This window comes from Schistocerca piceifrons, chromosome X (genome assembly GCF_021461385.2).
Source record: "Schistocerca piceifrons isolate TAMUIC-IGC-003096 chromosome X, iqSchPice1.1, whole genome shotgun sequence".
NCBI lineage: Eukaryota > Metazoa > Arthropoda > Insecta > Orthoptera > Acrididae > Schistocerca > Schistocerca piceifrons.
The window spans coordinates 498,642,994-498,715,082 of record NC_060149.1 but is presented as its reverse complement, the minus strand read 5'-3'; positions in this window follow the sequence as shown (position 1 = coordinate 498,715,082).

The following is a 72,089-nucleotide window of genomic DNA, read 5'->3' as shown; positions in this document are numbered from 1 at the left end:
TTACAATTTTCAACAACAGATGGCGCTGCAAGTGATGTGAAAGATACAGAAGACAACGCAGTCTGTGGGTGCGCCATTCTGTACGTCGTCTTTCTGCTGTAAGCGTGTGCTGTTCACAACGTGCAAGTGTGCTGTAGACAACATGGTTTATTCCTTAGAACAGAGGATTTTTCTGGTGTTGGAATTCCACCCCCTAGAACACAGTGTTGTTGCAACAAGACGAAGTTTTCAACGGAGGTTTAATGTAACCAAAGGACCGAAAAGCGATACAATAAAGGATCTGTTTGAAAAATTTCAACGGACTGGGAACGTGACGGATGAACGTGCTGGAAAGGTAGGGCGACCGCGTACGGCAACCACAGAGGGCAACGCGCAGCTAGTGCAGCAGGTGATCCAACAGCGGCCTCGGGTTTCCATTCACCGTGTTGCAGCTGCGGTCCAAATGACGCCAACGTCCACGTATCGTCTCATGCGTCAGAGTTTACACCTCTATCCATACAAAATTCAAATGCGGCAGTCCCTCAGCGCCGCTACCATTGCTGCACGAGAGATATTCGCTAACGATATAGTGCACAGGATTGATGACGGCGATATGCATGTGGGCAGCATTTGGTTTACTGACGAAGCTTATTTTTACCTGGACGGCTTCGTCAATAAACAGAACTGGCGCATATGGGGAACCGAAAAGCCCCATGTTGCAGTCCCATCGTCCCTGAATCCTCAAAAAGTACTGGTCTGGGCCGCCATTTCTTCCAAAGGAATCATTGGCCCATTTTTCAGATCTGAAACGATTACTGCATCACGCTATCTGGACATTCTTCGTGAATTTGTGGCGGTACAAACTGCCTTAGACGACACTGCGAACACCTCGTGGTTTATGCTAGATGGTGCCAAAAAATGGTTTAAATGGCTCTGAGTACTATGGGACTCAACTGCTGTGGTCATCAGTCCCCTAGAACTTAGAACTACTTAAACCTAACTAACCTAAAGACATCACACACATCCATGCCCGAGGCAGGATTCGAACCTGCAACCGTAGCAGTCGCACGGTTCCGGACTGCGCGCCTAGAACCGAAGATGGTGCCCGGCCACATCGCACGGCCGACGTCTTTAATTTCCTGAATGAATATTTCGATGATCGTGTGATTGCTTTGGGCTATCCGAAACATACAGGAGGCGGCGTGGATTGGCCTCCCTATTCGCCAGACATGAACCCCTGTGACTTCTTTCTGTGGGGACACTTGAAAGACCAGGTGTACCTCCAGAATCCAGAAACAATTGAACAGCTGAAGCAGTACATCTCATCTGCATGTGAAGCTATTCCGCCAGACACGTTGTCAAAGGTTTCGGGTAATTTCATTCAGAGACTACGCCATATTATTGCTACGCATGGTGGATATGTGGAAAATATCGTACTATAGAGTTTCCCCGACCGCAGCGCCATCTGTTGTTGAAAATTGTAACTACTGTAATTTCGAAAGTTTGTCTGCCTGAAAATGTACTGTTGTCCCAAGCATATTGCAACAAACGGTGTATTTCTATCGCTGCTCGTTTAGTTTTTATTGCCGTTTCAAATGTACCGGTCATTTTTGAAACACCCTGTAAGTCCCATAGTGCTCAGAGCCATTTGAACCATTTGATGACTTCAGCAGCTTGGTCCCATAAGACCTTATTACAAATTTCCAAAATTACCTGCCACTAGGCAACCGGTTAGGCATAAAATGTGACTTTGCACACTAACGGACCATAGGCAGAAGGTCTCGCATTTTTATTTCTCATTCAGTAATCACTACTGCTTGCAATGATAGCCAGTGGAGAAAATAGAGCCAGCTGCTGCATAGACAGATCTTGTCTCCTATGAATGCTTTGCTCTGTTGCCTTGGTGGATAGTGGTTCTCATCACAAGTTTCCATCTACAGTTCATTTTTCTCCTGTATACCGAAAAAGTTGGAGATTGTAGAGAGTTCCAGAATAAATCTGTGTCCAAAACCGTAATCCACTGAGGCAACACAGCACATATTCGTGCTGGTTCCATTATCTCCACTGGCGATAACGCCTGGCAAACAAATAACACTGCTAGACGTTCGTCCTATGATGCCAAAGGTGAGAGCTAGTGGCAGGCGCCAGCACCTATAACTTGTACGCTCAGTACCATAGTTGACGTCGTTTCTGTACACCGGTTAATATCCTCAATCAGTTCCTCAAGACACCCCCTACAACCCCTATAAGTTTGTTGCCACATTTCTGGGAAACCCTGTATATCTATTCATGTATATGGCCAGCAGGACGTGAGACAGATGGTGTGTTATTCGACCCCTTCACTTTTCCAAACTCGCTCGTCGGTGTTGGCAACATGCAGATTTGTTGTTAACCCCCAGTATGAGAAACAACACTACCACTGGATCGAAAGCACGGTCTGCCTTCAGAGCCCCCAATTGACAACACATAATGGTAAATGGTTCAAATGTTTCAAATGGCTCTGAGCACTATGGGACTTAACATCTATGGGCATCAGTCCCCTAGAACGTAGAACTACTTAAGCCTAACTAACCTAAGGACGTCACACAACACCCAGTCATCACGAGGCAGAGAAAATCCCTGACCCCGCCGGGAATCGAGAACGCTACCGCACGACCACGAGCTGCGGACTGGTAAATGGTATTTGTGTCCTAGGTGCCTGAACTCATTTCGGACGAGTGAGTGATTATCTCAGCATCTGGTGGTTTGCTCTACCTTGTTCACTTGGTATGTGTGCAAATGCTCACTGAGGAGAACAAATACTTGAAGGACAAGAATTATAGGAGCAAGTATATTTTCCTATGTAAGACAACTTTGAATGTATTCTTGATCCTGTGGCAGGCTGCGAGACTAACCACACAGCCTCACATATAACAACTTTTCAAGTTGTGGGTGCATATGATTCTAGTCATAATAACTTTGGTAATGATCCTACAAGCTCTCTGAGCTTAAAGACCTTGCCAAGGAAAATTGATGTGATTGATAGCACCAACATTCCTATAAGCAAAACGTGCTGAGATAAACCTGTGTAGGAATCAATGCCATCAAACGGGCAAATTCTGCATTGCAGCACACAGTTCATGCAACTTGAATTACCAACTTCTACGACACATATGAATCTTTATTTACATTTTAAGCGTTAAGCCTTTGGTTGATGTTGGTCTGAGCCTGTATGCGCAAGGAAATACATTTCGTTTACAAAGAGAAACAACACGAAAATTACGCTGTGCTTCCTGGACTAGATGAGTCAATATTTTACTTCCGTTGACTATCTAATTCATGACATGAGCTTTAGTGAATAAGCACACTGGAAAAAATATTAGCCACCTCCAGAGGACATTACAATAATTTCGCGTAATTTCGCTTCTACCACTGACAGTCGCCTCAATTCGGCGATGAATAGACCACATGATTCTTCAGGTGGGGAATATCCAGCTGGAGCCACTCACTGATAATTGGATCCAATATAGCTATAATATTGCCCCGTTATTCATTGCTGTTGGCCAATTATAGATATGCGGATTTACAAGCCACTGTAAGAAATTGCCTTTAGCCATGTACGAGACTTTCAATTGTATGCAGTTCCCTGTACAATTTTCGATCCGAGAATTGTTTGAGACCGACCTGCATTGCCTAACAACAGCACTTGCTGTCGAATTTGAAACAGATAGTGATTCACAAGGTGCGACACACATATACTGTCCCTATTGATTGTGATATTTCTACTATGACGGTTCGACGGCGTGTTACACGGCTCCGAGTGAAAATATCGTTTGATATTCAGCGGTGATACATGACTTTCATTCAGGGTGTGGTCGTAACTACTTGGAAACACTATAGGTTCTTTCTGCCATTCTGACACGCCTCCACATCGATCCAACTTACTATTCTCACTCCACACTACCAATATGGACATATACACAGTCACAGCTAGCGTTATCGGTGGAGGGTCACATGGCAGTCTGGTATTAGTTGTAATCTACACCATCTACAGCGCCGCAAAACGGCCATCGTACCCTTTTGAGAGTGTAACTAGTATTTTGTCAGGTGAGTTGAATAAGAAGGCGTTTAAGTCCAGTCTACGAAGAAAAATAACCGTAAAAACTCGTGCAATCACATGCTTTTGGACAATGGTAGGAGAGACTGCTGCGAATAACATACAAAAGATGATGGGGTGTGAACCGGGACAGGAGGGTGGGGGGGGGTTTCTAAGTTTTCTTGAATGACATGAGATTTGCGGTTTCTTGCAAAACCGTGATTCAGTCCAAAATTAAAATAAACTAGGTTAAATTTCCTACAAAAAAGTCTGATACAATTTTGTCTAGGGTTAATAGTTTCCACTTTGCAGCGGATTGAAAAATCGGCGATTATTTTAAATATTTCCTAAACGCTAAAAAATTAATGTTTATCTTTAAATGAATTCAGTTAAAAGTAAATGTTAACTGTCTGTACCACGTCTAAGTGCATTAAAGTGTCGCTGAACGGTGTGTTTTTGGGGAGGGGGGGGGGGGGAGGATGTAGAGAGAGTGAGAGAGAGAGAGAGAGAGAGAGAGAGAGAGAGAGAGCGAGTGGTGTGGAGTGGAAGCGCAATGGAAGGCAGGTCACCTGATCCCCTTTCGTTCTTATTATTTCTACAAACCGAAGATCAAGCACGTGCTTCACCACTGTATTTACCGCACTACGTCACAAGAAGTACCTACAGTGTGTTTCACCAACACTCCTCTGAGCCCCTCATGGATCACTGGCAATGCAATGTGCAAACATGCCCGGCGGGCTTTTATTTTCCACAAAGTGCGCTAACAGTACATGGAAGGTAGATATGAGTTACTAATAATACTAATGCATGTAAGGAATAGTTACAGAATATACGTTAAACTCTGCAGACTGTTTTACAGTGCTAGTGGGGAAATACATTCTTAGTCATCCTGAACGGCAGCTGTAGCATTTTCCAGTAATGACCCCATTCTCTACCACGAGCACTGCTAGAGTGTCAGTTTACAGACGATAACTATCCAGGACTTCTTTTATGTGAACAGACAAAATAAAACCACTGAGCACATGTTTATATAGTGGAGTTATTGTCAGTTTATTACGTGGGTGCTTATTTACGATTGTTCAGTGAGCTTTTACGTAAAATACGTTCCTATCAACAATGCTGAGAAGGGTTTAATTTGTAACCGCTATGTTGTCAGTGCTGTATCTAGTGCTGGCAGATCTGATTGCTAACGTCACGGAGGACGAAGTCCATGACGGTCCTGGCGGGTTCTACGAACAGGTCGCCTGGCCCTCATGGCCTCTCACTGAAGTTTTATAGGACATTTCGTCCCCCTATGGCGCCAGTGTGGACGGAAATGTGTCAAGACCCTATGCCCGCCTTTCCTGCAGATTCCAGACGGCGGTTTCCCCGATGGTTTCCTCATGCCCATCCACAAGCCTCGGGGTACCTCACGGATATGCGATTACCGCCCCTTGACGTTACTCAACAGCGATACAAAGATTTTTACCCAGATGTTGGCTGTGCGGCTTGAACGGACAGCTCGGTACGTGGTTTCCCCAGGTCAAACTTCTTTGAGAGTTACCAGTAACATCCGCACTGCCCTCTGCCGCTATCGGGACATTCACTTATGCTCACGCTCTTCGTATGCCTGGACTTTTGGCAGCTCTTGACTTCAGCCAGGCGTTCAATCGACTCGATCACGACTTCCTGGAAAGAATGATCCGCAATATGGGCTACACTGATATTACCGTCGACGTCGTAATGAGTCTCCTACGTGGAGCTACGTCTCGTGTGCTCCACAAAGACCATCTTACTTCTCCTATCTCGATCCGTTGATCAGTGCGACAAGGCTGTCGCTCTCTGAACCATTGCTATGCAGCCTTCGTCAACGCCTCTCTGGGATGTCTCTGCGTGGCCTCAGCTGCACTGCATATGCAGACTATCTCATCATCGTTCTTCGTAGCGGTGCTGAGGACAGGGAGTCATTGCCACGAGTCACCACCAATGGCGAAGCTTCCGGTAGCTGACTCCACGTCCGCAAATCGAGCGGCATGGCCATAGTTTCGGAACTTCCTGCAGACAGTGCTCCTTTGCGTGTAGCTGGTACTCTCCGATGTTTAGGACTCAGTTTTGCAAGTGATCTGCGACTGACAGTTGCCCTCAAATGCGAGGTCTACTTCTTTCCCAACTGTGATCTGGACTCTTAGATCACCGTTTACGAGTACTCGATCTTCTGAAATGCACACAATATGTAAATGTATATTTGGTGTCACGTATCCCCCACATGACACTTTCTGTTCCGCCGTCCATGGCCCGCCGCATGCTGGCGGGATTGGGTTAATTTGTTTTCCACGGCTTGCTGTTCAAGATGAGGTTCGAAACTCTCACTCTAACATGGTACAGGAGCGGCTTAGGTCTGTATCATGTGCCTGATAGAGTGGTAGGCCTTTTCATTGGCTCTCACATGACGTTGTGGTGCCGTAGTCCTACGTGCCTTATCAGCCTATTTCTGGAGGCCCTTGCACCACACTTTCTCAGCACCTATCCAACATTCACCATTCCGCCACTTTTTCCTTGAACTGAGCTACGTCCGTGCTGTGATAATGCCGGCGCAATTGACATCCATGAAGGCGATCTATGGTTTCCTTCAGCAGCACAGGTCACCGAATGTGGTTGGAGGGACGTGTCCTGCGTCGACTGGCGTGCCATTTGGCGATCGCTGTGAGCTTCCTATCTTGACACTGATGTCCAGTCTGCATGGTACTTTACTGTCAATGGGAAGCAAGTACGCCGGTCACGCCTTCACAAGATTCACCTCGCAGACACCCTGTTGTGTGTCGACTGTGATGTTATGGACACAGATGAGCACTGCCAGGTGTTCTGATCAGCTAGAGGTGTCTGGTTCTTGGTGCAACAGATGTTGTCCCTAATTACCCGTGTGACTCCTCATCAGATACTTACTCAACTGCTCCTCTTTCCGGACGCAGGATACTTCCCACAGTCGAAGACTAACTCTGTGAGATGGGTTTGTGGACACGCAGCACATTACTTGTTTGCTGATGGCGAGAAAGTATACTTGATTTTTGGCAGTTCCTTAATGTACGCCACTGTGGAGTTGTCCGCAATCCAAAATACAGACAGTTTTTCCCCAATTTCCTCTGCTGTGTCTTCCTTAACCCACCACAGAGCTTGGGTGTTCCTGTCACGAAGAGTTGATCCCCGCCTCTTCCACACTTAGAACCGATGTATTTACTGGTAATCAGAATGTTCTTGCGAAAAAAAATACGTTGATAGTCTCAATTAGTGTGACGTCTTGCTGTGCCCTCCCCGCGTGACTCCGGTTTCCTGATGTTCTCGGTGGTATTAATGAGAAAATAAATAAATAGAAAGAACAAAAAAAAGAAAGAAAAGGAAAGTAAATAAATAAACGATGTTCACTGTGCCTCTACTCCACGTTCCTTAGCTTTACTTGGTTCCTGGAGTGTGAGAATGAGACGTGGTGGCCAGGCCCCGGGTTGCAACTCCTGCCCACTTTGCCCCAACCCCTTCCTCTGGCTGCCGGGAAGGTTCCTTTCCCAAAAAAATAGGATAGCATCTTTTTTTAAAAAAAGAAAAAGTGGTCGCATTGTTCGACTCTGAAGCGGACGAGCCGAGTTCAAAGCTCTGTCGTGCCATCTATTTTATTTTATTTTTTTCATAACATTATGAACTGACCATCTGGTCATTGATGTATTTTTCTCTTTCTGTAGTCTTGGAAGTTGTTATACTACACGTTCGTTGTAGAGTATGAGTAATATGGGAAGAATACGTTACTGCCGCAAGTAAACGTGATGAATAGTGAGAGCAGGTGACATACCTCATAAACATCTCACAGAAATGAAACCAACAAATAAATGGGTGTCAACTGCGTCACAGCAAAGGAATTCAAGAGTAAAAGATTCCAAAACGGAACGCAACTTCAAAAACGTTAAAAACATATGTTTTGACAGAGCACAGAGAAACTGTGATTGTCAAACTGTTGCGTTCATTTGTATGTGACACACTGTTAGGTTTTCATTATTTCCTTGGGAGCGATCACGTTTATATTCATACGAACACCTAAATCGGGCGAGGAGGCATATCTCACTCACTTATCAGGCATATACACTCCTGGAAATGGAAAAAAGAACACATTGACACCGGTGTGTCACACCCACCATACTTGCTCCGGACACTGCGAGAGGGCTGTACAAGCAATGATCACACGCACGGCACAGCGGACACACCAGGAACCGCGGTGTTGGCCGTCGAATGGCGCTAGCTGCGCAGCATTTGTGCACCGCCACCGTCAGTGTCAGCCAGTTTTCCGTGGCATACGGAGCTCCATCGCAGTCAGGAGGGGGAGGGGGAGGGGGCGAGGGGTCAGGGTAAGTGCCTCATAACGGACTTTAACGTGGAACCAGCTGTGAGACAATAGCCAAAGACCGCCTGAAAGTTGTGTCCCATCGCAATCAGCAGAGGAAGAACTTGCGCGATGTGAACCAATCCACATAACGATTAAGAAACTTAACACTTCGAAGTGTGTCCTGGCGTCGTAGGAGGTTCTGGCGGACGTCGTTACGGATGACGTGTAACAGATGACGGAAATTCGTTGACGCTGTGCGTGAGACCGTGGGAGTGAATGTAATGCCCAGGTACCGGTACGTCTGCACAAGTGGCAGGGGTGCCATTTCACTTTCCTGGAGGTCTCGTCCAATGTACATCACAGAAGATTTGGCGACATTCATGGCACTGGCAGTGGCATCCTCATAACGTGTAATCACTTTGAGGACTGTTCGAATCTTAGAGCTGGAGCGGATGAGGATGAGGAGATCGTCAGCATACGCCCAACAGCGAAAAGTGTGTTGGCGAAAGCTAACGTCACAGAGCTTAATTGTCAGGTCCCCAATGAGGGGCTCTAGGGCAGTGGCATACAAGAGGGTGGAGAGGGGGCATCCTTACCGTATGGAACGGCAGATGGGTACCGGCTCTGCTAAACGCCCATTGACTTGGACTCGTCAACTGGCAATGTTGTAACGACACGGGAGGACGTCGATGAACGGAGGGGGAATGCCCACCCAGGCTGCCACCAAAAACAGGAAACGGTGGCCCACTTCACCGAAAGCACTATGGAAATCTATAGAGACGACTGCTGCACGGGGTCTGCGGGCCACCGTCATCTCAATTAAGCTATGGCATACGCCTGTGGCAGCCCATATGTTAAGCTCTCTTCCAGGCGTCGTTTCCTCTGGGGAGAGGATATGAGGGAGTATTGTTCGGAGACGCATAGTCAGTAATCTTGCGAGGTGTGTAACTCATAACTGTTGAACCATGGGCTGATTTGTGGACCGGAATGATGATATCCTCAACAAAGGCGGCTGGGATTGCTTGGTCAGATGTCATCAGTTCTTGATACATAGTCGTCCATCGCAGTGCCATGAGGTCTTGGAAGGCTCGGTAAAAGTCAGTTGGTAAGCCGTCAATGCCGGGCGATCTGTTGACTATAGCCTTGTCGATTGCATTGTCGACTTTGTCCTGTGTGTACCACCTCTGTGAGAGTATCTGCCTCCGTGTAGGGGATGGTGTGCATGGTGTAAAGCAAAATGGAATCATCTGCTTCAATATCAGCATCTTCTTCCCTATAAGTACGACGGTAGAGTTCGACGAATGCGTGAAAGATGTCATGCTGATTAGTCACCTGTGGGCCATGAGGCGTGACCAGAGTGTCGATGATCTGCCGATGACGCCGGCGTTCGTCGGACGCTATATGATGCATGGGTGGAATTTCCAAACATGCATGATCGTGGTGCCGCGTCCATATCGCCACTTCTTGCAATTTCCGGTGTGCCAGCCCAATTATCCTCGCCTTAGTTTTTTGCCCTTCCAGTTGGTTGTCTGGGGTTGGCGGCTGGTTGTCCTGATCTCGGAGAATCGAATAGTCGACGGTGTAGCGAAGATAGTCGGCCAAGTCCTACCCGTATCTCTTCAGCGTCCTCTGGATCGCTGGTTTGATGCAGTCCATCCACATTGTGAATGTCGAGGATAGAATGGAAGACATCGTTCGCAGGCTGTCCATGTCTCGGTGACTTGCTGGCGACAAGTCAGGTCATGCAGATGAGAAGTATTTAGCTTCCATGGCGCCTAGCAGCGCCATACAGATTGGGGCAGGAGGAGGACCATGCAGATGTAAGCGCAGTGGTGGGAAAAGGCCAGTGACCAGTGTTTAGCGTCCCGTATTGTAGATCTAAGATTTAGTGAGGCATATGCCCTGTCTAGATGGCTTGTGGAATTACTGGTAAGAATGGTATGGCCAGAACGGTCGCCATTTTGGACTTCCCAGGTATCTTGAAGCAGGAGGTCCCGCACCACTATACGTAGTTCCTGGCATGTAGTATAGTGTGGAACCTGATCTTTGGGATGCAGAACGCAGTTAAAATCACCTCCTAATAGGCAGTGGTCGTAGCTCCATAAAAGCAGGCCATGCCTTCTGAATAAAACTGGGCCCGTTCATGTCGTTGGCCGGTGCTTGAAGGAGAATAGACATAAAGGAAGCGTGTCCCCACGGCAGTGAGTGTCATGCCCCGAGCTGTTCGAAGGAAGGCGACATCTGTGGCAGAAATCCCATGGCGGACGTAGATGAACACTTCACGGCCCGTAAGATCACTCACGGACACGTGTCCGACGACGGAAGGGAGTCGCATCGCTCTGGTAGGAAGGCCGCCGTAGGGACAATGAGCGTGTCGATCTCCATCGTGTTGCTGAGGTTTTGGTCAGCGGCGGTACCGTCGGCACCGTCGGAATGGGATCGATGGCCGACCGAGAGAGCGGACCGGCCGAGACAGCGGGCCGTCCGAGACGCTCTCCTCGTGGGTAAGGTCGGGCTCGTTTGTGACGTCGTTTATGGCTTTCGGGCGGCGTTGAGAAGCGGTAGGAGAAGCAAAAGCAGCGGCGTAGTCCACTGGTAGCACCGTAGATTCCGACGAGCGTTGTCCTTCGGCAGCTGGAAGTTGCGTAATACACCGTTGTGGACATTCGGAACTCAGGTGGCTTTCTTTGCCGCACCCGGTATAGGTCCGAGGCAGGGCGTCATATATAATTATTGCACGGCATCCGCCGATAAGTAAGTAGGACGGGACGTGGCTTAGGAGATCGATGGTGACATGTCTGACGCCGTTTAGGACAGAATATGACCGAAATTGTGTCAACCTCTCCGCAGTATGGCCGTGGACTGTGCCCTGTGCCGTATGGTCGGAGTGCTGCGACGGCTTCATCTGTAAGAAGTTCGAATGGCAATTCGAAAGTGCGTATCGCACGCATACCTAAGCCCGCGTGGTTGGCTGTTACTGCCCGCCCACATTGCCATCAGCAAGACAGATGCAGAGCCCCTCTTTGATCTCACGTAGGATGCGTTCGCGTGCTGCGTCGTTAATGATTTTAACATAGACCATGCTGCTCACGATCGACAAATGTATTCCGATAATATTGGTCGCCGGGATCTTCACTTCCTTTGGCAGAAGACGCTCCAACTCAAGTGCTTTGGGTCGGGCATTATCGTTGCAAAAAGTAAATCGGAGTGTAAAATTACGGTAACGGTTCACCACGTATTATAGACGGTATGCCGGCACTTAAGCAACGGCCGTCAGAACGTAAAAAAAGACGAGCTCGCGCTCCGCACACAGAAACACTGGCAAAAAAAAGTTCAAATGTGTGTGAAATCTTATGGGACTTAACTGCTAAGGTTATCAGTCCCTAAGCTTACACACTACTTAACCTAAATTATCCTAAGGACAAACACACACACACACACCCACGCCCGAGGGAGGACTCGAACCTCCGCCGGGACCAGCCGCACAGGCCATGACCGCAGCGCCTCAGACCGCTCGGCTAATCCCGCACGGCGAAACAGTGGCGTGTCCGCTCTGTTGCCCCGCGAAATGCAGACTGAATCACGACGTTGCTCTAACAGGTTGCTCTACATTGTACTTCTTTCCTTGGATCTTTCACTGTTTCCATGCTTGATCTGTGTTCATGTTCATGTTTTGAGGGGCTGTTCACTGGGCCCTCTTACCACAAAATCTGAGAGGGGTGCGAGGAGGACGGTTATACACAGGATGAGTGTATGCGTATTTTTTACAAAGCGAGTTTCTGAATATCTAGCAACAAAGAGATAATGGTGAATAGTATTACCAGTACGAATGTATTTCTTTTTATGTCTAATACTATAATTTCATCTTTTAGCTTTGTTTGTTAAAGCACTTGCTCCTCAGACGTTGCGAGCATCAACATCTGTTCAAGATCTAATGAATGCGTTCTCTCAAGGTGAATAAGTAGCACCTTCTAACGTTAGCCACGGAACAACGCAGTACAGACAGTTCTCAAGACGTTAACGACTCTCAGTGTAATCGTATTGGTAAGTACTATTTTAAGTATTTTCACGCACAGATGATAATGACGCTCTTGAACTTGCCTGGATATATTCCGTTGTTGACCATGTATTCGGTACGTGTCCAACAAGAACTTTATATTGCCTTGTAATATTTTTGTTACAGTTTCCTCCTGACAATCGTTGTTTATCAGCTGAGTTGGAAAAATATGTGCTTGTACCTTTACAGACGGTGCAGACACCGCCACCTGTACATCATCTAATGCACCCGTTCCCTCAGGGTAAGTCACACTCCTTGTAACTGTATAACAATTAAAAATACGACAAAACGATGTCTAGATGGTCGCAGCTTCCGCACGGTCTTTCATAATCTCAGGAGATGGGGTTTGGTTACAGCTCCCACAAGCAGCCTTTTCATAATGGATGGTACCTCTTCCCACACACGTCTACAGTCCTTCAACATCTCAGGGTAAGTAACACTGTTTGCAACGTTATAACAATTGGTAACCAGAAAAGTATGTAGTACTAATGTGTGTATTGCTGTTCCCAGCAACAACTGGATGGTCGCTTCAGAGCTGTTTACGTTGGCTGACGTCGCCGCCTTCACGTTAGACGTGTAGAGGTGTGTCACAATCTCTCCAGCCATAAACGCGTGTAAACCTGTTGGATTCAAGGAGTGTCTAAGATGTTAAAGAACCCTCGGTATTCTCCTGTCAAATGTAAAGCAATGCTTTGCTGCGAGTTTGCGATTCCTATATGATACAATGTACCTGAGGCAGCAGCTGTCATACATTTGTGAAAAAGAATAAAGGTCATATTGCAGAGCATAATAGTACAACTTGTTGGTCGTAATTGTATATATACTCCATATTATATATTTTCCTGCTGGTAGTGGTCACATTACTACTGGAGCTATTTAAAAAAAAAGGACGATGTTGCAAGTTATGTACAGTCATGCTCAAAAGTCTCCGAACGACCTGAATTGCATTTCGCCTGATTCGAATGCAACCCACATAGCGCAGCTGTCTAGCAGGTCCTCTAATCGCCCCTAGGTACAGTCGTCTGACTATTGAAAATGGTTCCAACAAGTCACCACTAGAAAACACTGCTCTGTATCGCAATAACTAAAGATGTAAAGTAATAACAAGGCACTAAAATATCAGGGAACATCTTATCACAGATAAGACTGTCCTTAAGGCTTGTAACCTCACATATATTACAATAAATGACATGCCTGAAATGTTACCACTCTCACTATTACGCCAGATAGGTAATTCACGTAGTAAGTTCGTCGTATTCATGATTTCCTCTTCAAAGTAACATACCATACTTATTATTTAACACACAATGACATTAAAAATTTAAGTTATTCACGAGCTGCTAGTTAAGAAGATGTATAAACTTCAAATGACACGACGAACTGTCTCGTTCTGCATATGGATTCAAACCCAAGTCATGCAGACTCACCACAGACTTCGTAACTGATGGAAATTAACAGTCATTCCTGACTAGGCATACAGAGAGTGTTATACCTCGATTTTAGACAGTATCAGTTAGCAAATATCAACTTTAAATTTCATAACGTAAGCATTTTTAACGGACGCGAATTTCTATCCAGCATCTATTGTCCTTGTTAACGAACTACGAGAGATGTTAAATATTGCTTCTTCACAAGTAACTTACTTGAAATGTTGTGAGGTAAAGCTTTGTTTTGAACAGGGATTCGAACCCAGAACCTAAACGAATTGTCATCGTAGCGCAATCAACTGTGTCATATCGGATTTTCTCGGCAGTAGCTAGATGTTTTAACTGAAATGACGAGACGAAACATTAATTTTTTTCTTTTCCAGGAACCTGGCACCTATTGCTGTTATATTCTAGAGAAAACGAACGTTAAAAATGGGTTTCTTACACCAGCAGCGACATGTGAGCGTGTTGAACTAGAAATAATATGATGAAGAGTTCAGTGCTGACTGGGAATCGAACCCCACACATATCGTTGTTGACTGCACACAAAGAGACGTCAGCTATCGAATTTTTCTCCACTAGCAGCTCGGAATAACATCCTTGAACATACAGTGATCTCGCAAACAGTTCTGTGTGTCACTGAGACTCAAAAATGTCAGATATCGTTAGTGTTGACAACGAATGAAAATACAATAAAAATCAAAATTATTATCCACTAGCAGAAAGGTGTTCTCATGATAGAGCTTGATAATACATAATGAAAGTTTTAGTGCTGGGACAGGATTCACGCCCAATATGTGAAGAAGTTGAGGAATCTGCAGTTTTGAACAAACAACAAATTGCAGTCGAGCTGTATTGTCACGAAGGGATCAAATTCCGCGTTAAGGACGTTCTGAGTTGAATTCCCAGTTCAGAATCAATTTTATCGACATACAGAAGCTCAGATAAAAGATGGAATAAGTGTCCTGTGACCCTACATAGCGTTCGTTTCGTCACTAGAAATAAATAACTAATATAAGAAAGGTTACTGTTGATAGAGTTTCGATGTGTCGCGACTCCTGACTTAATTATGGTTCAACCTAACGTCTACTTGGTAGAGAACGAATATCATGTTTAACATGAATGTCAGACCACAATGCCATTATACCTTCTTCACTTGGCGTAGCCAGAAGAGAACAGAATCTGCCTCTACTTATCAAAAATTATCCCCAGAAATTGGAATCGAACCCAGACCGTAATTATATGAACCCAGCATCAATCCAATAACTCACCAAATTCGCTTCTGCCTGACTCATTTTTCTATCAAACAACGTTGCGCCACACTGGATGAGAATTCTGACAAACAGGCCCCCTGTAGTGGTTTGCAGCATGCTCAGTACATTCATTTACTTGGTTAACCGAATCGCCATGAACAGCTGCCTCGGCTAGCCAGTGCATACATTCCACTCTATTTTGTAATCACCGAAATAAAATCACGTAACTGTCACCTACACAGAACTGCCAACAGTGTAGGATGCACAAATTTAAATAGGAAGTGTTCCTTTCCACTTGAGCTACTCTATTGCGCTATCTGTTTTCTGAAAACGTCGTGCAATGCAAAAGAAAAACTATAACTGTCTGTCTCTCAGAAGTCTAGATACGGCCATATGCATTATATCACAGCACTGTGCAATGCGGAAGTTCTGGAGGAATTGTTATTAACTTCTGGAGGTGTTGTACCCATTTGTCAGCTAGTAGCGTAACGGTAAGCGTCGCGCACTGTGAATAAGACGTAGCGAGTTCGGGTACATTCACTGCTACATTTTTTGAAAAGGTAATACTGCTGTCTGCTGAAGTTAACGATCTAATGTAACTTTGAACATAATTCCCTTCACTTCTAAACCCAAAATAGTCGCATGTGTAAAAAGGGCTTACTTCTACCGCATTTTGTTCTTTTCAGGTTTAATAGATGGCCAGGCTGCAGATGCATCTCGAAACTTTTGTATTATATATGGGGAGAACGCATCGTGCCAAAATACATCAGAAAAGTATATTCTACATTAGCTGTCGTGTGCCAGTGGCATTTTATTCTTAATCAAACCTTGTGTGACAGCTTTAACTCAGAACAAGTTTTCTACATGCATGTAATCAATAAACCGCATGTGCATTGTCAGACTGTTATAGATAACATTAGAGAGTTCGAATATATCGTTGATGACTTTTTTCTCTCTCATGTTAATTAATGTTTTAACAACACTGAAAGAAACCTTGCGAAAATTGTGCACTGTATTATAAGAAATGAAATAAAACTACCCACGATAACCTTACGCCGAAAGTCTGTTTCAATAAAACTGTACAGAAGCGTGCCTCTATCGACACGAATTAGTAAAATACTGCTCACTTAGATTTCGATTGGATCTGTGTTTGATTGGTATGCTGTGTCATACTCAAGTGGTATGCAAATGTGGCATTTCATAAATAAAGTTATCTATTCCTAGAAACCCAAAATTTGCTTGTCAGCAGCGGAAAGAGGCGTTACCTGGTGTGCAGCATTGTAAGTTCTTCACCATTGCACTAAGGGCCGAAAGTATTTTCTTGCGATTTTCTTATCGATGTGTGATCTGACTGCGTGCAGCTTTTTCACAGAAGGGATGAAAACGTTACAGTCAGCAAGACTGGAACCGCAAACCATAACAGACGCTTTCTCACAGGTTAGAATGTTTCCATAGAGCTAGGGAAGAGGCAGGCGTCTGGGTTTCCTCTTATTAGACCAATAGTGGCTAGAACTTGTAAACAGCTATTTTAAGGACGAGATTAGATGCGATTTTCACGTGCAACGACTTTCCTGGGCTAAAAACCGTAAATTTACAATCTTTTGTTACAGCTCAAGCGATAAGATCTCAGATTATTCAATGGAAATCACAGGAAAAATCAAGTGAATTTTTAGGCTTAATTCCGTGCACACTAGGAAGTAACTCGTCGATCACAGAGTTGCCAAACATACCTTGCCATGTTGCCAAATCTCAGTTACATTACCAGCAGGAAGAGACGAACCGAAGTGATCCTACAGTGGGCTGTCAAGTGACCATAGCTGACGTCTCAAAGACGCGGCTGCCACGGCCTGGAATACGTAATCCGTCTGATTCACATTTCTCTAACTGGGTTTGGGGACTGGAGCGTAGTTACTAATAATACTCAGAACTGACTGCAAACTAAGCTTCATAAATCAATAACTCTCATAGTTGTTTTTATATTTCTTTCGTAAGTGTACTCAAAACTAAGAAACTCATTGATTAACGTTTTCGTGCCTCGCCAATAGTCGCGCACAACAAACAAATAGAAATAAAAAAAGAATGTGTGTGTGTGTATGTGAGTGAGGCAGAGGGAGAGAGAGAGAGAGAGAGAGAGAGAGAGAGATAGAGAGGAGAGAGCGAGAGAGAGAGAGAGAGAGAGAGAGAGAGGAGAGAGAGAGAGTGAGGGAGAGAGATAAAAATAAAAAAGAATGAGAGAGAGAGTAAAAAATTGTTGCATCAAACTGAATCATGGTATGTAAAGAAATCCTTCATTAAAATGACATGTTCCACATCATTACGAAATGTCGTATTCATGATCTATGGAACAAGTATTAATCTAATCATATAATATTGCTGACTAGTCATGAAGAGGCATGAATTTCAGAAATTTTCGCTAATATCAGTAACCAAATCTAAATTTGAAAATAAAAGTCGACAGTTTTTGTAATAATCCGGGAATCCTAGAAAGACCCATTCGTCCCTGTTAACTAACCACGGAAGATGTGTGGTATACCTCCATTCAGAAGGAACAAAGTGTTCATGCATTGAAAGATGAAGTGCATGATGTGAAGTTCTGTGACGGAGATCCGAACCCAACACGCAATTGGATTGTTAACTCAGTAAAATCAAATGTTACGTATCGGTTTTTCTTAGCAGCTGCTAGATGTTTGAATCTAAAATCGGGAACAAATTTTTGTGCCTGAGCGGCAATCGAACCGCACACCTACCGTCCTTCTTTATCATCCACGAACATAGCTTAAGTAACACTTACTTACTCACGAACAGTAAGATGTGTGCGTGTTTCACCAGAAATAACGACACCTAATGCGATTGTTGGCAACACATGAACAGACATTAAAAATGCACGTTAATTTTCACTAGCAGACTGGTATGCACGTGATAGGTCTTGAAATGAAATTATGAATAATTATGTACTGGATCAGGACTCGGACCCACATACTTACCTTTGGAGGAGACCTAGAGAAGATTGCAGTCTTGGGAAAAAGGAATGAAATGATTGAACTATATTGTTCCGAGTGATTCAGATCCTCGAAAGAGGAGATACGAAATCGAATCACAGTCCAGCACAAAATTTTTCAACGTCTCTAGTTCAACCAAGTACATGTAAAATAAGAGCCCTGTTCCTTTAAATGGCTATCGGTTCATCAAATGAAATAAAATTTTCTAATGTAAGTTTACTGGAGACAGTATTTCTGTTTACCATGACTTCCGCCTATGTCATTTCCCAACGTAAACCGGCTCTGCCCAGTTGGTAATGAAGGAACGTGACGTTTAATGCGGATTCTGGATTATAACGTCTTTCTCTTGAGGTTACCAGAGGTAAAGTAAATCTGTTTGTGCCTCTTAAAAGTAAATGCCGGAACCAACGCATTGCACCTGTGATAGTTCGTTCCACCAGACCATTGTGGCCACATTTCCCATCCCCAGGAGTATGCTGTAACGGATGATGTGCTTAGCTTACAAAATTAGTCATGGTGGAAAAAATGCGAGTCTATTAAATGGTTAAGTAGAAGCTATCTTCTGACGTGGAGATTATGCTATTCTCATGTCAGCAGGAAGTAAAGACTCTTCTAAGCATCATAGCCTCGATGTGAAGCCATTTTGAAATTTTCACTAATTCAGCAAATTTCTTAGTTCGAGAAAATCCACTGTGAAGTGTGAAGTTACGGAATAATTCGATTATTACCGTCAGTATTACTATCATTTTCTTCATACCGATGCTGGAACACATGTGCTTGAAGATCATTTAATGCCTTTTGGTCTTTATAGAAGTAGTTGCCCAAGAAGAGGTTGTTTCCTTGTCTACGGAGTCGTTTTCATGTTAATATCAAACATCAGCAATTACTCGCAGATTACATTGAAACTAAAGTAATTGAGAAGACGTTACTTGATGACAAAAACGCTGTGACTTTCTTAATTTACTTGTGCCTAGAGATGGCTGTCGAATACTGCCAAACCAAAAGCCCAGGGATCTTACTGTCTTCCGATAGACGTCACTATCAGTTCTTCCACACGCTTTGGTCGACGTGACTTGTTTCAAGTTGTGTATGGCAGAGAATGTTTTAGAAAACCAATTGTTTTCCTTTGCAATAAACAGAAAGATTTTCATTCTAATCCATCCAAGTTCAAAATTTTTGCCATATTAGTTCAAATTTAATATTCACTTCTATATGTAGGAAAGTATTTCACATTTGCAAAACCTGCATCCGACTTATTGACCTTATACTTAGTCGCTGACGATAAATTCTAGCTCAGAGTGACACCAGTTTATGTAACCTGATGTAGCGAAGACTGTTTGGCAGTGCTCTTTCTCACCGGAAAATATGCAATTCACTCATTGGGCTCCAAAAGTACACTGTAACAGTAATTTCTGTGTGTATGCAATGCATACGGATTGTAGAATTTAGTGGTGCTCTCTCCTCCTCTTCTGTGTACAATACGCCTGACCTAAACGGGCCCTTTATCATTACAGGCCCTGGGCAGTGCAACATCATACTGACAACAGTAATGTGCTTATACCGACAGCCTCACTGTTCGTTTTAGCTGATCATGTAATCATTTAAATAAAATAACAAGACCTTCCAGGGGGAGACATTTCGTCCCCCTTTTCCTTTTGTGGAATTTGTCAGTAAACTTTTTGCCTTCCAACCAGCGAAATGCGACAGAGTACCGCTGGTAAACGATTCACAAACAACGATTTATTGCCGTTAAGACGATTTCTTTAAACATTGTCGTAGTTGAAGGAATTTAGTTTCTTCTTAAATCGTCTTATGCATCAGCGTTCACAGGTATCTCAAATAGGAAAAGCTCTTTATCCAGGTACGAAGGTTGTATAACAAACTTCCGACAGTTTGTGTCAGGTCGATCTTTTCGTCTTATAGCACTGCATAAGTATTTTGTCTAAGAGGTATCACAAGTAGTGTTCCTGTATCTGTGGGAATCATTGGTTGAAAACGAGTTTAATGCCGATGGGTACAGTACTGCCAAATATTCAGAATGATTATCAACCTAAGTCTGAGTTCATCCACAAACTGAGGCGTATTTATAACACTGAAGCTAGATTGTGTATCCTTGTCTTCCTCGAGTGGGCATTGGAAGACATTTACACTCACGTATACGATACTATGAATACTTCGAACGCTGTAGCTAACGTTGCTCTCATAAAGTAATTTTGTTTTGTTAATTTCTCTCGGTCTTCAGCATGCAATATGTGTTGTAAATACAGGCTTAAACAAGAAAATTGTCCGTAAGGTGGACAATACAATCGTGCTGCCCTCAGAATTCGATGTCCGGCAATATGCTCGATCTGGCTACATTGTAGACTGCGGCACTTCCTGAAGGAAGTCTTGACAGCAGTCTGAGTACATCACTGACACACAATATTTTTAGCGCAACGCAATCTGACTTTCAATAATCCCTACAAAAGAATGGTCCTGACTAACAATAACCTATACCTTTCATGAATCTCTTACCTCACAAAAATCTTCGTTACTCTAACTACTGCAATACAGCGAGCGCCAATACCGCCAGCTAAATAAAAAATTCTAACTACTGAAGGCACTAACTACTGATAGACATAGTTAGCAAATGAAAGATTTTGATAGAGAACAAACAATGTATTTACCTTAATAGTGTTCAAAAGTCATAATATATACACACGACCATATCATCCGCTCTCAAAACTCCGCCATCTCACTCCCCACATCCACCACTGCTGGCGGTTCACCTCCAACTGCGCAACACTATGCGCTGTTCACATCCAACTGCCTAACACTACAATAGCAAATATTCCAACAATGCAAACCAGCCACAGACTGCACACAGCACAGTCAATGATTTTCATATAGAGCGCTACGCGGCATTACCAACTTAAAAACCTAAACAGCCTACTTACAATATAGCTATTTGACCAATATTGCAGGGGTGTAAGGCTGAATAATAATAATAATAATAATAATAATAATAATAATAATAATAATAAGGAATGTTTTAACAATACACTTTTTTATTTGGTGGATGTTAAAGAAACGAAGTCATTTACAGCATAACTGCAGGGCAATTACATACATTCTGAACAGTGAAGAAAACATGAAAATTACACAAGACATTATCTCTAATGGTCTTCATATTGGTAAGTCCAGGGCTAGGGTCCAATGACCAGGGGAGAGCGTAAGTACCTGATGAAATTATGACATTATCTCAGGAACCAAGGTCCAGCGCCATTATCTGACAAAACCACACGTAATTATCTGATGAAATTATGAGATGCATCTCAGGATTCATGATTCAGGTCCAGGGGACAGCAGCAGGATAATTACATAAGCAGGGAATCCATTGAACACATCTGGAGATCCAGAGATCTCAGGACTTGGCACAGTTGGGCCGTCGTGTAACGTCAAAGCGGGGCCTGGGGACGCAGGTGGGGACGCAGGTGGTGGTGCAACATGTGACCGTGTTGCTGTTCTGACAGTATTGGGGCTGGAGTAATTGGCGCAATTTTTGGAAAGTGGCCTCTTGTACCTGAAAGAAAAATCACAAACTACTCACGGAGACAGGAATGATGTTGAACATGATAAGAACAGTAAATCCAATTACTGTGTGCAAATTAAACTCAGAGCATATGTTTGTTCGCCGCAAGACTGAACCTCAAGGCGCATCATATGAGCCTCTTAGGTAAGGTACATAAGTATACTTTTAACCCGGAGCTAAAACACATCAACAATCCTGCCTATTGTAAATGACGCCGCCGGAAAAGGTCTCGTAGTGGATTGCTAGTTTTTGTGGCATACTTAAAACTTTGTTGGAAGTGGCAGCGCTTTCTTCCCTACTAGGCAGATTAGACATTCAGAACTGTAATATCAATTCGTTGTGATCTTTCACAATAAAACCATCAAAATATTAATCAAAGGCCAAATTTCATTAACCAGGTGACATGCTTAGCTTGTAGGCATAAAATAGGAATCCAGCAATCTATTTAGTCGTTTTCGTGTTAGTCTTGGCTACAGTAGGGGATTACGCGTCGAATATATTTAGATTCAAGATATTACCTCTTTATAAGGACAATCAAACTTAACAATATGTCTGCTTGAAGCTTACCACTGTAGCGGATGGAAGTAAAGTATTTACTCTGATATTCGTCAGATATTTATACCTATACCTTTCAATGTGTGTTATGACAGACAGTGAGAATATCCAATCAGGCAAAAATATATGACGAATGAAGATTAAGTTTATGCCACTTTTGACTTGATGGATATCTTGACCCAGGGACTTGATTGCTGGTAGCAGACGGCAGCATGGAAATGGACGAAGATGAAATAAAACAAGTGACTGCCACATGAAAACAACGGGAATAGCTCATTACACGCAGATCTAGTTATCATTTATAATATTTGAAAGTGGGACTTTGAAAATATACGATTGTGGCATTTCTCACTGAGACATTTCGTCTATTATTAACACTTTTTGTTCTTTACATACATCTGCTTGTAAAATAAAACTTATTGTCATTTCTAAACCTTATTTTATGAAGGTGGACTACTTGTCTTTTTTCATCAGAGGACTAGGATGTGCACAAACAGGAAAAAAGATTCCAAAACGTATGAAAGCAGGAACTGTTGGTCTAAAACTTTCAAATAACTTCCGGGAATTCAGCCAGGTAACACTTTCAGCGACCGCCGATATTTCGGCGGGAGAACACCCCGCCATTTTCAAGGCAAACTGCAACGGACAGGCGGCGTACATGCAAATTTAATACCTCGGTTCTCGGACCCAAGCAGGAAAGATAACACACACACACACTGAACACTAGTGCCACCAAAGATGGCCAAAGTCAGAGCTATCGATAGTGAGACTATGAATTCGCAGGTGAGGTAGCATTGAGTCTGTCCCTCTGTTTCTTGACAAGGGAGAGAGCCGGATTCCAAACAGAGTTTAAACAGAAACCTCCATCCCTGTTAACAAGGTTGCTCGCTAATTTAATCTCAACTGCCTCCCGAATCACACTGTCCCAATAGCTGGACGTGCATGCCAATATCTCGGTGTTATTATACAACATGGGGTGACCAGTATCCAAGCAATGTTCGGCAATAGCAGATCTATTAGGCTGCTGTAATCGTGTGTGACGTTTATGCTCAGTACATCTGTCCTCCACGGTCCTGATAGTTTGACCAATATATGCCATGCCGCAGCTACAAGGGACACGATATACACCCGCCTTACGCAGTCCAAGATCATCCTTAACGGAACCCAAAAGTGCTCTAATTTTAGATGGAGGTCGGAAAACGCATTTCACATCGTATTTCCGTAAAATACGACCGATCTTATTGGACGTGTTTCCTACGTAAGGCAAGAAGGCAGTAGACTTAGGTGTTGACTCAGAATTATCATCAATCACCTGATGTACAGTTGGTCGATAGCGCAACGCACGTTCAATCTGTCTATCACTGTAACCATTTTGACGAAATGTAACTTCAAAATGGGACAGCTCAGCTGGCAAAGTCTCAGCGTCAGAAACGATATGTGCCCTGTGTACCAAGGTACGAAGTACCCCTTCACGCTGAGCCGAATGGTGACAACTATTAGCTTGTAAGTACAAGTCGGTGTGAGTACGTTTCCTGTAGACTGCATGTCCCAATGATCCATCATCCTTCCTCCTAACCAACACGTCGAGAAAGGGAAGGCAACCATCCTTTTCCACCTCCATCGTAAAACGAATGTTCGGGTGGATCGAGTTCAGATGTTCTAGAAAGACATTCAAATTCTCCCTACCATGAGGCCAAACAACGAAGGTATCGTCAACGTATCTATAGAAACAGGCGGGTTTTGAAGGCGCCGACTCCAATGCACGTTCCTCGAAGTCTTCCATAAACAAATTTGCGATCACAGGAGACAACGGACTACCCATCGCAACTCCATCTGTCTGCTCGTAATACTGGTCATTAAATAAAAAATAAGTGGATGTCAACACATGCCTAAAGAGATTAGTTAAATCAGCACCAAACCTGGCTTCAATTAACCGCAACGAATCAGACAGAGGAACAAGAGTGAAGAGAGAGACCACATCGAAACTCACTAAAATATCAGAGTCATTCAGCCTCAGTCCCTCCAAACGACGTAAAAAATCAGCTGAGTTCCTGATATGATGTTCACACCGTCCTACTTGTGGACTCAACAGAGAAGCAAGATGCTTGGATACACAATATGTCGGGGCGCCGATGTTACTCACTATAGGACGGAAAGGAACCCCTTCCTTATGAACCTTTGGAAGGCCATATAACCTAGGGGGAACCGCACTATAGGTGTTAAGCCTCTTGATTGTGTCCTGCGACAAACCACTTTTCTTCAGGAGGCTGTTGGTCTTTCTCTCAACACTTTTCGTGGGGTCAGCATCGATTCTGCGATACGTTGAATCAGATAGCAAACGTTGCATCTTTTGTACATAATCATGTTTATTTAAAACAACGGTGGCATTGCCCTTGTCAGCAGGTAAAATAACAATACTGGGATCAACTTTGAGAGAGCGTAAAGCAGCCCTCTCTGCTGCTGTTACATTACTCTTGGGTGGACGAGCCCTAGTCAAAACACGGCATGCCTCCCTCCTAACTTCCTCTGCAGCGTCAGGAGGTAGTTTGCAAACTGCCTGTTCAATTGAACTAATAAAATCAACTACCGGCAAATTCTTCGGAGTGGGTGCAAAATTTAATCCCTTCCCTAGCACGGATAAGGTTGCGTCGTCAAAAGATTTCTCTGTGAGATTTATCACAGAACGTCGAGATATAACATCCGACTCCGCGCGATGAAAACGTTCAAACTTTGCCAAATGCCGGGCAGTAACGGAGTTGTACTCCCAGTCAGCTTGGGTCCATGAGGCACCGTCCAACCAATCCCAAGTGAAATAAGACACTTCAGATGCAACCATTAAATGAAAACGATACAATTCTCTGGAAACAGAATCCAAACGTCGACGAGTAAAACGAATCCTTTCGCGAAAGTGTTACCTGGCTGAATTCCCGGAAGTTATTTGAATGTTGTATACGCCAGGAGAAACTCAGGTCTCACATTGTTTACCTCTACGGGGAGGAAATGTATCGGTGTTTACGTAAGTTGGATAAACTTCGTAGCTGTCGAGTTAGACTGCAATGTGCTTTGTCGTTTTTATTGAGGTGTCGTGATGAAAATCATGTCCCAACATTTGCTAAGATTGTGCACCATATTAATTCTCCTGCCGTCAATAGAATTAAGCAACGTGCTGGCTTGGCTCTTGTTCGCGAAAGGATTCGTTTTACTCGTCGACGTTTGGATTCTGTTTCCAAAGAATTGTATCGTTTTCATTTAATGGTTGCATCTGAAGTGTCTTATTTCACTTGGGATTGGTTGGACGGTGCCTCATGGACCCAAGCTGACTGGGAGTACAACTCCGTTACTGCCCGGCATTTGGCAAAGTTTGAACGTTTTCATCGCGCGGAGTCGAATGTTATATCTCGACGTTCTGTGATAAATCTCACAGAGAAATCTTTTGACGACGCAACCTTATCCGTGCTAGGGAAGGGATTAAATTTTGCACCCACTCCGAAGAATTTGCCGGTAGTTGATTTTATTAGTTCAATTGAACAGGCAGTTTGCAAACTACCTCCTGACGCTGCAGAGGAAGTTAGGAGGGAGGCATGCCGTGTTTTGACTAGGGCTCGTCCACCCAAGAGTAATGTAACAGCAGCAGAGAGGGCTGCTTTACGCTCTCTCAAAGTTGATCCCAGTATTGTTATTTTACCTGCTGACAAGGGCAATGCCACCGTTGTTTTAAATAAACATGATTATGTACAAAAGATGCAACGTTTGCTATCTGATTCAACGTATCGCAGAATCGATGCTGACCCCACGAAAAGTGTTGAGAGAAAGACCAACAGCCTCCTGAAGAAAAGTGGTTTGTCGCAGGACACAATCAAGAGGCTTAACACCTATAGTGCGGTTCCCCCTAGGTTATATGGCCTTCCAAAGGTTCATAAGGAAGGGGTTCCTTTCCGTCCTATAGTGAGTAACATCGGCGCCCCGACATATTGTGTATCCAAGCATCTTGCTTCTCTGTTGAGTCCACAAGTAGGACGGTGTGAACATCATATCAGGAACTCAGCTGATTCTTTACGTCGTTTGGATGGACTGAGGCTGAATGACTCTGATATTTTAGTGAGTTTCGATGTGGTCTCTCTCTTCACTCGTGTTCCTCTGTCTGATTCGTTGCGGTTAATTGAAGCCAGGTTTGGTGCTGATTTAACTAATCTCTTTAGGCATGTGTTGACATCCACTTATTTTTTATTTAATGACCAGTATTACGAGCAGACAGATGGAGTTGCGATGGGTAGTCCGTTGTCTCCTGTGATCGTAAATTTGTTTATGGAAGACTTCGAGGAACGTGCATTGGAGTCGGCGCCTTTAAAACCCGCCTGTTTCTATAGATACGTTGACGATACCTTCGTTGGTTGGCCTCACGGTAGGGAGAATTTGAATGTCTTTCTAGAACATCTGAACTCGATCCACCCGAACATTCGTTTTACGATGGAGGTGGAAAAGGATGGTTGCCTTCCCTTTCTCGACGTGTTGGTTAGGAGGAAGGATGATGGATCATTGGGACATGCAGTCTACAGGAAACGTACTCACACCGACTTGTACTTACAAGCTAATAGTTGTCACCATTCGGCTCAGCGTGAAGGGGTACTTCGTACCTTGGTACACAGGGCACATATCGTTTCTGACGCTGAGACTTTGCCAGCTGAGCTGTCCCATTTTGAAGTTACATTTCGTCAAAATGGTTACAGTGATAGACAGATTGAACGTGCGTTGCGCTATCGACCAACTGTACATCAGGTGATTGATGATAATTCTGAGTCAACACCTAAGTCTACTGCCTTCTTGCCTTACGTAGGAAACACGTCCAATAAGATCGGTCGTATTTTACGGAAATACGATGTGAAATGCGTTTTCCGACCTCCATCTAAAATTAGAGCACTTTTGGGTTCCGTTAAGGATGATCTTGGACTGCGTAAGGCGGGTGTATATCGTGTCCCTTGTAGCTGCGGCATGGCATATATTGGTCAAACTATCAGGACCGTGGAGGACAGATGTACTGAGCATAAACGTCACACACGATTACAGCAGCCTAATAGATCTGCTATTGCCGAACATTGCTTGGATACTGGTCACCCCATGTTGTATAATAACACCGAGATATTGGCATGCACGTCCAGCTATTGGGACAGTGTGATTCGGGAGGCAGTTGAGATTAAATTAGCGAGCAACCTTGTTAACAGGGATGGAGGTTTCTGTTTAAACTCTGTTTGGAATCCGGCTCTCTCCCTTGTCAAGAAACAGAGGGACAGACTCAATGCTACCTCACCTGCGAATTCATAGTCTCACTATCGATAGCTCTGACTTTGGCCATCTTTGGTGGCACTAGTGTTCAGTGTGTGTGTGTGTTATCTTTCCTGCTTGGGTCCGAGAACCGAGGTATTAAATTTGCATGTACGCCGCCTGTCCGTTGCAGTTTGCCTTGAAAATGGCGGGGTGTTCTCCCGCCGAAATATCGGCGGTCGCTGAAAGTGTTACCTGGCTGAATTCCCGGAAGTTATTTGAAAGTTGTATACGCCAGGAGAAACTCAGGTCTCATGTTGATCTAAAAGTCTACGCCGTTCAAGGCAAAAGTTTCGAGTGCGAGAGCTGACTAAAGGACAGACTCGAGGCCCCACAAGCTACTGTGGTGACTTTTCAGGACAAGAGGGGGACCTATGTTAGAATCATAGTGTGTACCATATTTTCATTTTCACGACATATTTATTCATTACAATGCAAGTTCAGCGTTTTATTTTATCATTTGATGTCATTGAATTTTCGTTGGTTCATTTCTTACAGATACACTCACGTTTTTAAAATAAGATGTCGACATGAGATTCCTATAAACGATATCCACTTGTGTTTTTATTAATTGATTGTTCGGATTTAAGCTTAATTCTGAGCAATACCAGTATTTCATACCTAGGATATAGCTTTCGCCATATCAAATGGATTGGTAGGGTTATTTTGCATCCTGGTAAATTTCACTGAGTACAGTGTCGTCTGATGTTGGCAAGAAAACCAAATGATATCGGACCCTATGATTTATCTGAAAATGTACGACGGAAACTGACTAAATGTCTTCAGGAAAACTAATCAGGGAAAGAATTTCAATGATAATTTAAATCAACAATTATCGAGCATGGACAACTATTCTCAGTAACCACAATAGATGGAAAGGAACGGTGGGATGTATGTAGGCGAAAAGACTCGCGAGACATTATCCATGAAGTGGAGATTTATTAAAACAAGAAATACTCTCCTGAAAGTTTAGCAACAATTTAACAAGCCTGATTGACCTTAATGTTATGGTTCAATACTGGGATTCATTTCTTAATAAATTATTTGAGCATTGTTCTGTCAGAAAAAGATCGTAGCATTGGTTGCTCCGACATGGTTGCTCTTGTAAACACATTAAACATTCAAGCATTCGGCACAACAGTGGAGGTAAAACATTAGAAGATAAGTTCATCAATAAATCGTAAGAGGTTCATGCGGTTGCCCTCAAACGCGGACTGTACCCATTCAATCTGCAGAAGAAAATCTGTGGAGCACAATTATGAAATCCTAAGGGGTTGGGCGGCGGGTATAGAAAAAAAAAGAAAAATTAGTCGCCTTTACACACACGATATTCAGCTACATAGAGCCCATGATAACTGAATTTATTTACTGCAAGGATTACTTACATTCCGAAGCGAAAATAGCTAACGTGACTCCCGATCAAAATGTTCTATCCTATTTGCTCTCGGAAGCAGCACGTGTTTCTCACTACAGCGTCAACCGCGAATTGCTGTAACGAACCAGTTTCTAAAACATCCCAGACGCTGAGCTCTGGTGCCACATTCCGGAGTGGGCGGTGGCTGCTACCAAATCACAACAATAAAGGACCCTATGGAGCCAAACGCTTTGTCATCGGTACCTGAAAATGCTAGTGAACGTTACTCGTCCTCTCATCTGCCTACGAACCGAAGTTCTACCATGAGTTGACTTATCCTACAGTAGGAACACATGAATGACTATGGAAAAAATGAATGATTTATCCACGACACAGTTCGTCATCCATTTGCTCAAGTAGTCACAGATCATAGTCAACGCATGTCCCAGTCCTTAATAACAATCAAGAAATCTCCACTGCGGTATCTTCAGGAGTGAAACAAAATTTGAAGTCATTATCCGGTACCCAGTATCTAACTAATAACTTTTATAAGAAAGGAAGTCGGTGTTGGTTGAGTTTCTGAACGCTTACAGAAAGGTGTATATTCTAACACAGCAAATTTCTATCATAATTACGAATGTACATCTATAATCCATGTGTATAGCAACATTCCGAATAGCACTTGTATTGAAGGTCCCCCTATAACTGGTTGAGTAATTCATTTGTATGTCTGGAGAAAGACAATGGCATACCACCTTCAATAGAACCATGCCTACAAAAAGCAGTGTGGTATTCAAATCATCCGTAAGGCTAATTGCAGATTTACCTCACCTACTATAATGCTAAACACAATGTCTTGGGGGGATGGGTTCGTAGATTACACTGCGTAAGTAACTGGCAAACTGGCGTCCATTCAAGTGTGATGTAAGTATCCAGAACGTAGCACCAAATGTGGAGCTTTGAGTAAACCCCGTTGCTGAAGAATAAGGCAATCGTCAGGCCTCTGAACCATGTGATAACTTGGTGCTTGGTGAGTAGAAAATCCATGTCCTCCAGAAGGAGAAGAATTTGTGGTTGATCGTCATTGGTCGAGTGTGGATGTAACAAGCCAGTATCTGTTGTACGAGATGACAGATTTCGTGGGTCGATGGACATGTGAGGTATGTGCATCAGTATCCTCGCTGTGACAGCGAGTGCATGACAGTGATTCAGCCAATCCGATACTGTGAAGTCGCTGATTTGTCAGGTATTTAACGTTGACAACACAGTACCATAGAGCTTGTACATCTATTTTGAGGAGGGGCACATGGATGTTCGTCTTCATATTTATCCAACAGATATCAGGGTGAAGGTTCTCCCAAGTATTCCTGGGGGGGGGGGGGGGGGGGGGAACATTTCACTGGGGGTGCGCGCATTCTCGGAAGGGCTTCACATACAAAGCTGAGTTTGGCAAATTAGGTCAACAAGTGCTGAAGTGTCAGGGAATGAGGGCCATATTGACCATCAAGGCAGGGGAGGCCAGCATAAGAGTCTGTAACTGCGCGACCGGTACGGTCGCAGGTTCGAATCCTGCTTGGGGCATGGATGTGTGTGATGTCCTTAGGTTAGTTAGGTTTCAGTAGTCCTAAGTTCTAGGGGCCTGATGACCTCAGAAGTTAAGTCCCATAGTGCTCAGAGCCATTTGAACCATTTTATCAGCATAAGAAACTCCATAAACCGTGCATAATTGATGTCGAAGGCCAGTGTCAACTCCTTGTTATAAGTGTTAAATATAAAGACTTTAACATGGATTCTACGGAGTGGGGTGGGTGGGGGTGTCAAAGAAGATCTTAAACACGTTTCCCGTTGATGTAAAGTACCTAAAGGCTACCTTCGCAACATTTACCAGCTTCAGCACAACGTAGGTGTCTTGCTGGAGCGGGTTCAGGCTACAGTTGGGATGTGTGGGATGTGGGTTTTTATTGTTTGAAGCGAATGACTGTAGGTATATGTCGCCATATGGTGAGTGAGTGTGTGTGTGTGTGTGTGTGTGTGTGTGTGTGTGTGTGTGTGTGTGTGTGTCTGATAAATGTGATACACAAGTAACATAGTATGTCCACTGTGGGCTGCGGCAGCGTCCGTTCATCTTGGAGGCCACGACTGCTGCTCATCGTCACCGATTTGGCCACATTGGGGATGCTGCCTGTGGTTCTTCCATTCTGTTGTATCCATGCGATGCCATTGTGTATTTCCGTAGATGTACAACGTAGGAGAAGGAGTCACCCACATATGCCTAGCAACGGAAGGTATGGAGGCATATGGTGGGTCTCATAAGATGGGTTAGGTTGTGTCCAATAAGGGGTTCAAGGATAATCTTGAACAGCACAGTGGACAGTTCTATCTGACAGGACGCCCTATTTCGTCCGTTTACTTGAATACTTGATGTGGCCCTAGGTAAGGAAGCGTCTCAGGATGTCAACGCCTGGCAGAGGGAAACCCATAAGTGTCCCCACCACAAAAAGGAACTGGTGTCAGACCCTATCAAAGGCACTATAGAAGTCGATTAATACCAGTGTTGCGCTGAGGCAACAGGACGTGCGAGCGCCACGAGATGTCGACATTCGCCAGTGACAGCCAGTACGTTGGCACCATGCTGGTGTGACATCTGCTCCGGTGAAAGGATTGAAGACAATACCGTGTTGATGCGTGACGACAATAGACGCACATAGATCTTATGATCCGCAGTGAGAAGAGTAAACAGGCGAAATATGGTGATCTCAGGACCTCAGGCAGTTTATGTATGGGAATTAAAACGCTGGTCACAATGGAAATATTTTGGTTCACCGCTGGATGTTTAGCTCATAGAACAACCAGCAGAATTCAACCAGAAGGACATCTCGGTCTCGCGATATTTTGTCACGCCTTTGGCAATAGCATCCGCCACCTTGCCCATACTGACTGCCTCCGTAGAGTCGAGAGTACGTGTGGCATTTTGGAGAACATCATCTGATGTCGCGTCGTCTGAAGTCCTGTCCTTGTAAAAATGTTGATAGTGGTCAGCAAAGGGGGAGACAATAGTCGCCAGCGTAGCAAAACGACTACCATCTTGCTTGAAGAGGGTGGCGACAAGATGGCGACGACGACAGTGATCGGAAGTGCTATGGAGCACAGATGGTGGTTCTTAGGACGCGATATCGTGTTTGCATGATCTGACCACCATACCCTGTAGGTTACTGCGTGTCAACGAAAGCAGCTTGGTCTTCACGCATTTTCGTTCCCCGTGCGTTTCAGGTGAGGGGGTTGTTCATCAAGTTTTCGTAGAACGGTGTAGTAATAGATAATGGTGTCTCGGTGCCACTGGAAGATTCTTTCTCACATTGGACCTACTCCCTCGTAATATTTGGTTCGGCGCAGGTGAGCCAGCACACCAAAGGAGAGGAGTAGAAGGGGAGGCGGCATTCACAGCTAGAGCACACAGCTGCTACACACTGACGACAAATTGGGTCATGCAGGAAGTGACATGTTAAGCTTCTACACTGAAGTGCCAAAGAAATTTGTATAGGCATCAATTATATGCAGTTTATGGAGGTTCATATGCTGGCCTTCCCTGCCTTGGTTACCAATATGGCCCTCATACCCTGACGCTTTCCCACTTGTCGACCTACTTTGTCGAACTCTGCTTTGTATGTGAAGCCCTTCCGAGAATGCGTGCACCACCAGTGAAAGGTTTTTGAAAGTTGCTTCACCTAGATATCTGTTGGATAACGATGTGGACGAACATCCATGTGTCCCTCCACACGATTGTTGTAAAAGCTATATGGTATTGTGTTGTCAACGTTAAATACCTGACAAATCAGCGACTTCACCGTATCGGATTGGCTGAATCGCTGTCATGTACTCGTTGTCACAGCGAGGATACTGATGCACGTACTTCACATGTACATCGACCCACGATGTCTGTCAACTCGTACAACAGATACTGGTTTGTTACATCCACGCCCGACCAGTGACGGTCAGCCCACAAATTCTTCTCATTCTGGAGGACATGCATTTTCTACTCACCAAGCACCATGCTATCACATGGTTCAGAGGCCTGACGATTGCCTTGCTCTTCAGCAACGGGGTATACTCAAAGCTCCACATTTAGTGCTATGTTCTAGATACTTACATCACACTTGAATGGGCACCACAGTCCGCCGTCAGTTTGTCATTTACTTACGTAGTGTAATTTACGAACTCATCCCACCAAGGCTTTGTGTTTAGCATTATAGTAGGCGAGGTAAATCCACCAGTTGATACAGAGATATGTAGACAGGCAGAAAATGGCGCTGCAGTACCTGCAAGGTAGCGATGAAGTGGGAATTTTCCCGGACGACCATTTCACGAGTGTACCGTGAATATCAGGAATCCGGTAAAACATCAAATCTCCGACATCACTGCTGCCAAAAAAGATCTTGCAAGAACGGGACCAACGACGACTGAAGAGAATCCTTCAACGTGACGGAAGTGTAACCCTTTCACAGATTGCTGCAGATTTCAATGCTGGGCATCAACAAATGTCAGCATGCAAAACATTCAACGAAACGTCATCGATATGGGCTTCTGGAGCCGAAGGCCCATTCGTGTACTCTTGATGACTGCGTGGCATAAAGCTTTACGCCTCGCCTGGGCCCGTCAGCACTGATACAGGACTGTTCATGAGTGTAAATACGTTGCCTGTTCGGACGTGTCTCGTTTCAAGACGCATCGAGCGGATGGACGTGTACGGGTATGGAGACAACCGCATGAATACATGGACCCTGAATGTTAGAGGGGGACTGTTCAAGCTGGTGGAGGCTCTGCAATGGTGTAGTACTTGTGGAGTTGGAGTGATATGGGACCCATGATGCGTCTAGACACGACTCTGACAGGTAACACGTGCGTAAGCATCATGTCTGATCACCTGCATCCATTCATGTCCATTGTGCATTCCGACGGACTTGGGCAATTCCAGTATGACAATGCGACACCCCACACGTCCAGAAACACTACAGACTGTCTCCAGGAAAACTCTTTTGAGTTCAAGCACTTCCCCTGTCCACCAAACACCACAGACAAGAACGTTACTGAGCGTATTTGAGAGACCTTGCAACGTGCTGTTTAGAAGAGACCTCCACTCCCTCGTAATCGTGCGGATTTATGGACTGCCTTGCAGGATTTATGGTGTCAATTCCATCCAGCACTACCTCAGACATTAGTCGAGTCCATGCCTGCCTTGTTGCGGCACTTCTGCGTGCTTACCGGTGCCCTACACGATATTAGGCTTGTGTAATAGCTTTTTTGACTCTTCAGTGTATGTTCCACGGCTGCACCAGACTGACTATGGTGAACGTAGTAGGGACATGATGAGTGTGCAATGGTTATAAAAGGTGAGTGGCCATTCTTCCATTGCGAGCACTCTGGACTGGAGGACGTCGGAGACGTAGAAGCGATCTGTCCTGTTTGCAGAATGGCTTGTAAGATGTGTTTGGCTGGGGCCGTCGCTCTGGACCTCCCCCACGCGTCAATAAGGCAGAGTTGTCCCATCATTGCGTGTAGGGCTGGGCGTGGCGAGTAGCCACTATATTGCTCTTTTAGATGCATTATGCAATTAAAGTCGCCTACAATTGTAGTCAGCTTGAAACGACTTAGGAATAGAGGGGACCATGTCTGCGGAGTGAAAACTAATAGATTACATCGATTTTTCATGCGTGATAGGGCATATAGATACATGATACTTGATGCGAATGTGGTAAAGGCTGTGTCCCATGCGCGTCTATCACCGGTACCACTTCTCAGACCTAGATCGCCACCCTGCACCTGGCCTGATCTTCAATGAAGTGATACAGGTCATATCTGCAAATATCCAGAACCGTTGCATATGCTCCTCTTGTAACAGGTCAGCGTCAACGTCCAACACATGAATCATTTTTCAGAGTAATTGTATCTTTACAATACTTTGAATCATATTGGTTTTGACTGGGGATACTCTGCATATATGTCTCAGGGTCGCTGAAAGTTGACCCACTATTGTTGAGAGAGGAAGTGTGTGAAGTTAAAGGGTGATATCACCTATCCCTGCCGAACCGCTGGGGACACACTCGTAAGTCGTTCGCAGGTGGGGCTAAGTGTGTGCGTCGACCCCAGTGGGATCGCCGACACGTCTTCTTCATGATCTTCTCATGCCATTGCGGTGGGGTAGTGTTCGGTGTCCATATGGTCATCCCCTGGGAGATGGTTGTTGTGCGCTGCTGTCGAGGAAGTTGTTTGTTACGCTATTCTTGGAGGGAACGGATGTTGGAGTGGTCGCCAGGCAAGGTTGCTGGTCACTGTCACCGTCAGCTGACATCACGAAGTGGGCGTCACCCGCATGTGTGACGTCATTATTCTCATGCAAGAGATTGTCACAGGTTGCTGGTAATGATCTACACCTCTGCTCGTGTGACCGTTACCAACATTATTTGCGAACATGTCCTTCTGTGTCAGATGACAGTAACAAGTCCAGACGCCCAGTTACGAAAGCTTTTGTCGGCAGCTGACATCGAGTGCTGACATCGTGACGACTCTGGTCTTGGTGTTGGAAGGAGAAGGTGGGCGTCACCCCGAGTTATCTCGGTGGTTTACACGTCTTACATGCAATATTGACTGTTTTTCCTTGTTGACATTCAAATATAGATATTACACACTAGCCTGCCTTGGTTTCAGTTCAAATGGCTCTGAGCACTATGGGACTTAACTTCTGAGGTCATCAGTCCGCTAGAACTTAGAACTACTTAAACGTAACTAACCTAAGGACATCACACACATCCATGCCCGATGTAGCATTCGAACCTGCGACCGTAGCGGTCGCGCGGTTCCAGACTGTAGCTTGGATCCAGTACTGGGCGCTGTCACCTACCAGGCAAAACTTCATCATTTTTTGCCATCTTCCAGGAATATCATTATTGGGTGCCACTACCCCTCTTCCTTCAGAAAATTCGTCTCGAATTTTTTGTTCTTAATGTTACCGGAATAATTGCGTCATTGTGTTTAACATCAGCAATTGTGCATGTTGCACTTTTATTATCTTCCTGCTCTCATGCAGCTGAACCACAGGTCTCGAGTTTAAACATTTATTTCCATAACTGAGACACTATTTAGGACTCCCAACGCCCCTGGATAATTAAATATCTAACCACGCCCACCAGACTTGAAATACAGATTTTTACTAAAGTTCGCCTAACATGTTGGCATATTTTTGTCTGTGTAATAACTATGAGTTGCAAACTAAACCCACGATCTTTTATAAAAATTACAGACAGAAAAACGTAATTAAGGGTAATACAATAAATGTAAGTACCAACTCTATATTTTTGCCTTTATTAAAATTAAATATAAACAATAGAAACAATTTACATGACATTTACAAAGATATCAGGAGCCAAAATACCGATTAGCTATTTCAATAACAAAGGGTTTCTTCCCTGCCCTGTCATTTGTATAAAACTTCATGAGTTCTTCTTAGTCCACTTACACTGTCAAGTCTGATTTTGAAAAATCACTTACGTTGTTTTGTCTTATCCCGTTTATTGCAATGTTGTCTCTGATTCTACCCGTTTTCCCCCCATAAAAAGGAATCAGCACTGAGTGTGAAATGTTCCTGCATAACGATGGGCGTTCCATTTTCACGTTTTTAGATGGAAGTGTTCTTCCTTCATGCTTCGGTTTATTTGGGGTATTAATTGCTGCTCTTCTACGATTTCACTTTAGGCGCGAGTTTCTTCTCTACCTGAACTCTTTGAGGAGTTTCTTAAAACGTCAAGGAGCGTAACTTTCTTCAATACTTCTCTTTTCCTTTTCGCTTTTGCCAGATATCGATACTGACCCCATTTGGTCGCTCTATTCCAGTCATGTTCTTCAGTGATTATCACATGAGGAATGACATTAGAAATCACGTGCCATTTGATTTAACGAACTGAAGCAATATCTATTCAGTCGTCCGCGAGAAAATCTTATAGACTGCATCTCTTATTCTCTGTTATTACTGGCGCATCCACGATGCAAAAAAGTTAACAAACGCGTGATGATGAATGAATTAATCATTTTACTCACAGGAGTTGAAAGAAATTCAGTTTATGGACTACGCTAAGAGGGTTTCAAAAATAAAAATGGTTCAAATGGCTCTCAGCACTATGGGACTTAACATTAACATATTAAAATCTGCTAATAGGTGTTCGGATATTTTTAATAGGACAGTGTTACGGCTGCATGTATCGATTTTGTCAGCACATTGGGGATTGTCGACTCAAAGAGTGGTAAAGCCATTCACATTTATGACTTGAAATTCATATTTTTTATTCAATAAAACAATTCAGTGCAATTAAGTAAATCATTCGCTGAATGGTGGATAGGACTCGGTAGGAAATTATCATCATCCTTGGGACCTTGTCACCCCTTCCGCAAAAATACCGAAATGACTCATCCTTCACTGAAAAATATCTTTGCGTCTCGTCCATCAATTCCATCTTTCAATTGATCTGTACTGTGCAGAAAAAGTCGATAGAAAACATGAACAAATGTGGTATAAAGTAAACTTTTTGTAGGATTTTGTTGTTTCTTCCATGAGTTGTGGTAATATAATAGTCTTTATCTCACGCTTCCACATGCTGTAATCACATTATTTCTCCTTCACTTCTGTGTATGTAGAAGACCAAACATGTTAGGCAGTGTCGAAATGTTATTGTTGATGTTTATTTGGTATTATGCTACTTTAGCTCAAAAAAAGTAAACAACTTACGGTGCACTGCAGAGGTTGGGAGGATGTCTCAGACTAGCCTGTCAAGGTTGTTTTTCTCTTTAAATATCGCATGTGATTTTACCAACAGACAGATGTAATATTAATATCCACTAGTGAAAGCTTCGTAATTCCTCTCACGGTTCATTTAATGAAACGTTCCCCTTGCAGCCTCCACCAGCCTGCAGCGATATGTCTACCGGGGGTGGGGCAAGCAGTGAGCAGTGGGAGGCAGCTTACGTAGCGATGACTGTTTTCAGGCGCACCTACCTGCACTGGAGTCCAGTGATGGACGGACAGTTTCTTATAGCTCTTTCTTATTTCCAACTGAGCAATTCATGTGGAACCAAGGTGGGCCGTTTAGATATAGGGCAGAAACTATCAGGAGCTCATCACGACAGTACTATGTGATGCACATCCAAGCCACTACATTGCGCGGTGTGTGTTTAAATATCGGCATTGCAATTATTTGCGTACTATTCTGGCAGTTTGCGTGCCTAAAATTGAGAGCAATGGGGGCGGCGACAGTGGCGGTGGCAGTTTTGAGCAGGAAATGACGTCTATATGCTAATCGCATGCGGACACAGACAGCCTGGTGCAGGCTTCACGAGTGCATATTCCATTCTCTGTAGAAGTGTTCGTGCCATTGTTTTCTTTATAAGTTCGGTATTACCATATAGTCTTAGGGAACCTGTAGTAATGTCGTACACAAAACATGTGTGGGATAAGCTCGCTTAAGTGAAAGATAGGTCTGGTGCATATTTAGATGTTAAATAGAAATTGTCCAATTGTGCATACGTGTATAATTTGTTAGGTTACTGCATCGTTGTGATTATTTGACACATAGTTTTACGTGTCTCCCTGAGAAGAAAGTATCTGTTTGTGGAAAATTGGGAATAAATTATTATACATTTAATGCCACCTGTTTCTAAGTGCGTCTCCCAAAAATTGAAAAATACCGGGGAATTCACACTGATGCGCCTCGTGTTAAAAAATCGGTAAAACATTTGTGCAAGAACCAATACGTACGTGTATCTCCTTAAGAAGTGGAGGGAAAACAGCAAAGAAACCATTATTTAGGTGTATCTTCTTAAAAAGTGTGCGTGTGTGCGTGTGGGAGGGGGGGGGGGGAATAGCAACAAAACCTATATTTACAAGTATCATCCTAATAAGTGTGGTAGAAAATAACAAAATAGAAATGAAAAATGTGTCTTCTTAGAAGATCGGTAAAAATTAGCCACGAAACGATAAATGAGATCGTATACACTGATGAGCCAAAACACTGCGATCACCTGCGTAATAGCTTGGTTGTCTGTCTTTGGAATGACATATATCACTGATTATGTGTATCAGGGATCTGATGGTTTGTTGGTAGGTATGTGGAGGTATGTGGCATTGGATGTCTACGTACAGGCCATGTAACTCGCTTAAATAACAACGACTGATTTGCGTAAACTGTAATTTCGCCTGATAGCTACCCACTTGGAATCTTTAAGATTTACATCAAGCGAATCTGGTCGCCAATACATCAACATGAGTTCACCATGATGCTCCTCAAACGACTGAATCATGGTTATGGCTCCGAATCACGGACAGTTTCTCTGTCGAAAGATGACATCGCCGACAGGTCAACATGTGAACACACAGGGGCGGGCTGCTGAAAAGCTCCATGTTCAGCAATGTACGAAAACGATATCCTCAGAAACACTTGTGCGTCCACCAGCACTGTGCTGTTTTGGCGGAGATGCCACAATTCACCATCTGTCCTGCTTTACATAGCAGAGAAGCCTACGAACCCCATGTTCTGTGAAAAGTCGTGGACGTCCTACCATCTAGCGTCTAGTGGTAGTCTCACTGTCCTTCTACCTCATTCCACAGATGCTCACGACAGTAGCACGTGAGTATTCGACCAGTTTCGCCGGTTTCGAGATACTCGATCTGAAGCTCTGCGCAATAATAATCTGCCCTGTGTCAAAATCGCTTATCTCAATGGATTTCCTCATTTGCAGCACATATCTTCGTTAGAGTGATTCCCAGTCCGTGTCTGCTCCTCCTACATACTTTTGCTACTGCGCCACATGCTCGGAACGCCACCAGGTGGCATCCAACGTCGCGCTGAGCAGTGGTCATAATGTTTTGGCTTATTAGCGTTTTGCGGAAAGTAGTGTTTGGTGCTGAGCATTTTCAAAAAGTAGGCGTATACCTCTGGGTGCTATTCTGCGCTGGCAATTCCTGTTGCTATTGATGTACAGATTACAGATCACAGTCTAAGGATCATGGGGTTCACTAAAGACTGGTGGAGGTGGTGGTAGGGTCATAGATAAAAGCAGCACACCGGAGGTGGTGGTGGGAAGGAGGAAGGACCACAGTGAGGGAGACGCTGTTTTTGGGTCATAAATTACCTGTCATTTTGATAGTAGTTATGACTTTGTGCTAAGAGCATTTGATCATTATGTAACACCTTGGTAAACATGAAGCCACCACTCAGCCACCACCTTGCCAATGAATTAGGTATCTTCACAGTTATTGACTGTTAACTGCCATTATCATGACAGTTGTTCCCTATTAATTACGACATAAATAAAGAAAACATAAGGGGAGCTAGGGCAACTGAGTGGTTGGTGTTCTTAAGGAGAGCAATGGGCCCTTTGTCGGAAAATGCCCGTACATCCACTACTAACGTCCAGTTACTGTACTAGCGTGCAAATTACAGCCTTCTTCGCTAACGAACACAGTTAGCACAGATGCATGAACCAGGTTCCTGTTGCTGATTCCCATACGCAGCGACGTTCGCTGAAGCGTAGTAGAAGAGACACTGTTGGTTGCCCCATGGTTTATCTGGGTGGTAAGTTGCTCAACAGTTGCACATATATTCGCACCGACACATCTCTGCAGCAGTCGTTCACCCCTTTCATTTATGGCCCATGTTGCATCATAGTTGCCTCGACGCCAGTTTTAGGTTGTGCCATGTTAGCATGCACTGTATAGGCCTACTTTAACGGCGGCAGAATGCGAACCGTTTAAAGACTTACCTGTTTAGGAAATGCTTTCACCCTTGGCCTTAAAGCCAATCATCATGCTCATTTGGAAGATAGATAAATCGCTCCATTTCCTTTTTACGACAACGACTGCATTGTTTTCCGCATTACGCTGACAAGATTATCTACCTTGCACTACAAGTGCTGTCACCTTCCGTCAGTGAGTGGTTATTGCATACTGACGTCGAAAATAGACAGGGGTCACATTAATATGACTGGACCTTGAAGAAAGTGAAGAGTGTAGGTACTGAAACTCCAGTGAATATCAGGACTGAATTATGTCTAGGATTTGGAATAGGCTGTGGAATTATATGCAAAAATCGAGTAGACGTGTCAGTACAACCTTTCATAACCACATTGGTCAATATGTTAAACGTGTGACTTTAGAATAACTGGATAGGCATTGAGCAGTATTGTTACATATCTGTAACGGTTTTGTGAGATGGTGACTACAGTAATATGTTATATAAGTTTCGGATGTCTGTTTCTGTACACAGTATGCAACAGACGTTATAACATACGCGTAGTTTGCAGTTGAGTTATTTATCTTTATCGTATGACAGGTTCGCATTAATACACTAAATATAACACATGTGCGTCGTATCACACGTTATCGAGCTACTCAACGGTATGGGGTCGCTACATTGAATATATCCTAACATGTAAATTCTTTCATGGAACTGAATAATATGCAGCTGATATTTATGTTCTTGATACTGCAAAAAGGCTTGAATATAGTATATAAGTCTCTGACAGTTACTAAAGATTCACAGTGTCGTGCCACGACAATGTGTTGTCTTCACTTCAGGTTTCCAAACCAATGTTAATGTGTCTTTCGATTCACACTAGCGGGGCCTAGCTCTGAACTGCAGCTGATTTTTGGCGTATTGCCTGTTGATTTCCGTTTCGCACACTTCGGCGACAATTGTTTAGCAGCTTTTCTGGTGTTTATCTGGTACGAGTGGCTAGCTTTGTCACTGATTCACCCTCCGTTGCTGGCGTCGGACTAGAGGGTGAATATTCCAAGCTGGGAAAACTTCAGAGGAGTGAATCAACAAACGTCGACCGAAGAAAAAAAAGTGCAAATGTGTGTGAAATCTTATGGGACTTATCTGCTAAGGTCATCAGTCCCTACGCTTACATACTACTTAACCTAAATTATTCTAAGGACAAACACACACACACACATGCCCGAGGGAGGACTCGAACCACCGCTAGGACCAGCCGCATAGTCCATGACTGCAGCGCCCAAGACCGCTCGGCTAATCCCGCGCGGCTCGACCGAAGATCCAGAGACGAAAACTAACAGGCAGTACATCAATAGGTGTCGAAAAGACTCAATAATTTTGTAAGAAACAATTATGTACTCTGGAATTTTGTCGTTATAGATCGTTCCAATTCTCAGGATAGTAAGTGTATCATACTGCCACAGTGTTACTGAAAAATACGACCCAGTTCGGAGGGTAGCTCCAGTGACACTGTACTACCAACGTCTACGACCCATGCTGGGGTGAGTATAAATCACAAGTTGTAAGCACATATCGTTTTGTAGAATGGAGTTATGAAGCATTTCTCTTTTACAGACAGAAGGTGAATGCCCAGATGCTGAATGGCTAATATGACATCTGAATCGTCGATTCTAGGACTGCAGCACGATTAGGCTGTTGTTTACGCATCTTGTTGGAGTAATGTCAAGATAGTGGCTTAATTGCGCTGCTGTTCAGTGAAAACTTTGTATGGATACCCCTGATGAGGGACTCAAAGTCGTACAGCGTCCGCAGGTCAGAACGTATCCTTCTGAGACATTATCTAGGTACTTCAATCTTCCAAACTACTTTCTCATGTTTGCGGTTCAATTGTGTAACGTGTTATTTGGTGTGATGATTGGGGAACTTGTATGTACTTCAAAAAACGCTTCATAATCTATATTATTTCAAGCATTTCTTTGATTTTAGTTTAGTAAGTTTCCTGTAGTTATTCTAAAATAGATGTGGTTTTGTGGGCTCGTCCAACTGTATGTCGATTAACACTTGCAACATCGACAAAAATGTGTATGATAAGTGTAATTAAAAATCCATAATTTTGCCAACGACGATGCAGAAGATTACATTGAAATTCAGTGAAAGGCTTCTGCAGTTTGTCGACAGTAGGTGTTACGGATTACGTGATTTTTGCAATTGAATAATTTCATCTTTCTTTATAAATAAATAAATAAATGATTAAAAAACAAATGTTTCAGGTGTTCCACTGGGATATTAGAAACGTTCCCGCAAAATATTTTAAGGGGCATCCATAATCACATACTTTATATGAATCATATCGGTTGCTTTCAGTAAGTGTCTTCTGAAAGTAATAAATCTTATGGGCAACTATAACACATATTGGTGGTAATAACCATTGCTAACATGGCAACCGATAAATCGAAGCTGCTGCATCTTGCTACGGAGGAAAATTTGAACAGTGGACATTAAAAACGGGAGGCTTAACAGTCTGACGCTTCATGTGGCGAGAAATGTGTATAGCTGCTTCGAAGAATGGTCAGTACTTACTTGTTTCCTACGGAACATGAGTGAGTTATTGGTTATTGTTCTTCAGCAGCTTGTTGATCATTTGTGGGCTGGCACACAGAGCGTGATTGGGACAGATTTCCCATGAACAAATGCAGAGTGTCTTTCATTTCACACCACATCGTTTAGAAGTATCAGCTTCACATTATATTGATTCGGTATGTGCAGAATTATTATTCAGTTGCGTTATTCTTGTCCTTTGTGTATTGTTTATACGTAATCTGTCATACTCAATTAATTTTGTTCATGGTCACCCATTGTGTTGTCTATTTGTAGATACGTTAATGTGAACAAAGTGTACAAAGCGATAGCTACAGACAGAAACAAACTGAGGGTAGGAACCCATGTGCGGAAAAGTCATCTAGCGATACTGCTTCAAGTTGGTAGCAACGGTGGGTTCCTACGATGGCGTTTATACCGCCATTGCACTTAGTGGTCTCTATAGTGTACTTGTGGCAGGCGCAGACGCGTTAGATGCCATGTAGCTTTCTGAATGGTGAGATGTTAAGCTCACTGTGACCATTGCATCTTCAGTGCTCTATAGCAGGCCAGCCACAGTTTTCCAAACTTCAGGCGTGTAGCGAGTGCAGAACGCCGGTGGAACAAGGCCCGGTGTTTCTCGGATTTGCTCGTTCCTTCCAGAAAGAGCCCGGTACAGCTGGACAATTTATTTAGTTTTGCTGTGTGGCACTTTTGGCCAGCACAGCTGTGTTCAGTTCGGTGGGTTCGTGGTGTCAGCGCTATTTACCCTCCGCTATTTCTTCGTGACTTGGACATTCACAGGTCCAGAGGCTCTTTGCATTGTAGCGATCTATCTTCTTAAGCTATAAAATCAATGGGAGTGACAGAAGGGAGGAATGAGAATTCTCGATACATATTATGCAGTCGCATAAGCGACATCTACATTACTTTCAACAGGTAGTTTCCACGTCTCGATAATAACGTTGTAAACGTGTTACAAGATTTACACCAACATACTGTATGTATATGAAAGATTTTTCTTTCGAATGTCAAATTAAGTAAGTTATGACCTGAGTGAGAAGATCGATGACACTGTCTGTCCGTATGCCGACTGTTTGTATCAGGAGAAAATTATATTTCTTCAACGTGCCACAAATAAAACATGTATACTTAAACCTTGATTTGCATTTGATCTATGTTGTTGAGAAATGTGAAATATAAAACCGAGTCGTACGCTGTGCGACTGCATTGCCACTTAAATGAGACACATTCGCGTTTTCCCTTCATTACGCTCACACCACTGGATGGGGGTAGGGGGAAATATGACACCCAGACTGAGCGCTATGGCACAGCCCGCGAACATAAGTCTTGGGCACTTTTGCTCTACAGCGTTCTGGAGATGTGTTCCTATCTTCAATTTGTTCCGCATACCAATCCCCTGGAACCCGTCAGAGCTTTTCGGTATCTTTTTGTCATAAACTGTACAGGCAACATTAATTTCCTGTCGTATTACGGCTGCCATTGTCTTACAGACAAAGAACATAATGTATTGCATAAAATACGATAAATCAGTTCAGTGTTGTGTTGAAGACTTTGTTGGCTGTGTGACCAGAGCCGCAGTTACTTGTACTATTACAATATCGAGGCTCGATCATGTGGCTGTAGAAAGGGCTCTTCATATAGAAATGACGGTCGCTACAAGCCAATGCACGGGGTTCACAGGTAAGACAGTTAATTTACTTTCAAATTGTGTGTAGCGTACTCCATGCCCAAGTTTCAGCTAGGTTTGTTTTTGCTTCCAGATGATGTAGAAGAACATCCCCTGACGAAGACGTCTCAACAGGTGTAAATCACGATAGCCATCACAGATTTCATCCTATATTCAAGTGGAACCCAACGTGTCAGAGTTGGGATGCAGTTTTATCGTGAATTTAAGCCAACTTATGTTTCTGAAAGCCCTCGGTATTTTGGTAATAATTCCATATTGTCCCATATGATGTGATATCTCTCGTGTACTAACTCACTTGCGGTTCCTGGCAGTTTGTATCACATTACTCAAACACCTACAGTGGTATTAGGAAATCACAATATCAGTGCAGGCGACGTCCCAAGAACAAACGTTTTCACGAAACGAAATCGATTCAGATGTTGCAACTGGCCATCAAGAAATTAATGTACAATAATTGTCGTAACCCGACGTGGGTAGCAAAATACTTACCTAGAGGCTCACGCTCAGGTCAATGGTGGCTCGATATTTATGTCGTCTGTCCCTCGACTTGCGCCATAGGGTGGTGGGGTTTCGGGTTCCGCTGGATAGGTCAGGAGTCCGCTACACGCAGCAAGCGGCTACACGGGTAGCAGGGGTTGTGTGGCGTGGACTCGGCGGCTTTTTAGGTTAGATGGCCTCGGGCAAATACAGAAAGGGCAACAGCCTCAAAGGGTGCGCGGCAAAGTCAGGACATGCGGGGACCAAGCAGCAATCGGTATTGTAATTGTAAACTGCCGAAGCTGCATTGGTAAAGTACCGGAACTTCAAGCTCTGATAGAAAGCACCGAAGCTGAAATCGTTATAGGTACAGAAAGCTGGCTGAAGCCAGTGATAAATTCTGCCGAAATTTTTACAAAGGCACAGACGGTGTTTAGAAAGGATAGATTGCATGCAACCGGTGGTGGAGTGTTTGTCGCTGTTAGTAGTAGTTTATCCTGTAGTGAAGTAGAAGTGGATAGTTCCTGTGAATTATTATGGGTGGAGGTTACACTCAACAACCGAGCTAGGTTGATAGTTGGCTCCTTTTACAGACCTCCCGACTCAGCAGCATTAGAGGCAGAACAACTGAGAGAAAATTTGGAATACATTTCACGTTAATTTTCTCAGCATGTTATAGTCTTAGGTGGAGATTTCAATTTACCAGATATAGACTGGGACACTCAGATGTTTAGGACGGGTTGTAGGGACAGAGCATCGAGTCACATTATACTGAATGCACTATCCGAAAATTACCTCGAGCAATTAAACAGAGAACCGAGTCGTGGAGATAACATCTTGGACCTACTGATAGCAAACAGACCCGAACTTTTCGACTCTGTCAGTGCAGAACAGGGAATCAGTGATCATAAGGCGGTTGCAGCATCCCTGAATATGGAAGTTAATAGGAATATAAAAAAAGGGAGGAAGGTTTATCTGTTTAGCAAGAGTAATAGAAGGCAGATTTCAGACTACCTAACAGATCAAAACGAAAATTTCTGTTCCGACACTGACAATGTTGAGTGTTTATGCAAAAAGTTCAAGGCAATCGTAAAATACGTTTTAGACAGGTACGTGCCGAGTAAAACTGTGAGGGACGGGAAAAATCCACCGTGGTTCAACAACAAAGTTAGGAAACTACTGCGAAAGCAAAGAGAGCTTCACTCTAAGTTTAAACGCAGCCAAAACCTCTCAGACAAACAGAAGCTAAACGATGTCAAAGTTAGCGTAAGGAAGGCTATGCGTGAAGCGTTCAGTGAATTCGAAAGTAAAATTCTATGTACCGACTTGACAGAAAATCCTAGGAAGTTCTGGTCTTACGTTAAATCAGTAAGTGGCTCGAAACAGCATATCCAAACACTCCGGGATGATGGCACTGAAACAGAGGATGACACGCGTAAAGCTGAAATACTAAACACCTTTTTCCAAAGCTGTTTCACAGAGGAAGACCGCACTGTAGTTCCTTCTCTAAATCCTCGCACAAACGAAAAAATGGCTGACATCGAAATAAGTGTCCAAGGAATAGAAAAGCAACTGGAATCACTCAACAGAGGGAAGTCGACTGGAACTGACGGGATACCAATTCGATTCTACACAGAGTACGCGAAAGAACTTGCCCCCCTTCTAACAGCCGTGTACCGCAAGTCTCTAGAGGAACGGAAGGTTCCAAATGATTGGAAAAGAGCACAGGTAGTCCCAATCTTCAAGGAGGGTTGTCGAGCAGATGCGCAAAACTATAGACCTATATCTCTGATGTCGATCTGTTGTAGAATTTTAGAACATGTTTTTTGCTCGCGTATCATGTCGTTTTTGGAAACCCATAATCTACTCTGTAGGAATCAACATGGATTCCGGAAACAGCGATCGTGTGAGACCCAACTCGCTTAATTTTTTCGTGAGACCCAGAAAATATTAGACACAGGCTCCCAGGTAGATGCTATTTTCCTTGACTTCCGGAAGGCGTTCGATACAGTTCCGCACTGTCGCCTGATAAACAAAGTAAGAGCCTACGGAATATCAGACCAGCTGTGTGGCTGGATTGAAGAGTTTTTAGCAAACAGAACACAGCATGTTGTTATCAATGGAGAGACGTCTACAGACGTTAAGGTAACCTCTGGCGTGCCACAGGGGAGTGTTATGGGACCATTGCTTTTCACAATATATGTAAATGACCTAGTAGATAGTGTCGGAAATTCCATGCGGCTTTTCGCGGATGATGCTGTAGTATACAGAGAAGTTGCAGCACTAGAAAATTGTAGCGAAATGCAGGAAGATCTGCAGCGGATAGGCACTTGGTGCAGGGAGTGGCAACTGTCCCTTAACATAGATAAATGTAATGTATTGCGAATACATAGAAAGAAGGATCCTTTACTGTATGATTATATGATAGCGGAACAAACACTGGTAGCAGTTACTTCTGTAAAATATCTGGGAATATGCGTGCGGAACGATTTGAAGTGGAATGATCACATAAAATTAATTGTTGGTAGGGCGGGTACCAGGTTGAGATTAATTGGGAGAGTCCTTAGATAATGTAGTCCATCAACAAAGGAGGTAGCTTACAAAACACTCGTTCGACCTATACTTGAGTATTGCTCATCAGTGTGGGATCCGTACCAGATCGGGTTGACGGAGGAGACAGAGAAGATCCAAAGAAGAGCGGTGCGTTTCGTCACAGGGTTATTTGGTAACCGTGAGAGCGTTACGGAGATGTTTAGCAAACTCAAGTGGCAGACTCTGCAAGAGAGGCGCTCTGCATCGCGGTGTAGCTTGCTCGCCAGGTTTCGAGAGGGTGCGTTTCTGGATGAGGTATCGAATATATTGCTTCCCCCTAGTTATACCTCCCGAGGAGATCACGAATGTAAAATTAGAGAGATTAGAGTGCGCACGGAGGCTTTCAGACAGTCGTTCTTCCCGCGAACCATACGCGACTGGAACAGAAAAGGGAGGTAATGACAGCGGCACGTGCCCTCCACCACACACCGTTGGGTGGCTTGCGGAGTACAAATGTAGATGTAGATGTAGATGTACACGACCAGCTGCGTATAGCAGTGAGACAGTGACTGATTTTTAAGATCTCTGTGATTGGGGACAATACACAATGGCTTCGATGATCGATGATGTATGGTGATAAGACAATGAGACTCTGGGTTGGCTTACTGGTCTGCTTTTTTATTGCTTCTTGAAATATTTGCAATGAACATGCAAAAGAGAACAGACACTTGTATATAACTTCAGTAAGTGGAAAACATACGGAAGGTTTACTAGATGCTCGAGTCACTTACCAGAACAAATGGTCACCCCGGCCTATAACTCCGTTAAGATTCAAGTATACACAGTAACGTATTATAGGTAAGTGAGGCCAAGCTTTGCAAGTCCTTCCTAGTTTAGAAACTTAAATGAATACAATTCTCACTCACTTACTTTCTACTGCAGGCTTGGTTATCCGAGGCTGGCTGAACTCTTCTCTCTCTGGAACTATACTTTGATCGATCTACCAGGAACTCTATATAAGGAATTTTTGGCTGTTTGCTTGCATATGGTACGTGACTGCGTCACTTCTTACCGCGCATTCACCATTAGTGAACGCGAAATCTGCGATTCCCCAATGAATGCGACCTTTTAATGGACTGTCGAAACATACTCCCACTGTTCGTTTCTACCTAGGTTACAATGCTTACTGCTAATAGTCATACCTAGAAGATTAATCGTTTCTTTCTGGCAACCCTTTATGGTTCGTTCATTACGTTTCCCATACAGGAAGAAAAACTGTCCTCAAATCTTAGACACTTATTTTACAGCTATTTTTTGTACAAGTTAATATAACGACTATATGCTCTCACATAAATACGTGGGCTATCCTTTTATTTTAACCTACCTCTCCTCCCACGTTCATCGTTTAATAATGCGTTGTTAACTGCTTTGAGTTCCTTGGGGTTTCGAGTGCGATAGTACTATTCCGTACTAAAGTTTCTACAGTTATATATCTAGTCGTAACTTTCCAGAGCAAGCTTAAGAGAATGACCACATAAAACACAGTAAGAAAAGTACATGCCAGGTAAGTAGAGCAGATACGAGGCTGAGATTCATGGGAAGAATATTAAGGAAATGTATCTGACTCCAGAAATGAGTGGCTTACGAGGTATTTATTAGACCAAGTCTTCAGTATTGTTCATGAGTCTGAGATCTTTACCAGGTAGGTCTGACAGAATTGATCCAAAGCGAACAGGCGCGTTGTCTAAAAACCACTCGTTACTATATGAAACTTACGTTCCATACACACATCATCATCTGTCCTCAGCTTTAACATCGCAGCGCCGAGCGTCTCTGTTATTTGGCTAGTGATTTCTTTAGGTTTTATTCTTTCCTCGACGTTATTGATCATTGTATTCTTCATTGCCGATTTCCTTACCATGTTCACCTGGGCATCACTGTATCACTATATATTATGAATCTCGTGGTTCCTGCTCTTTCCTGCGAGCATCTTATTTTTTGAAATCATTCCTGCAATTGTAACCAACTAAGTACAACTTTACGGCACGGTCGACTGCATACTCGTACCGTTCTTTCTTTTCCCGGTTTCGGAATCTTCGTATTTTCTAGCCTAGCATCGCAATCACCGTCCTGATTTCTTACAATAGCATAATTTCATGGGTCTCGCCTTATCATATGGCCTCAGATGCACTTGAAGATGGCAACGACGACACACAGTTGGTCGCGTGCTTCCAATTCCCAGGTGGTGACCTCTACATTGAGATTGAGATTCATCTACACTTCTCGACGGTGGTAGAGTTTGGGGTGTCCATTTCTCTACTCCACATCATATCCACTGCACTAGGTCTATTTTCTTGACCTCTCTGTCTGTAGTGCAATTCCCTGCCTGATGCTCTGACCTGTCACACTAACTTTTCTTTACATCAGGCGATGGATGCTTCTTGTGTTCAACATCTACATCATACACCGCAAGCACGGTGTATGGCGGACAGTAACTATTTCTCTCTTCAGCTCGTGAATGGTGCGTGAGAAGAATGACTGTTGGTAGGCCTCTGTATTTGTTCTAATTTCTCGAATTCTTTTGTCCCAGTAATTTCGCGAGATGAACACTGAAGAGGCAAAGAACCTGGTACACCTGCCTAATATCGTGTAATACCCCCGCGAGTACGCAGAAGTGCCGCATCACGACGTGGCATGGACTCGACTAATGTCTGAAGTAGTGTTAGAGGGAATTGACACCATGAATCATGCGGGCTGTCCACAAATCCGGAAGACTACGAGGAGGTGGAAATCTCTTCTGAACAGCACGTTGCAAGGCATCCGGGATATGCTCAATAATGTTCATGTCTGGGGAGTTTGATGGCAAATGGTAGTGTTTAAACTCAGAAGAATGTTCCTGGAGCCACTCTGGACGTCTGGGGTGTCGCATCGTCCTGCAGAAATTGCCCAAGTCCATCGGAATGCACAGTGGACATGAATGGATGTAGGCGAGGCGATGAGACAGGATGCTTACGTTCGTGAAAAATGTCACAATCGTATGTAAACGTATCAAGGGACCCATATCACTCCAACTGCACACGCCTACACCATTATAGGCCCTCCACCAGCTTCAACCGTACCCTGCTGACATGCAGGGCTCATGTATTCATGAGGTTGTGTTCCTACCTCTACACATCCATTCGCGCGTTAGAATTTGCAACGAGACTTGTCTGACCAGGCAACATGTTTCCAGTTATCAACAGTCCAAAGTCGGTGTTGAAGGGCCCAGGTGAGGCTTAAAGCTTTGTGTCTTGCAGTCATCAAGGGTACACGAGTGGGCCGTAGGTTCCGAAAGCGCATATCGATGATGTTCCGTTGAATGGTTTGCCCACTGACACGTGTTAATGGCCCAGCATTGAAATCTGCAAAAGTGCTGCACTTCTGTCACACTAAACGATTCTCCACAGTCGTCGTTGATCCCGTTCTTGCAGGATCTTTTTCCGGCCGCAGCGGTGCCGGACATTTGATATTTTACCAGATTCCAGATATGCACGGTTCACTATTGAAATGGTCGCACGGGAAATTCCCACCTTCAATCCCAACCCGGAGATGCTGTGTCCGACGCCTCGCGCGTCGATTACAACACCACGTCCAAACTCACTTGAATCTTGATAATATATCATTGTAGTAGCAATAACCTATCTAACAACAGCGCCATACCCTTGTCTTACATACATTAAAAAAGTTTTGCATCACCTCGGTTCTGAGAGTTTCGGAACATGTACAGAAGACTGGAGTAGGGATCAACATAAACGTCAATCCCGCCCTTTTTATTGGTCATGAAAACTACACATTGCATGTTGTACCACCATACAGCAAGACCTTCAGAGGTGCTGGTCTACATTGCTGTACTCACCGGTACCTCTACTTGCCAAGAGCACGTCGTCTTACGTTAATGTATGCTTGTATTCATCATTTCATACTATCCACAAGTTCAACAAGGCACTGTTGGTCCAGATTGTCCCATTCCTCAACAGCGATTCGGAGCAGACCTCTCAGAGTGGTTGGTGGGTCACGTTGTCCATAAACAGCCCTTCTCAATCTACCCCAGGCATGTACGATGGGGTTCATATCTGGAGAACATGCTGGCCACTCTAGTCGAGCGATGTCGTTATCCTGAAGGAAGTCATTCACAAGATGTGCATGAAGCGGACGCGAATTGTCGCCCATGAAGACGAATGCGTCGCCAATATGCTGCCGATATGGTTGCATTATGAGTTGGAGAATGGCACTCACATATCAACAGGCATTACGGCGCCATCTATGACCACCAGCGGCGTACGCTGGCCCCACATAATGCCACTCCAAAACAGCAGGGAACCTCCACCCTGCTGCACGCGTTGGACAACGTGTCTAATGCGTTCAGCCTGTCCAGGTTGCCTCCAAACACGACTCCAATGATTGTCTGGTTGAAGGCATATGCGACACTCACCAGTGAAGAGAACGTGAAGCCAATCCCGAGCGGTCCACTTGGCATGTTGTTGGGCCTATCTGTACTGCGCTGCATGGTGTAACACGACTGCACGAAAAGAATTATTCAGCATGGTGACTTTGTTGTCAGGGCTCCTCCTAGCCATAATCTGTAGGTAGCGGACATCCACAGCAGTAGTAGCCAGTGGCCGGACTGAGCGAGGCATGTCCTCGACAGTTCCTGTCTCTCTTTATCTACTCCATGTCCGAACATCACTTTGGTTCACTCCCAGACACCTGGACACTTAGCTTGTTGAAAGCCCTTCCTGGTACAAAGTAACAATGCAGATGCGATCGAACAGCGGTATTGACCGTCTAGACATTGTCTAGGCACTGCAGACAACACGAACTGTGTGCCTCCTGTCTGGTGGAATGACTGAAACTGATCGACTGTCAGACCCCCTCCGTCTAATAGGCGCCGCTCATGCATGGTTGTTTCCATATTTCGGTGGATTTAGTTATACCTCTGAACAGTAAAAAGGACTGTGTCTGTGAGTTATACAATATCCACAGTCAAAATTTATCTTCAGGAGTTCTGGGAACCGGGATGATGCAAAACTTTTTTCATTTGTGTATATAGGTGTTGCCGACCGCAGCGCAGTATTATGCCTGTTTACGTATCTCTGTATTTGAATACGCAGTCATGTAGCAGTTTCTTTGGCGCTTCAGTGTATGTGGAAATAAATAATATGCTGTGTGACTGTTCCCACAAAGTACTCTCTAGATGTTCAGTAGTAAACAACCCCGTGGTGCACAACACCTCTCTTGTATCATGTGCTACTGGCGTTTGTTGAAAATCTCTTTAACGCTCTCGCACTGGCTAACTGGTGCCGTGACGCAACGGGCCTCTCTTCGTTGGATCTCTTCTACCAGGCCTACCTGGTAAAGATCTCGGCCTGATGAAAAATACTGAATTCTTGGTCGAACAAACACCTTGTAGGCCACTCCTTTCTTGAGTCAGATACATTTCCTTAATATTATTCAAATGAAGATCAGCCTGGCATTTGCTTTCCTTACCTGACATATGCTTAAATTAGTGTCTGTTTTATATGGTCATTTTCTTAAGCTCGTTCTGGATAGTTATGCCTAGATATATGATGGAAGGTACTGTTTCCAGTAATTTGTCATCAATAGCGTAATTTTACAGCAATGAATCAAGGTCAACTGCCACAGGTTTCACTATTCATCAATGCTATGCAGGTAATTTTGCCAATCGATCCTGTCTTCTGGCGCTGCTACCTTGTTTTAGAGAACCGCATCACTGCGTACGATCTTGAAGGGCTTCCGACGCTTTCTGCCAGATCATTTACATACATTGTAAACACATCGCTCCCGTACTCCGAAAATTAACATTACATCTGTCGATTTTGTTCCGATGAGAGCGACATGGTGAGTTCTGTCTGCAAGTAAGGCGGGAAACCAGTTGCAAATCTGGTCCTATAAACGTTAAGCCCTTTTATTTTTTACTGAATGGTAGAGCGGGGCGGGTTCAGATGAGTTCCCCAAGTCAAGGAACATGGCATCAACCTGAGCGCAGTTGTTTACAACTCTGTGGATCTCGTGAAGGAACGGACCGAGCTGTGTTTCGAAAGTTCTCTGTTTAAGGAACCCATGTTTATTTTTATAGAGGAGAGTTTCTCCATAAACGTCATAATTCTTAAGCGCATAACACGTTGCATAGTATTACAACAGATTGCGTCAACCATACATGTCTATAATTGTGTGCATCTGTCCTATGATCCTCCTTGAAAATTTCCCAGTCCCTAGTAACCCTTCGGTCCTCCAGTAATCTGCGGTAAATTGATGACAGAAGGGTAGTAAGGTCTTTCGCATAATTTTTGTACAATGTGATAGGTATCTCATTTGGTTCAGATCCTGTTCCACTACTAAGACATTGTAATTGATTTTCTAATCCGGGATGTGTTCTCTCAATATCTGCAATTTGGACAACCTTACGATAACTGAAAGTAAGAACTGTGTTCCGATCTTCCACGGTGAAACAATTTTGAAAGACCAACTTCAGTATTTCTGTCATCTCTCTGTTATCTTCCGTTTCGGTGACAGTATGGCCACTGAGTGAATGAAAATAGGATTTCGAACCACTTATTGATTTTGTAATTTTAAACGCTCTCCCCTTGCCCTCACAACTGTTGTAATCCTCTCACCTTCCATTCCCTGTATTTATCAAACCAGTATCGCACCTTAGACGTGTTGGCTGTTCCTTTCCGTTTCAGGCCCTTCGGCAAACACTTCTTTAGGAATTTTTCTGGCGTTTATCGAGTATGAGTGGCTGGCTTTGTGAACGATTCACCCTCGACTGTTGGCGTCGAAGTAGAATGCGAATATTCGAAATGGCAGTTTCTCACGCTGGTGAACTTTAGAAAAGTCAATTAACATACGTCAGCCGAAGGTCTTGGGACGAAATCCAACTGGCAATACTTCAGTAGGTGACCATGAGAGCCTCAGTAATTTTGTAGGTACAGTTCGTTTCGACCCTCAGGATAGCAAGTATATCGTTATATCTTGTTTTGTGTAATTGAGCTATAAAACACTTTTCTTTTCCAGACAAAAAGTAAGTGACCTGATACTGAATGACTAATGTGACAGCTCAGTCCTGAACTCCTGGACTGCAGCCCGATTAGGCTGTTGTTTATCAATTTTGTTGGAGTAATGGCCAAACAGCAGTTGAGTCGTGTTGCTGTTCAGGGACAGCTCCGTATGGATACAACTGATGTCACCCAAAGTCGCACAGCGCCTGCAAGCCAGAACGTGTCCTTTTGAGGCATTATCTAGCCACATTAATTTTACAAATTACTGTTTCACAGTTGCGGGTGAAATATAATAACGTATTATTCGTTGTGACGCTTTGGATCTCTTTTTAGACTTCTAGATAATAGTTCATAACCAATAATCGTTTGAAGTTTTTCGTAATTACATCTATACTCGTTGACAGTTTAATAAGCTTCTTGCCGTAATCCTGATTAAAAGTTTTGCTTTCTGGTCTCCACCTATCTGTCTCGATTAACAGCTACAACATTGATACAGGTGTGTTTGGCTAGTGTAGTTTCAAATTCATAATTTTGACGATGTACAATGCAATGTACAAAATTCAGTGAAAGACTTCTGCTGTTTGTAGACAGTAAGGGTCTTCATCTCAGAGTATCACTTGCAACCTACGTCCTCAATTATTTGCTTGACGTATTCCAATCTCTGTCTTCCTCTACAGTTTTTGCCCTCTACAGCTCCCTCTAGTACCATGGAAGTCATTCCATCATGTCTTAGCAGATGTCCTATCATCCTGTCCCTTCTCCTTATCAGTGTTTTCCGCATATTCCTTTCCTCGCCGATTCTGCGTAGAACCTCCTCATTCCTTACCTTATCAGTCCACCTAATTTTCAACATTCGTTTATAGCACCACATCTCAAATGCTTCGATTCTCCTCTGTTTCGGTTTTCCCACAGTACATGTTTCACTACCATACAATGCTGTACTCCAGACGTACATCCTCAGAAATTTATTCCTCAAATTAAGGCCGGTATTTGATATTAGTAGACTTCTCTTGGCCAGAAATGCCTTTTTTGCCATAGCGAGTCTGCTTTTGATGTCCTCCTTGCTCCGTCCATCATTGGTTATTTTACTGCCTAGGTAGCAGAATTCCTTAACTTCATTGACTTCGTGACCATCAATCCTGATGTTAAGTTTCTCGCTGTTCTCGTTTCTACTACTTCTCATTACCTTCGTCTTTCTCTGATTTACTCTCAAACCATACTGTGTACTCATTAGACTGTTCATTCCGTTCAGCAGATCATTTAATTCTTCTTCACTTTCACTCAGGATAGCAATGTCATCAGCGAATCGTATCATTGATATCCTTTCGCCTTGTATTTTAATTCCACTCCTGAACCTTCCTTTTATTTCCATCATTGCTTCCTCGATGTACAGATTGAAGAGTAGGGTCGAAAGGCTACAGCCTTGTCTTACACCCTTCTTAATACGAGCACTTCGTTCTTGATCGTCCACTCTTATTATTCCCTCTTGGTTGTTGTACATATTGTATATGACCCGTCTCTCCCTATAGCTTATCCCTACTTTTTCAGAATCTCGAACAGCTTGCACCATTTTATATTGTCGAACGCTTTTTCCAGGTCGACAAATCCTATGAAAGTGTCTTGATTTTTCTTTAGCCTTGCTTCCATTATAAGCCGTAACGTCAGAATTGCCTCTCTCATCCCTTTACTTTTCCTAAAGCCAAACTGATCGTCACGTAGCGCATTCTCAATTTTCTTTTCCATTCTTCTGTATATTATTCTTGTAAGCAGCTTCGATGCATGAGCTGTTAAGCTGATTGTGCGATAATTCTCGCACTTGTCAGCTCTTGCCGTCTTCGGAATTGTGTGGATGATGCTTTTCCGAAAGTCAGATGGTATATCGCCAGACTCATATATTCTACACACCAACGTGAATAGTCGTTTTGTTGACACTTCCCCCAATGATTTTAGAAATTCTGATGGAATGTTATCTATCCCTTCTGCCTTATTTGACCGTAAGTCCTCCAAAGCTCTTTTAAATTCCGATTCTAATACTGGATCCCTTATCTCTTCTAAATCGACTCGTGTTTCTTCTTCTATCACATCAGACAAATCTTCACCCTCATAGAGGCTTTCAATGTATTCTTTCCACCTATCTGCTCTCTCCTCTGCATTTAACAGTGGAATTCCCGTTGCACTCTTAATGTTACCACCGTTGCTTTTAATGTCACCAAAGGTTGTTTTGAATTTCCTGTGTGCTGAGTCTGTCCTTCTGACAATCATATCTTTTTCGATGTCTTCACATTTTTCCTGCAGCCATTTCGTCTTAGCTTCCCTGCACTTCCTATTTATTTCATTCCTCAGCGACTTGTATTTCTGTATTCCTGATTTTCCCGGAACATGTTTGTACTTCCTCCTTTCATCAATCAACTGAAGTATTTCTTCTGTTACCCATGGTTTCTTCGCAGCTACCTTTTTTGTACCTATGTTTTCCTTCCCAACTTCTGTGATGGCCCTTTTTAGAGATGTCCATTCCTCTTCAACTGTACTGCCTACTGCGCTATTCCTTATTGCTGTATCTATAGCGATAGAGAACTTCAAACGTATCTCGTCATTCCTTAGTACTTCCGTATCCCACTTCTTTGCGTATTGATTCTTCCTGGCTAATGTCTTGAACTTCAGCCTACTCTTCAATTACATTATTCTTGCAGTGGAATACATCATAATATTTTACAAATAAATACATGATTAAAAGACATATGTTTCAAGTGTTCAAGTGGGAGATAGGAAACGTTCCCGCATAATATTTTGAGAATAATCCCTTATGAATAGTTTTCAGAAAGTCGATTTTCTAAACGGGCTGTTCAGAAGAGATCTCCGCCCCCTAGAACTCTTACCCAATTATGGACAGTCCTACAGGACTCATATTGTCAGTTCCCTTCAGCACTATTTCAGACATTAGTCGAGTCCATACCAAGTGGTTTTGCGGCACTTCTGCGTGCTCTACAAGATATTTGGCTGGTGCACCAGTTTCTTTGGCTCTTCTGTGTACGAGCGACAACTGTAGGTCCATCCAGCTGTGGAAAGACAAGTGTGCTCATGTTGCTGTTAACACAGGCTGACGAAGTCCGATTTGAGCCTATATGGGTGTTCTCAAAAACTGTATTCCAGTCCAGGTACCAGCTGTTGCAAAACATACTCAGTTTGTTGATAGTGTAACATATGTGACATTCAGTCAAAGCAGTGAAATCCCTCCACCAGAAAAAGTAAAGCCCAACATGGTGTCCATATTTGATACTGCATCTATGGAATCCAGAATAAAATTCTGCGATATTTCTGTTTCGGTCGTCGTATGGGTGTTAACGAAACTCTTTTTTTTAGTCAAGGATATTCCCAGAATCTCAAAACAGTTAGTTAGGGATAATGAAAACCTCATTATGGTCTTAAACCAAGACAATTTGAATTTAAAACACGGTTATCATCTTATGTAAGAACTGATATGTCATTCAGTGACTTTGTAAATGTATGTGGCGACTGCTGGAATCACACTCAGAACAGGTTTCATGTTATTGATAAAAGAAGAAAACTGAATCATGGTAGGTACACATGAAACTTCTGGGAGTTTCTGTGTTTATAGCTATGAAAGAGGTGGAAACATAAGTGTACATCACACCATGAACAAGTCCGCTTGCATGTCTGGCTCTTCTAAACTTAGGGGATAGTTGTGTATAAACAGAGAAATCGTCTATAAATAGATGGAAAATTTCAGCCTCTCGGACACTGATCAACCAATTAGATGCTACGGTTTTGCCACTTGAAAAGAATGTAGAATGCTTAATTGTAAAGGCTGACGGAACTGAACAGAAAGAAGATGACTTACATGTAAAGGTTGACGGAATTAGGCAGAGTGTATACAAGGCATATCCTGCGAAGGAGCTGCTTAGTATAAAGCACAATGTCTCCTAAACATAAGGTCATTGTGGCGTGTAAGGCTGTTTGAGAAAAACTGTGACTTTTAAGTTTGGGACATTTGGATCGAGAGCACTGATAGAAACCTTTAAACCAGTTAGTGATGAACTCACAGCGAAATTACACAATGACAACATGGCTGCTGATGTCATTAACCACCACAGCGATAACAGGATAGACAAAATAGTCGATGTCAGTGGTGAAAAACCATACATGTACACATGTTTCACACGCAGCCTGTAAGTTTAAAAGAAATAATAATACAGATAGGTGACAGGGAATTTCAAAGAACAGCTCTTCCAGTGAATCTCATTTTCCTAAATCCAGCAACATTTGTAAATTATTCACCCAAAGAACTGTAGATATACGGTGAAATACTGCAAATGCCAACCTTCACAGGAAAGTGTGGAACTGATGCAGTTGATATACGGAACCATCATAAAACCTATATTAGATGCTCGATATAGGTCTGGTGATCGTATTGACATCCAGCATAAAATCCAGCAATCGATCCCCACAGTACGTATACTACGACAATACCAGTGAGCTAATAGATCGACTGCGAGGGCGCATGGCACCAGCTGTTGCCGGTAATACCTCTCATTCGATCGAGATTGAATCAATAATTTCAGAACTCAGAGACAGAGGTATCATCAAATAAGAATGTAGACAGTAGTTGACGATCTCTGCCTCGTGATGACTGGGTGTTGTGTGATGTCCTTAGGTTAGTTAGGTTTAAGTAGTTCTAAGTTCTATGGGACTGATGACCATAGGTGTTAAGTCCCATAGTGCTCAGAGTCATTTGAACCATTTGAGTAGTTGACGAACTGCACAAACCAGCACGCAAAGCATATTCCCATAGGCATGTTACGATTAAAGATCTGGATGACTAGTGGCAGGCTGATCTTGTAGATATGGAAGAGTATTCAAATGCGAATAATGGATTAAAATATATTTTAATGGCCATTCACATACTCTATATTCGCCTCGGCATTACCTCTTCAAACAAACCAGGGAGGAATATTTCACAGGTGTTTGAGCATTTGTTGTACACAGGGACCAATCGATGTCCTGACAACCATCAAACCGACCACAGTGGAGAGTTTAACAATATGTTTTAAAAGGAACTGATGCGGAAGTAAGGAATACATGATTACTCAACAGTCACACACCTGAAGGCGACTACGGTGAACAGCTGAACAGATTAATAAAAAGTCATGCATTTTTAACCTCTGTGGTTGATACAAATGGACAGGCATCCTCTCAGAAATAATTGCTGTGTATAATCGAACCAAACATAGCACAAAATGAGAGCAATCGATGTTTGTAATAATGGCCTCATGGATATGGTATACTATCGTATTAAAACGCTGGGTTCACATAAGCAGAAATTTAATGTAGGTGAGTTGGTACGTATTTCAAAACAGCAGACAGCATTTGAGAAGTCTTACCTACCCAACTGGTCGAGAGAGCTATGTACATTTTCCGAAGTGCGGAGAACAAATCCTATAACTTAAATCTTGAAGCGTAGCAGTGGCATTATAATTTCTGGATGCTTTTACACAGAAGAATTGCAAATGAAGTAGAACCACATGTGTTCCACATAAAGAAGAGACCACTAGTTAAATGTGTTGGTTTTCCTGCAATATAAAACAGCTATATTGACGCTGGGAATTTGCTATATATCTGGGTGTACAGAGCACAATCAGCATAGCTTAACATGCATGGTAGGAAACACATTATAGGAGGTCTGGTATTCTCGACAAACTTTCAGTTCAACTGCACATATCGAGAAATAACTACTGTGGGCCTGGCGCAAAGCTTCAAAAACGATTGGTTAGTGGTGATAAGCAGATTAACCTGCTTGACGACATGGAACAATGGAACATTGGAACATGACACTGCATATGCAAAACGTCAAGATCTCCAAGGAGACTATTATGCATATCGAAGTATAGCTGATGAAACCAAGGAAATACGTGCAGGAAAGGATATCGGTATAGAATAGTGTATTCGGCATTTATAGTTGATAAAACCATGCATTGTAAAATTAAGTTGGGCTTGGGTGTCAATTTCAAGCAAATTATGAATGGCGCACATCGTACACTGAAGAAAAAGAAGACAACAGTGAAGAAGAAAAAGCCAGGACAGGGATGTTTAAAAACCTATATCCTGATAGCGATGTATGAGGCTAAGAGCGATCCGAAAAATAAAGGAACAGTTAAAGGACCCCGGGCTCCACCGATAACCAAGACATGAGGTGGAATCATCTCCTTCCTTATTCCTGCCCTTTTCAGGTCTCTCAACGATTGATTCACTGGCTGGAAGTCTGCAGCTATTGGAAGAACAGTCAAGAACGCGCCGAAATCTCAGAAGCAGCTAGAGGAAGCAAGAAGATATGATCGCATCATGGAAGCAGTAGCCATCGGAAAAGGACTATACCTGAAACCATACAAGAAAGGACTAGACCTCTTCATAAATAAAAAAGAACATCTTGCATAATCTAGTGGATAGACCATTTACAAATACAGATCTGCTCAAGTCTGTTTGGGGAAATTTTAGCATTCCAAGATTCCAAGGTTTGTTTATGCGGGATATATGCCGAAAGACAATGTGGAAATCCAGAGAATGGGGAACTGTGAATTTAGATGTTCCTGGGGGCCCAGAACCCACTGAGTGGCGTACGTTAAGAAAAAAAGAAATGATGTCTACTATTTGGAGTTATTTGAAGACCTGCAACCTCCAGAAGAGCTACAGTGATACTTCACTGGCAGAAGAAGCATGTCCTACAATTTTCATCGCTACCAAGACTTTAATACTTACCTGTGTGTACGTCTGTGCATCATGTTCCGCCTAACGTTTATGAAGAAACATGTATATACGGAGATCCAGCAGTCTGTTTAACGCCAATGATAATAATAAAGGAAGCACACTAACCTAACTTTCTTGTCTGGCAACTGGACAGTGACTGACCATTTTCCGCTATTTGCAGGTGCCGGGTGGTGTTGGGGGACAGGTGACGTCATAGGAGGTGGGGGAAGGGGTGGGGGAGGCCAACAGTGTCCTTTGGTGGATGTAGACCGCAGCAGCTCAGTCGGTCTGTTCACATCAAGGTGAACACATTCATCTTCAAGTTAGGTTACTGTAGTTAGATCAGTTAAGTTGTACGTAAATAAATTATATATCCTGCCTTCCTCCCCAGCACAGAGTTACCGTTTCCCACCAAAACTAAATAAAGTATACTAACCTAACCTTCCTCTCAGGTAGCTGGACAGAGAGTCCCGCTTTCTGCCATTTTCAGGGGCAGTGTGGTAGTGGGAGTTGGGCGACGTTAGAGGAGTTGTCGCGGGGGGTAGGGGGGTGGGGGGGTGGGGGGGGGTGATGTCTGTGGTGCTCCGCCACAGCCGCGACACATGGTACAGCAAACTAGTACTCAGTCACGAGGACACGAGATGTACACCGTGCTGCAGTCAAAAAATGGACTGTCGCCTCATGACGATACGGGTGTCATTTATGAGGATGTGGTTGGAACCCACACATACTCGGACTATTCATTTCATGACGTGGGTGGAGGAAACGATAGAGAGTGAACCAGGGTGTGAAAGGAATGATTGTGTGTGGAATCTCCATCTACAACTACGTGATTACTCTGCTATTCACAATAAAGTGCCTGGCAGAGGGTTCAATGAACTATCTTAGAGCTGTCTCTCAACCATCCACTCTCGAACGACCGCGGGAAAACGAGCACTTATTTTCTGTGCGAGCCCTGATTTCTCTTATTTTATCGTGATGATCATTTCTCCCTACGTAGGTGGGTGTCAACAGAATGTTTCAGCAATCTGAGGAGAAAACTGGTGATTGAAATTTCATGAGAAGATCCCGTCGCAGCGAAAAATGCCTGTGGAAATATCTCCCCTATTTCTCGATAACACGAAACGAGCTGCCCTTCTTTTACTTTTTCGATGTCATCCGTCAGTCCCACCTGATGCGGATCCAGCACCGCACACCGCTACTCCAGGATAGGGAGGACAAGCGTGCAGCAAGCAGTCTCTTTGGTAGACCTATTGCACCTTCTAAGTGTTCTGCCAATGAATCGCGGTCTTTTGTTTGCTCTACGCACAACATTATTCATGTGATCAATCCAGTTTAAATGATTTGTAATTGTAATGCCTAAGTATTTAGTTGGATTTACAGCCTTCAGATTTGAGTGACTTGTCGCATAATCGAAATGTAGCGGATTTGTTTTAGTATTCATGTGAATAACATCACACTTTCCTTTAAACAGGGTCAATTGTTTCGCACCCACAGACATACCATCTAATTCCTTTTGAAATTCGTTTTAGTCATCTGATGACTTTACAAGACGGTAAATGACAGCGTCATCTGCAAATAATCTAAGAGGAATATTTTCCAGAATGAGATTTTCACTCTGCAGCGGAGTGTGCGCTGATATGAATCATATCAGCGCACACTCCGTTGCAGAGAGAAAATCTCATTCTGGAAAACATCCCCCAGGCTGTGGCTAAGCCATGTCTCCGCAGTATCCTTTCTTTCAGGAGTGCTAGTTCTGCAAAGTTCGCAGGAGAGCTTCTGTAATGTTTGGAAGGTAGGAGACGAGATACAGGCAGAATTAAAGCTGTGAGTACCGGGCGTGTGTCGTGCTTCGGTAGCTCAGATGGTAGAGCACTTGCCCGCGAAAGGCAAAGGGTTCGAGTCTCGGTCGGGCACACAGTTTTAATCTGCCAGGAAGTTTCTAAGAGGAATACTCAGATTGTCTCTCCTATATCGTTATTATAGATCAGGAGCAACAGATGGCCTATAACACTTCCTTGGAAAACGCCGGATATTACTTCTGTTTTACTCGATGACTTTCCGTCTATTACCACGAACTGTGACCGTTCTGACAGGAAATCACCAATTTAGTCGCACAACTGAGGCGATATTCCATAGGCACGCAGTATGGTTAGAAGACGCTTGTCAGGAACGGTGTCGAAAGTCTTCTCGAAATCAAAAAATGTGGAATCAATTTGACATCCCATGTCGATAGCACCCATTACTTCATAGGTATAAAGAGCTAGTTGTGTTTCATAACAACGATGTTTTCTGAATTCGTGCTGACTATGTGTCACCAAATCGTTTTCTTCGAAGTACTTCATAATGTTCGAATACAGTATATGTTCCAAAACCCTACAGCCAACCGACGTTAGTGGCATGAGCCTGTAATTTAGCGGATTACGCCTATTTCCCAATTTTGATATTCGTGTAACTGGAGCTATTTTCCAGTCTTTAGGTACGGAACATTCAGTGAGTGAGCGGTTGTATATAATTGCTAAATATGGAGTTATTTTATCAGAATACTCTGAAAGGAATCTTATTGGTATACAATCTGGACCGGAGGCCTTGCTTTATTGAGTGATTTAAGCAGCTTTGCTGCACCTAAGATATCTATTTCTATGTTTCTCATCTTGGCGGTTCTTCTTAAGTGGAATTCATCAATATATACTTCGTCTTCTTTGGTCAAGGAATTCCGAAACACCGTGTTTAATAACTCTGCTTGAATGGAACTGTCATCAGTGACTTCACCATTGTTATCGCGCAGTGAAGGTATTGATTGCATCTTGCCACTAGTGTACTTTATGTATGACCGGAATCTCTTTGGGTTTTCTGGCAGATTCCAAGACAGAATTTCGTCGTGGAAATTATTAAAAGCATCTCGAATTGTAGTATGAGCTACATTTCGAACTTCTGCAAAACGTTGCCAATCTTGGGGATTTTGCTTACTTTTAAATTTGGCATGCTTTTTCGTTACTTCTGTAACAGCGATCTGAGATGTTTTGTGTGCCATGGGGGATCAGTACCATCACTTATTAATTTATGTGGTATATATCTCTCAATCGCCGTCGATATTAGCTCTTTGAAATCATTCCACATCTTCTCTACGCTTACATGATCATATCGGAAGGAGTGAAGACTGTCTCTTAAAAAGGCGATAAGAGCGTTTTATCAGCGTTTTTAAATAGATGTATTTCGCGTTTCTTTTTGAAGGTGTTAAGGTATTCAGCCTAGCAGCAACTGCCTTGTGGGCGTTAATCCCTGTATTCGTGATGACACTCCGTATGTGTCGAGGATTATTTGTGGCTAAGAGGTCAAGCATGCTTTTTCAACCATTTACGCATCGAGTGGGCTCATGAAGAAAATGTTCAAAATAATTTTCTGAGAGAGCATACAGTACAATTTCGGTTGGCGTTTTATGCCTGCCACCGGCTTTAAACGTATAATTTTTCGAGCATATCGAGGGTAGATTGACGCTACCACCGACTATAATTGTATGAGTGGGGTACCTATTTGAAATCACATTCAAGGCCTCTTTGAACTGTTCAGCAACTATATCTTCTGAGTCGGGCGTCAGTAAAACTATTCAGTTAATAGTTTAGTCCGATTGTCAAGTATAACCTCTACCCATTCAATTCACTGCAAGGCAAACTACTTCTGACAGCAATAAATACTTAACCACCAACTCTATTTAATCTATCCTATCTTAACATTGATAGGTCGTTTGAAAAAAAAAAAAAAACTTATTTCCGACTTCAACCAGCTTTCCATACCTATAACTATTTGAGATTCAGTGCTTTCTATTAGGGCTTGGAGCTCTGGTTCTCTTACAGCACAGCTACGACAATTTACAACTACAGTACCAATCCTTTCTACAACAACCTTACTGTGTTGTACCTGCTCCCTTTTAGACGGTCGCCCTCTCTGTGATTTCCTGAGACCCGGTAATCTATCAAACCGTCCAGTCCCTTCCACACAGAAACCGCTACCCGTGTAGCCGCTTCCTGTGTGTAGTGGACTCCTGACCTATTAAGTGGAACCCATAAACCCACCACCTGATGGTGTAAGTCAAGGAATCTGCAGCCTACACTGTCACAGAACCGCCTGAGCCTCTGATTCAGACTTTTCACTAGGCTCTGCACCAAAGGACCACAGTCGGTTTTGTCAACAATGTTTCAGATGGTGTGCTCCACCTTCACCTCCCAAGCAAGGTTGGCAAACTTTACCATTTACGCTAGCCGCCCGAAGCCAGAGAGAATCTCGTCTGATCCAAAGTGACACATGTAATTGGTACCAATATTGGCCACCACCTGCAGTTGGCTGCACCCTGTACTCTTCATGGCATCGGGAAGCACCCTTCCCACATCCAGGCTGACTCCCTGCAGTATGCCCATGGAGTGCACACTGGCTTCCTTCCCCTCCTTGGCAGCCATGTTCCTAAGGGGCACCACTATGCGATTAATGTTGGAGCTTCCAACTATCAGCAAACCCACCCTCTGCGAATGACCAGATCTTAAGGACTGAGTAGCTTCCTTGGGAAAATGGTGGAAGACTGCATCTGGGTTAGAGACTTCATCAGCTGCAGATAACGCCAGGAACCTGTTCATCAAACGAACTGAGGAGGCTGTATTATCGGCCCTCGGAATGTCTTTCTTTGCCTGGCAGACTTCGGAATGATGTCCCATTCGACCACGGGTGAGGAGTCAACCTCAGTGCAGGCAGTACCTGGCCAAGCCACAGCAGTGCACCGATCGGGGTACACGTGGGACGCACTCGACGTCACTCCTTTCTCCAGTCTGACCCCCCATAGTGATGCCCCTTGGCAGCAGCATCAAGCTGTCTGACAGAAGCCAACACTGCCTGGAGCTGTGAGCTTAGGGTCGCCAACTAAGGTCGCATCTGTACGCAGCTGTCACAGTTCCTATCCATTACTAAAGTCGCACCTGTTTGGAACTCATAAAAATAATAAACAAACGTTGTACTCGCCTAATTAGTAGCAGGAACTCGAGAGCCTCTGTCACTGATGGTCTAACTGACTCTGTGCTGTTTAACCAAAACAAACAATAGCCTGCATGATACAACGATTGATACAAGGGTCGATAGCAGTGGCGGTTCTGCACACTACACTGTTCATAAAGTAAATTAAAAAAATAAACTTGCAAGTACACAGATAACTGAGAATAGGTCACTCATGTCAGAAGCTTGTAAAAATATGTAATAAACAAACAGTGTACTCGCCTTATTAGCATAGTATGGCCTGTTTATCATAAGGTGAAATTTGTACTGGATTTGAAACCAAGTGTACTGTAGTGTATGTGTGTGTCGGGGCTTATGGGCGCTCAACATCGAGGTCATCAGCGCCCTTACTGTAGTGAAAATAGTTTTTTTTTTTTTTTGCACACCAACCTGTTGAAATATTTCTTTTTTATGCACACCATGGATGCCAAACTTTGACTGCACACTATGTGTGTCTTGTGTATTTTTATTGAAGACCTGAAGAAACTGGTACACATGAATAATAAAGTGTAGGTCCCCCATGAGCACGCAGAAGTGCCGAAACACGACACGGCATGGACTCTACTAATGTCTGAAGTAGTACTGGAGGGAAATGACACCATGAATCCTGCTGGACTGTCCATAAATCCATAAGAGTACTAGAGGGTGGAGATCTCTTCTGAACAGATCGTTGCAAGGCATCCCAGATATGCTCATTAATGTTTATGATTGAGGAGTTTGGCAGCCATCGGATGTGCTAAAACTCAGAAGAGTGTTCCTGGAGCCACTCTAGCAATTCTTTACGTGTGGAGGGTAGCATAGTCCTGCTAGAAATGCCCAAGTCCATGGGAAAGCACAATGGACATGAGTGGATGCTGGTAATCAGACAGGATGCTTATGTATGTGTCTTCTGTCAGAGCAGTATCTAGAAGCATCAGGGGTTCCATATCACTCTAACTGCACACGCTCCACACCACTACAGACCCTCCACCAACTTGAACAGAAGCCTGCTGACAGGCAGGTTCCATGATTTCATGAGGTTGTCTCCATACCTATACACGTACACTTGACAGCAAAAAAAGTGGGCCACTGCCGAATGCAACCAACATAACGTAGCTGTGTTGCAGGTCCTCTAAACACCAAAACCCCGTGGGGTACAGTCGTTTGACTACAAACAATGGGTACCGCAAGAGACTACTAAGAGGCCAAAGGTCTTTATGGCAGTCAGTCTAAGCGTCAACTAATATTGTCATACAAAACATATTAGAAAACATGTTCTTAGCGATGAGACACCCCATTAGACTCATAAACTAACCTTAATTACAACAAGTGACATTCCAAAAGTTCTGAGAAAACGGATTATTTTACATATATCGTAGAGTAATCCTTAGTCAAAATTAAATACTTGAGACAATATACGGAGTTACATAGCTGTACGGCAATTGGAAAACAGTTTTTCGCTCTCTAAAAGGTTTTCCATCCACGTGCTGAAGGTCGCTCAATGGCGAGGGGCTCTGGAAACTGGATACTGGGCGAACCAGTAGAAAAACGCGATTAACGGCAACAAACACTCTAAGGAAATCTCAACATTAACAGCGAATCACCAGAAATATCATTATTCTCGTAACACATCAACAGCTATGTGGACACAAATTTGAACTTTAAATGACATGACCAACGTCGTCGTTCTGGACCTGGATTCAAACCCAGCACCTATAGCCATTGCTAACTAAGCTAAGCTTTGTTTGTGCCTTATTGAGACCGGATCACTAGGCATAAAGAGACATGAAGTATAGACGTTTGCACCAGTATCAGTTATCAATTCAGATACTGAAAATAAATGACGAAAATGTTTGTACTGAACTGGGAATCCTGTCATAACAGTTACCGTCCTGGGAACTACCCCCTACGACGTTTAACATGGTGTCATTGGCTCAAATGGCTCTGAGCACTATGGGACTCAACTACTGAGGTCATTAGTCCCCTAGAACTTAGAACTAGTTAAACCTAACTAACGTAAGGACATCACAAACATCCATGCCCGAGGCAGGATTCGAACCTGCGACCGTAGCGGTCTCGCGGTTCCAGACTGCAGCGCCTTTAACCGCACGGCCACTTCGGCGGCATGGTGTCATTGACAAGGAACAAGGTATGCTCATGTTTAAAACTGAAATGCCACCATATAAAGATTATGACAGGGATGTGAACCCAGCACCTAATCGGATTGTTAACGAAGTACAGTCATGCTCAAAAGTATCCGAACGACCAGGATTGCTTTTAGCCTGATTCCCATGCAACCCACATAACACAGCTGTCTAGCAGGTCCTCTAATCGCTGCTTGATACAGTCGTTGGACTATTGAAAATGGTTCCAACAAGTACCACTAGAAAACACTGCTCTGTATCGCAATAACTCAGGATGTAAAGTAATACCACGATGTTAAAAATATCAGGGAACACCTCATCACAGATAAGACTGTCCTTAAAGCTTGTAAGCTCGCATTTATTGCAATAACTGACATACCTGAAATGTTACCACTCTCATTATAACGTCAGATAGGTAATGCACGTAGTAAGTTTGTCGTATTCATGATTTCCTCTTCAAAGTAACATATCATACTTGTTATTTAACACAAAAGTCATTAAAATTTACGTTATTCACGAGCAGCTAGTTGAGAATATTTATGAACTTCAAATGACACGACGAACCGACTCGTTCTGCATGTGGATTCAAACCCAGGTCATGCAAACTAAGATTTCGTGACTGACGGAAATTAACAGTCATTCCTGACTAGGCATAAAGAGAGTGATATACCTCGATTTTAGACAGTATCGGTTAACAAATATTAACTTTAAATTACATAACGTAAACATTTTTAACGCTCGCGAATTCCTAACCACCATCTATTGTCCCTGTTAACGAACTACGAGAAATGTTAAATACTGCTTCTTCACAAGTAACTTACTTGAAATGCAGTGAGGTAAAGCTTTGTGTTGGACAGGGATTCGAACCCAGAACCTAATCGGATTGTTATCGAAGCACAATCAACTTTGACATATCGGATTTTCTCCGCAGTAGCTAGATGTATTAAATGAAATGACGAGACGAAACATTAATTTTTCGTTTCCAGGACTCCAACCCGGCACGTATCGCTGTTATAGTCTAGAGGAAAGGAACGTTAAGTATGGGTTTGTTACACCAGCTGCGACATGTGAGCGTGTTTGAACTAGAAATAATATGACGTAGTGTTCAGTGCTGACTGAGAATCGAACCCCAAACCTATCGTTGTTGACTACACACAAAGAGACGACACTTACCGAAATTTTCTCCACCAGCAGCTCGGAATAACATCCTTGAACTTACAGTGATCTCGCAAATAGTTCTGTGTCTCACTGGGAGTCAAAAACGTCAGATATCGTTAGTGTTGACAACGAATGAAAATGCATTAAAAATAAAAATTATCATCCACCAGCAGATAGGTGTTCTCATGCTAGAGCTTGATAATACATAGTGAAAAGTTTAGTGCTGGGCCAGGATTCCAACCCATTCATGCGCAGTATGTGGAGATGTTTAGGAATCTGCAGTTTTGAACAAACAACAAGTTGTAGTCGAGCTGTATTGTCACGAAGGGATCAAATTCCGCGTTAAGGGCGGACTGAGTTGCATTCCCAGTTCAGAACCAACTTTATCGACATACAGAAGCTCAAATAAAAGATGGAATAAGTGTCCTGTGACAATACACAGGGTTTGTTTCGTCACTAGAAATAAATAACTAGTATAAGAAAGGTTACTGGTGATAGAGTTTCTACATGTCGCCACTCCTTACTTTATTGTGGTTCCACCTAACGTCTACTTGGTAGAGAAGGAATATCATGTTTAATGTGATTTTCAGACCACAATGCCATTATACCTTCTTCACTTGGCGTAGCCAGAAGAGAATAGAATCTGCCTCTCCCTATAAAAAATCGTCGACAGAAGTTGGAATCGAACCGAGACCAACATCATGTGAAACTATCATTTTCTTTTCTTTTCTTACAATTTTTTTTTGTGGTTGATCCTTCCACTCAGTTTTTTATTACAGAGGCCAATCGGCTCTCTGGTCGAACACGTTTTTTTTATTTTTTTTTATTAGAGCGCGACGCTTACCGTTATGCAACTTTTCTTTTCTTCATAAGGAAGTAAAGTAAACATTTGCTCCAATTTGTAATGAGAATAGAATGAACAAAGTATATATCATTTCTAGGCTGCCGTTACGCAATATAAGAAATGAAATGTCTTTTTTTTTTTTTGGGCAAGTAGTAAACAGAAATTTATATGGTGCACAAAAGACTATCACTTCATAGTTGAAGGAAAGTTGCCCCGCTGCTCTGCGAGAGAAGGTAAATGTGAAAACGAAAATGGGAAAGAAAAAATGCCTTCTGCATTGGTGAGCTTCTGAATAGTATCGTAAAATTCTGACAAGAAATTAAGTCCCAGGAAGCAAATAGGATTCATACATACAGGTCACTGGCAACCTCTGCTATCCGAAATATTGTATTTGAAGCATTTAACCGTTAATTATGATTTACAGCATATTTCCAAATATCCTCCTGTAGTCACAATGTTGGCTCATTTTAAAGTGTTCAATTTCTATGTAAGAATAATAGTCGAGGAAAGTAGCGTGCCTATTCTGCATAATAAACGATGCTGTGTGGCCCATGATCCACGTTGCAGCGTTGTTTTTTGCTTGTGGACATCTCAGTTTTTGTGGCTGAATGATCTCTAAAAGGTCTATTACCGACAATCGTTGACGAAGAAATGTAGTAATTTGTTCTGCATGTCCGCACGTGAACCTATGCATAAGCGTATCGACTCTTCCGCATGCGTCACAGTTGGGCGTTGGATGAAGGCCTATTTTATGTAGCTTTTCATTCGTTGCGACTTTATCGTTGACTGTTAGATACCAGTCGGCTATGACGCGTGACGGTAACACGTCGCTGTGCACATTCCGCCATACTATACTCCAATGTGTATGTGGATGTTTTTCTTTGAGGCGATTCCTGTGGTTTGTTGTCATGAGAAGGCCATGAAGCTTCCTGTTCGTCAGGCTTCCATTATCGACGATTTTGTGTCGAATGTAACTCATTTCCATGTACTACAGTCGCACATGTCGGTAAGAAAGTGGAATGCCGGCGATATTAACTGGTGGGTCAAGGCTATGAGGCTTCCACCGCTGAATGAGGTTTCAGATGATACTGGTCCTCCGGGT